This window comes from Canis lupus, chromosome 25 (assembly GCF_011100685.1).
Source record: "Canis lupus familiaris isolate Mischka breed German Shepherd chromosome 25, alternate assembly UU_Cfam_GSD_1.0, whole genome shotgun sequence".
NCBI classification, from domain to species: Eukaryota; Metazoa; Chordata; class Mammalia; order Carnivora; family Canidae; genus Canis; species Canis lupus.
In genome coordinates, this window is record NC_049246.1 from 32583378 (window position 1) to 32655466 (window position 72089).

Consider the following 72089-nt stretch of genomic DNA (forward strand, 5'->3'; position numbering starts at 1 on the left):
GCTAGAGTTCCCTGAGATCAAAAGACAACACAGATCTCCTTATTCTAGCACAGGTTAGAGGGGATCTTTGAAGATCAATGATCACATTTCCACACACTTTCTTCTTCTGCTGCTCTAGGAGAAACTTCTTTCAATTTCTATGCCCTAGTCCTTGAGATCTGAAGGACTTTTCAATCTGTATGGTACTAGGTACATACTGCTTTACTCATAATGTAGTAATTAGTCTTGGGGGAAGTACATGAAACTTATTTGTCCAAGCATTGGACACCTAAGAGTGTCTAATGATTTGCCTCCCTTCACCTCACTGAGAATCTCTGAGCAGAACTACTAGAGATGTGGTAGTCTCCATCTTGCAATATGAATATCTCTGCTGTCCTCTCTCTGTTGTATGTACCCAAGGGACAGGAGTAGCATCTCTGTGGTCCAGGATTGTAGAAGTCAGCAAGGGGAGGTCTTAGAGGGAGGGTTAATCAAATCTGGGATTGAGACACCTTGTTGTTCCCTCAGTCCCCAGGGAGCCTTGTTGGCTGGCTCCACATTACTTTACATGGTTACCTCTCAAGGTTGTCACATTACCAACAAATTGTTTACACCAAAGGAAGAGGAAGTGCCTCCTCACAAGAGCTTATAATGCTTTTGCTCCTTTTCTATATCCCTTAGGGATAGCCTGGAACTCCAAATTTGAAGTCAAATATTTTATCCTCATTGTGTGAGCTCTGAATTGGGTGTGAGGTTTTAGATTTCTTTAATAGGGTAAGTTACACTGAAACATTGGCCTTGGAACAAAAAACCATGAATTTCAGTTTATTTCTGAGTCTCAGGAAAACATATATGCAAAAGCAAGCTTTTAGTCTGTTCTAGTATAAGAAGGAACAGAGAGTCTTGCTCGGAATTGTGGTCTAACTATTGAGATGTCACCATTATTGCTTCATCCGTGTATTAAAAATGCACGTACCCTTACTTGGGGGGAAATCTTAATATCAGTTACTATATCCTAACGTGATTCTGGGATCAGAAAAGAAAGAAAGTTCTTTTCAGCTGGAGCATAGCTAAGCCAAGCTACTGCTAAGCCCATGCATTCTGTTTGGTCCTCACTCCTGCATTCATCATCGATTTGGCGGTAAGAGGCAACACTGAGGGAGACGCTGGAGGGTTAAAGGTAAATGTTTTCTGGTGCCATAACTTTACCATGGCCTAATGCAAAGTGAGAGAGAGGGGGAGGTCTGGACCATCTCCCATCTCCCTGCTGCCTCTCAAGCTTTAGGCTCAAGGGAGGGTGGGTTTCAGAAGGCAAGTTTAGAGACTATATTCCATTAGTCATCAAATGTACATTAAGCATTGACACCTCACAGAAGTTTACTACACACTTGTGGTATAAGAATGAGCATCCAATATATGGTTTCTTCTCATGAGGCACTTAGACTCCAGTTAGGGAGATGGGATTTCTGCAGAACATCTCTCTTAGGAAGGCTTCATGAAGCTGAGTGGTTCTTAGCTGCCCGAGCATACATAAATGTCTGGAAAGCTTTGGAAGGTCTCTACAGTGTCCCAGGGTCTTCTCTAAACATGGGAAACCCGGAGATCTGTATGGTATTATCATCAGCACCTGGAGGGGTGGGTTTATCTTCAGGTTTGGTCAACTAGCTGGGTCATTTGACACCAAGGGGCTCTAAATTTTTTTCTGGATGACACAAACAGATTCTTTCATTGGTCCATCTACAAACCTAAAATGACTAAGTAATTCCTCCCCCAGTTTTTTTTTTTTTCTTTTGAGGGCATGGCAACTTGAAAATGATGCCAATTTGCTACTCATATATTTTAGTAATTTTTCTGCGCTTCTCAGAATTCAGATTTCACCCAAAAGGGGAGAGACTCAGGTTCCCTCCCTATGGCTAGACACAGGTAGGAAAGTTGAGAGTTCAGAGCAAGCTTCTGGGGCCAGTGGGATTTCAGGATGGCAAGGAGAACATTGGACAGAGGAAGAAAGCTGAAGGGTTGCTGCTTCACAACTGGGCTGGGGATGGGACCAAGACACATCTGTTTTTAGGCAGGCAGGCCATTCCTTATTTCTTTGGCATCATTTTTTTTTTCCCTTGTAACTAATTATAACAGACCCATCACTCAGCAATTAAGAATAATTTATGTTTCCTTCCCAAGGGAGAATCAATCAAATATCCCAGACTGAATCCCTTTATCATCCTGTTAACTACAGAAGAAGCAAAGAGCTCCTTTTATCCAAGCCACCTCCAATGTTGCCGGGTCTGCTCTATGGCCTGAGGCAGTAAGTACCCAGCATTTTGCACCAGATACATTTTGAGTTCTCATTCTGTAATTTGAAAACAAAAGGAAAACCGAAAGAAATTTAATAGTAGCAGGAACAGACTGTGCTGCCCTTGCTTGTCATTAAATTATTCCTTTCACCCTGGCATTAAACAATAGCTGGCAATAAAGAAAACCCCAGGAGCATAATATTCTTGGGATGGTATCAGGATGGAAGATTAAACTTCTAAACTACTCAAGATGTCGCTGCTTTGTCCCTCAACCAAGAGGCTCTTATTGCTATCCTCACTGTTTCAGAATGAAATATGTTTCTGCAGTGTTAGGGAGAATTTATGAGTAGCTCAAGGCTTCCTGTTTGAAGACACTTTCTTTCAAAAGGAGGCAAAAGAGAGAGGGAAAAAAAATCCAGCCCTGAAAATCAAGATATACTTGCTTTGTGTGATTTTATTTAAGAAAATTTGACACCTGTGCAAAACCTAGGTTGCCTATGATGGTGCCTGAACTAGAACAGAGAGAACGCTCCTGTGTCATTTCTAATAAAGCAAAACTTTTCATAGAATCAAAATTTAGGCTTTCTCTCCGAAATGATGAGTCACTGAAATTTGTTGTGATTCATTCCTGAGTGTAACCAGAAAATTAGAACAATATCAAGTACTCCAGCCTCGTTTTCACTACAAAAGTCAATTCCGATCAATCAGTTCCCAGCTCAAAATAACCTGTCAAGTTTGGTAAAGAAATTTGCAAATCTGTTTCTCTTTGCTTTCATCTAAATTTAAAGAGAAAGAGAAGAGAAAATTCAGCTTTTTGATGATAGGTAATATTGAAAGCTGGAAGATAGATGCAGGAAATGCTCCACAATGCTCCCTGGAATAGGAGAAATTTGGAATTGGAGTAGAAGGTGGGGTTGCTGTGGACAGTGGGAAGGAGGGCAACAGTATTAAATAAGCTTTTTAGAAGTTCCAGGAGTCACAGACCACAGTCCTCCAGAAGGTGCAAGTGGAAGGAGGAGGGCAAGGTGGAAACTGTTTTAAGTTCTACACAAATACACACACCAGAAAACTACTGTAGCTGCTATTTCCCAAATCAGGACACATGGTTCCCTATGGGAGACCCCAGGTGCCATGATTCCAGAACTTGTGAGCATAGCTGGCTCATAGAGACAGCCATTTATCCAGTGTGCTGGCAGCACCAAAGACTTTTCTGTCCCCAGTGTCTCCTCCAATGTTGACCTTGGCACCCTCCCCGTAGTGTTGAAATTATCTGTATCTGAATGACTTACAAGTAACTAAAAAAACAAAAAACAAAAACGAAAACAAAAAACCTCAAAACCTCACCAAACCATCAAACAAACAAAAAACCCAAGGCAGATGATGGGGGTCTCACTGTAAGACCAGTGATTAAGCTTTTGACAATTCTCTAGCCCTTACAGTATGGGTTCTGACTTTTGAGGTTGTTAGGAACCCCTTTGAAACTATGTCCTTTCTTTCCAGAAAAAAGTGCATAAATACATGGAAGTTTTTAAGTAAGCTAGATGATTCACAAATCTCCAGAAGACCCCCACTCCCCTGCCACCTCCCTGGGAAGCCTACCAAACTCTGCCTCTTGACTCTGAATGTCATCTCCTCTACCCATTCTCCATTTCTGTTCAATCTATCATTCAGTCTCTGCCGTGAAGTGAAGATTTCTGTGGTTTTCTCCACCTGAAAACCACAGAAGACTTACCACCTGCACTGCTCTTACCCCCTGCACTGCAGTTTTGGGTTGTCTTGGAAGGTATGTTTTCTTTTTCATTCACATATGTCTTGCCTTCCTGAATGGTTATATGCTCCTTGGCAGCTGGTAAGGTGTGTTCTCCGATTTTGTATCTCCAGAGCACTGTGGGAAAGAGGCACTCTGCTCTGCCTCCTTCTCAACACATGACTTCCCCTATTATGATATATTTCTGATAAATGCAACATTTTCCCTTAACATTAGAAAGCAGTAATGATATATTTCCACCCCCGACCCCCAGTCCCCCCACCCCTGCCACCTCTGCTCTAGACAGAGGCTTCCAAACCAAGGGAAACATGAAAGATACTGGGGGGATATTCCGTAGATGGAAACTGACCCTTTACAACCAATCAGCGAGAGTTGTGTCTGTGGAAAGTTTGCAATGATAACTCGGTACCCCTCTGAAAGCTCAAGTCATGATTCAAACAGCTGATGTTCTAAATGACCAGAGGTTTAACCAAGGAGACTCTTCCAGTCTAAGCCCTTGTAGACTCTCAGGGCAATTTCAGTGGGAGTCTTTCCTCTTCACACAGGCCCCAGTGGATTTAATCTAAAGTCCTTTCAATGTTAGAGCTGCTATTATACATTTATAGGGTTGTCTCCTAAAGTAAGAAGAAATGATCATTTCTTCCTTATCATACATTAGCACTAAGTTTTTATTGTTCATATTAAAAGACAATACGTGTTAGGAATAAACAGCAAAAGTAATGCAAGTTACTTTCAGAAATTTAAAAACCATTTTTTTTTTCCCCTAGGGTGATGTTATACTTTACACTCTTTGGCAAAAGACTGGCATGGGTTTTAATCTTACCAATCGTATGACCATGAGGAAATTACCTAATTTCTCAAAACCTCAGTTTCCTTATCTATAAAATGGGAATAATGTTACCAACTTTTTAGAATTGTGGTGGGGATTATAATGAAATTTATATACAAAGTCTACATTAAAATGAAATCACATATACTGCAATTTCTAGTACATAGTAAGTGCTCAATGAATAAGTAATCCATCAATGATCCTAAATCTGTTGTAAGATAACATCTAGATGATTCTAGAAGCTATGGGATCATGCTGACGTTGCTCAATCTTAAGTAGATCTGAGGCAGACTTGGACTAAAGGTCAAGTACTATCCTTCCTGTTTGGTCCTATTTTCTTTCTTTTTTTTTTTTTTTAAGATTTATTTATTTATTTATTTATTTATTTATTTATTTATTTATTTATGATAGACATAGAGAGAGAGAGAGGCAGAGACACAGGAGGAGGGAGAAGCAGGCTTCATGCAGGGAGCCTGACGTGGGACTCGATCCTGAGACTCCAGGATCACGCCCTGGGCCAAAGGCAGGCACTGAACCGCTGAGCCACCCAGGGATCCCCTGGTCCTATTTTCAAATCTGTTAATTGTGAATCACATCTGTAAGGACAGTAATTTCTACCACAGAGTGTTGATGTGCCAATTAAGTCAGATTTTAAAGTGTGTAGCCTACAACCTACCACATTGGAGGCATTCAATCCAAACTAGTGCTCTCGCCCATTCTGGGGCACTATTTGGCATTGTCCCATAGGTCCTGTTTCTGTTCAAGTTTTCTTCGCTCTCTTTTCTCTTATTTCTTCAGATTGAATAATTTCAGTTAATCCATTTTCAAGTTTACTGATTCTCTTTTCTTGCCATCTCCAAAAAGTAATTAAGCCCCTCAGTGACTTTTTTCATTTTAGTTGTACTTTCCAGTTCTAGAATTTTGAAGATTTTCTTTTTCTTTCTTTCTTTTTTCTTTTTTTTTAGGATTCTCTTTTTTTATTATTCATGAGACACACAGAGAGAGGCAAAGACATAGGCAGAGGGAGAAGCAGGCTCCCTCTGGGGAGCCTGATGCAGGACTCCATCCTATGACCCCAGGATCATGACCTGAGCCAAAGGCAAACGCTCAACCAATGAGCAACTCAGGTGCCCCTCAGTTGTAAAATTTTGATTTCATTATTTTTTTTACAATTTTCATTTCTCTGCTGAGATTTTATATTTCTTCACCCATTAGACAATACTTTTTAAATTTTGTGCATATTTTTATTTGATTCTCTGAACATATTTATTACAAATGATTTAAAACCTTAGCTCAGTGCAACATCTGAATTACCTGGAGTCGGTTATATTGACTGTTATTTTCTCTTGGCTATAAATCACATTAGTGACGTTTTGTGTGTGATTTTGTTTTATTGAGTACTGGCTACTTCACATTGTATGTTGTAAAGATTCTGAGTTCTGTCATCATCCTCTGAAGAGTGCTAATACCTGTTTTAGTGAGTAGTCCAATTACCAGCTGGTCATTTTGAACTTTTGTAGGCTAGTTTGGTACTTTGTTATAGGGTCTGTGGAAAGCCCAAGGTTGTTTCCCAAGCTCTTCTACCTCGTTGGGGCTCAGACTTCAAACCCTGCCTCACCTGAGATTTTGTCAGGGCTTAGCTTCAGGCTTTGTTAATGCAGGTCTGGAATAAGTCTTACTCTAGAATGTTTGATGATCCTCAGTCCAATCCTGCCCCATCCCCATTTTTGAGAGTAAAGTTTTATTAAAACACAGTCATGCTATTCATTTACATAAAGTCTTTGACTGATTATATGCTACAGAATTGAGTTGTTGCCATAGAGACTATATGGCCTGGACAGGAAAATATTTACTACGCTGTCTTTTGCAAAAAAGTTTGCTGAACCTTTCTCTAGAGTATAGTACTTACTCCTAAGGGAAAACCTTCTTGGTGTCTTAGCTATTTTCCAAAGGGTGTTTCTAAAATGTTATGGAGACCTGTCAACTCTATGGGGTTTAGAACTTCCAAGTCTTTGGTTGCTCCAGCATTGTTAGCATCTGCTCATTTTCAAACCCCAGCAGCTACTAGTTGGTGAACCCCAGGTAGTCTCTTTCTGTTCATCAACAGCCCAGGCCTCAGGCAGGGTCTCATGGGGGACCCCCATATAGACTATTGGGGAACCCTCTCTGCATAGCTCTCTCCTTGCTGATGCCCTACTCCACAGATTCCAGCTATTTCAGCTGTGCTACACTCTGTTCTCTGTCTCTTCACCTCAACTTCCACCCCTGTCTGGACTTCAGTGCTCTAGTTAAAGAATTGTCTTTGGCAGGCAGCTAGCTGGATGCCTGTAGGTTTATGTTTACGTTTTTCTCTCTCAGGGATGACAGTCTTGGGCTGCCTGTTGTTCACTGCCTGCAAACAGTTGCCTGAAAAATTTTCATCCAGTTTTACGACCATTTGCAGTAGGACGACTAGTTTGGTGCCAGTTACTCCATCATGGCTGGAAGTATAAATCCCTCCAATTTTTTTTTGTTTTTAGATTTTATTTATTTATTCATGAGAGACACAGAGAGAAAGGCAGAGACACAGGCAGAGGGAGAAGCAGGCTCCCGCAGGGAGCCTGCTGTAGAACTCGATCCCAGGGCCCCAGGATCACAACCTGAGCCAAAGGCAGATGCTCAACCACTGAGCCACCCAGGCACCCCAATCCCTCCAGTTCTTAAAGCCTCATCACCTTCTTGGTAGATGATATCTTTCATCGTCTGTGGCTCGATTTCTCATTTCTCCACTAACTCCCAGCTTCAGGTATCTTCTCATCTTCCTAAAGAAGCTATGTTCTCCTAGGGATCTGCTAGTCATTTTCTGTTTTCTCTCGCAGGGACATCTGCAGTTCATAGACCATTTGCAAAATGAACCAACCAACACTCCCTGAGTGCAATGACTGCTACAGGCTTTGGGACTCTGGTAACTAGCCCCACACATGACCTTTCTTTCCTTAGGATGATTCAAGACAATCTCCATTCCCTCCCTGCCCCACCCCCCACCCCATTCATGGTTATGGGGTTTTAGAATTATACTTTATAACATCAGTTTGTGTTAACATTAATATAAGTACACGTTGCCAAACATGGAGCCACAGATGCCCCTACAAAATAATCAATAGATAACCCAGTTAATTCTAATCAGGACAATGGAAAGAGGGAAAGTAAACCTTTATTTATTGGGAGATGATGATGACTCAGGCACTCTGCTAAGCACTTTCACATATATAAGATCATTTAAGTTTAACTGCAGCTTTGAAGAGATAGTATTATTATCACCATTTTGAATAAATGAAAAATGGGAGGCTTTGAGAGATAAGTAATCTGTGCCAGCTCACAGCAGACCGTTGTGAACGTCTGGAAGCCACGTGGGTCCCTACGACTTTGGAACACTTTTGCAGACACCAGACAACCTCACCAAAGAACAGAACTGGCTCCTCCCTCCCTATATACACAATTCATAAAGCTTTACTCCTTGTTACTTACTCTTGTAAATGTGTCCTTGGTTTAAACTGATTTTTACTTGCATATGAATGTTGAAGAAGGGGAAATAGTATACAGTGTGATTTCTTCTAGACTGAGATTAGCCTATCTGCATCCAAAAGGACAAGTTGGAGAATAGAAATAGTAGGAGTGTTGTTAGTTGAGGAATTCAAATTTTCACTCATCCTTCTTTAACCTTAATATTTATAAGAACTAACATGGATTAAGCACCTTCTGTCTGTCCCTGTGCTGAACATTGCAAACACCTCTAATTTAATCCCATCAGCGAACCTGTGAGATGTGTATTATTGCTATGCTTCATCTTCAGATTAAAGCAATTAAGTCTGAGGAAGCTAAGTAGTTCGTAGTAGATGGTAATGAGCAGAATCCGACTCTGACCAAGTCAATAAGATTTTAGTCTGTGCTTGCAAACCACTGTGCTGTTCCTATTTCTAACTACTATCCTAAACACTTTGATTCCATAATCCTAGGATTTCTGGAATTATAAATAACTCCTAATAGTCTTGATCTCGTAGCCTCCATGCCCATAACTCTTTTCCTAGACCATGGAAAGATTTTGAAATAGGTTTGGGTTCAAATCCAGACCTTGGTACCCTCTATAAAAATGATTTATCTTTTGTCAGAGCTGTAAGGGTTAAAAGCATGTGAGCACAGAGAAGGTGGTCAAATGTTCATTACTTGTATGATTATGATAATCAGCAAGCGCCCTGAAGATACAAGTATGACCTTCTATTTAATTTTATCGGCTGTGGCTAGCAGGGGTGAGGGACACAGCTCACAAATAAAACCTTCATGTATTATGGAATAAGACTGCCTAATCTCTCAAGAACAAAGATAAGGCAACCAACCACACACAGCTAAATGAGTAGCCTTCCTCTCCACGGTGCCAAAGTAAATAATACAATCTGCCTGGGGGATGTGCAAAATGCCCACGGGAAAAATTTAAAGTCAATTGTGGAAATTTGATAAGAAAAGCAGAAAAATAAACGGATTCCTGGAATAGAGAGCAGAGCTTTCAACAGCTAGAGTGTGGCTTTTATCCCAAAGAGCTGCTAGGACGACCGATTAATCTTGAGCCCTTGTTCAATCGACCAGCGAATACTGGCAAAGGCAGGGAGCCTGGAAGACTGGACTAATTCAATAGAAATGAAAAAGTGGAGGGCAGCCCGGGTGGCTCAGCGGTTTAGCGCCGCCTTCAGCCCAGGGCCTGATCCTGGAGACCTGGGATCAAGCCCCATGTGGGGCTCCCTGCATGGGGCCTGCTTCTTCCTCTGCCTGTGTCTCTGCCTCTCTCTCTCTCTCATATGAATAAATAAAATCTTAAAAAAAAAAAAAAAGAAATGAACAAGTGGAGAACTGAGGTGGGTGTGGACTGGAAATGGGGGGGGGGGGCTGAGGCTCCATGCGTCCCCGCCCCCCAGGAACCCCTCTGCTGGAGCAGCTCATGCTCTCTTTCCTGTGGGCACCACTCCTTGGTTCAAAAGATTCTGGTTAATTTGGAGGGGCTGTGCAGGTTAGCCCACAGTAAGAACGGCACACATGGCCTGTGGATGCTCCAGGAGAGAGTGCTTACCCACACCCTGCCCAGAAAGCACAGTCACCCCATCCTCAGGCTTGAGGAAGACGGTGGGCGTCCTTATAAGGGGGGCTGTGCCCTATGCCATAGGAGATCCTTTAGGACGGGCTTCTTCCTCCCACCTGCAGCCTTCATCTCTCTGTTGTGCCTTGAAAAACTGCCAACCGGAAGAGTAGAAACTTCACAAAGTTCCTTAAAAGCCTAACCACTAAGAGGTCTGTGTGTGTGTGTGTGTGTGTGTGTGTGTGAGAGAGAGAGAGAGAGAGAGGAGAGAGAGAGAGAGATCAGACCAAGAGAATTCTGGGCTGCTTAGCACCCATTTCCCAGGATGTTGAAGGTGCCTGCGGCAGTAACCAGGAGCCTCAACCGGCCTGACAAAAGAGTGGGGTGCCCTGAAAAGACGAGAGGAACTGGAAACGGGCAGAGGCACGCTCTGCGGGGAAATCGCAGAAATAACCTCAGGGAAGATGCTTGCTGCAAACCATGGAGGGTAGTAACTAGATCGGGAGAGACAGAAGCCCAGGGACAAGTCAAGGTTAAAGCGCAAAAGCCACAGCAGCAAGGTCAGTGTAAGGCGCACAGGAGACCCCAGGCTGCGGGAAGCCCGTTCCTTCTCGGCGGTGGGGGGGGGGGTCCCCATTTCCCCAACTGTAAAACAAAGGGATTACCGCCCAGAGAGTCCGAGCCCTCCTTTTGAGTCTAGAATGCCTTTCAATTGCGATGGAAGTTTGGTATTTTTCCTCCCGCAGAAAACACGTGCTTGTGCTCGAATACACGTCAGGTGCGGTGCGCTTTCCGGGGGCTCCCGCACGTGCCCCCCGCTGGGCTCTGGTGCAGCGGCGACCCGGCCGCGAGCTGGGGCTCCTTCCCCCGCCCTCCGCTAGGGGCCCGGCGCCCGCGCCGCGGGGAAGGCACATGACTCAGCATCCTCCGGCCGCGAGGACCGCGCCGCCCTGAGCCCGAGCTCCCAGACGCGTGGCAGTTGGGGATGTCGCCCCCAACCCCCATGTCTCCTTCGACCGAGGACCGTCCCTTGCTTCTTTGACCTGCGGTTCCCTGGCGGTGCTCGCCGCGCCTCTGGGTCGGTGCGGGCCCAGGTTGTCCCCTCGCAGGCTCGCCCCGGCCCGCAGCAGCCCGCACCCCGGGGGCACTGGGGGGCAGCAAGCCCGCTCGCCCCCCGGTCCACGGGATTGCCCTGCAGCCCTCTGCGGTGCCTTCGGGCCCGCCCCCTTCCCACCTGCCAGGTCTCCGCTTTTTTTTCCCCCCCCCCCCCCCCCCCCCCCCCTAGGCAAGTTGCAGTGAGGCTGAACTTCAGGCCCGGGGGATGCGGCGGCGGCAGCTCCCCGGAGGCGGCGCTGGGGGAGCGGGCGGGGGTGCCGGCGCCGACCTCGCACCCCGGGGAGAGGGGCGGCAACGCAAACCAAGGATTTTCCGCGCATACATAGTCTGCATCAAACAGCGCGGTGATGGGGACCCGCACCTCTCTGCGGGTGCGGCGGGCGACGCCCTGGGAGGCCCGTGGCGGCTCGGCTCCAGCTCCCCAGCGGGGGCGCTGTCGCAGCGGGCAAGCGCCGCACCCAGCAGGGGGCTGCAGGTGGGTGCCCAAAAGGGAGGCGTTTGGCTTTTTAGAAAAGCGTCCGCGCCCAGCTCAGAACGTTCTTTGCACGGCTGCACAGGAGCCCCAGAAAGCTTTTCCAAAAGAAAGACATGTAAGCTGTTTTCTCTTTGCCCCCCATCGGTTGTGAGGCCAAAGGTCTAATAGCCTGGGTAACAGAAAATAGGAGAAGGGATACTGCCTGCCTTCCTTCTAAATGATGCTACTTTCCAGCCCAGCCTACTTACACATTTATCCCAGGGTCCTAGCCTTGATGCAGCCAACGACCAAAATTTATGGGGAAAAAAAAAAAAAAGTCTGTTTCCCTCCTTTCCTATCCAAGGCCACATTCCCACTGATTCCTCTGACTTTTCTTCATGTCTTTTAGGGTGGGGTCCTAGGCCTCAAGCCCCCCTTCTCACTTTCAGTGCTTTGTATTACCTCCTTCATCTTGTGCCTAGCCAAGAAAGGCTGATTGGTTCTTTCATTTTCTTTTTCTTTTTTTGTTCTTTCATTTTCACATACAGCAAGCATTCCCTTCGCAGCCCATCCTCTCGGGTCCCTTTTTAATATAGAAATATAGACCTTTACTTTTCTGTCACTAATTTGGACATTTTGTGGTTCTATGATTCTTTTCATTCTTTTCTGTCTTGAATTGGTTAATCGCAGACTCTTCTTTCCCGCATTGCTCTGAAAAGGTTGCCTAATGACATAGCAGAACTATAAACTAAATGGGTGTCTGTGACAAAGCAGAATCACAGTGCCTGGGAGACTCTTAATGAGACATAACTTCAGCCTCTGGCAAGACCTGCTGATGAGATAATGTCTCTGGCTGAAAAGATGAACTTGGGCTGTAACCTATTAATGGCCAGACCCACCTCAGACCTCTTTGTGGACTCTTCCCCAGCACCACTGTGAGGCACACTGATGTGTGCTTTCTCCTGCAGTTTCTGATCAAAACATGTGCCATTTGAGGGCAGCACAGTAATGGCCAGACCCACCTCAGACCTCTTTGTGGACTCTTCCCCAGCACCACTGTGAGTCACAGTGCTTTCTCCTGCAGTTTCTGATCAAAACATGTGCCATTTGAGGGCAGCACAGTAATGGTTGCAAATTTGGCCCACCCAAGTCTATATAGTTCGAGAGAGATGGGGCACCTGTGTCACGGGCAGGCACGGAAATCATTTTGCAAAGCTACACCGCAGAAAGGACTCTGTGCTTCTAATACTCCTCCCATTAGCCTGAAACATGCTCCTCGACCTTGGAGAACTGGTCCAATTGTGTCCTTTGCCTAATAGGAAATAGACCAGGGAAGTTAAAAGGCTTGCTAACTTTAGAATCCAAGACTCAGTTCTCTGTGCTGCATCTTTACTACTGTTCAGTTCTCTCTTTTGCAATTAAGACCTAGGATGGGCTCAGTGGCTGTGTCCATCATTTAGTAGGATGGACCTGTGTGGCTCAGTGGTTGAGCCGCTGCCTTTGGCTCAGGTCATGGTCGCAAGGTCCTGGGATCGGGTCCTACATCGGGCTCCCCTTGGGGAACCTGCTTCTCCCTCTGCCTATGTCTCTGCCTCTCTCTCTCTGTGTGCCTCTCATGAATGAATAGTGAATAGATAAAATCTTCAAAAAATAAAAAAGAACTAGGATGATGCTCTTTTATCACACATACACACAAATGCACACCCATGTGCCCGCCTTTGGCAGGATAGTTATGCTAATACGTTAATATCTTTTAATACTTTTAATAGTAAAAGAATGGGAATTCTTTTAGAATGACAGGTTAGTATAATTGATGTCTTGAAGGAAGAAAAGAACTGCATGGAGAAGTGAGTGCTGAAAAAAATTGCTGCACTGGGGTCTCTTGGGTATGCAGTTGGCACAGGGGGGTTACTGTGAGCTAGGGGTAGCGGGGAGACTGAGAGGCAGCAAGGCAAGAGGAAATGGAAAATAGTGTGCTGCCTAATGTGCAGTCTGGCTGGAAGATGGACATGGCAGGCTTGGTTCCAGTCTGTGTGCCCTCAGACAATTGCTTTCGGCACACCAAGATGTATTGTTTATGATCCTTCTGCACTTTGTCTCTTCCTGCTGCTGAGGAGTGGAGCAGGGCAGTGGGGTGTCATTAGGCAGCAGGGAGCTGCGCACTTAGGAAACCCCCCTCACTCTCAATTTAAACAGTCTGTGTGTCTGACATTTTAATCCATCTAAAAGCTTTCTTCCCCAAAGAGCCGAGTGCAGGCGGTCACTTGTCAGCTCTAAGGAGGTGAGCTGAGCTAAGAAGCACTGCCCCAGTAAATGTGCTCGCATCTAGATTTGCAAAGTGGGAGCTCTGCAGGGCAGCTGTAGGAGGCCAATGAGGAAAATGGCATATGGGCTTCAAATTCTCAATTTTTCACACCAATTTTTTCCTCAGCAATTTACTTAGTCCTTTGTGTACTCTTACAGTGTTTCTATGCATCGGAGTTTTATGGGCAATAATGCTATGCTTCTGTCAGCCACGCAGCTTTATAGAATCAGAGGGACTAAGAGAGCCATGTACATAATTTAAGAAATATGGGCATCCTGACCACCGCTTACTTTTTCTTTCTTTTGAAAAATAAGCAGGAAGACAGTACACCAATAATTCAAGGGTATTTATCCCGTAGTCATCACTTCTGCAGTCCCCTTGGGTCTTATAATGTCACCCCTCTAGCTAAAGGAATACATTTGCCCCTAAACGATGTCTTCAACTTTACCATAATTCCACACTTTATGCATAGGTTATATTACGGGAGGAGGAGAGAAACAGATAAACCAAGTTTAACGTATAATATGGCCGTTAAGTATGTTCCGATTTAGTTTTGTCTAGAAATGTGGTTTAATATAAAGACTCTTTGATGATTTTATGTTTTCACAGAACCAGGGTCTGAGTATACTCAATCACGACAGTTTCTGGAAAGAATATTAAGGAATAAAGATGATGCGTCATCAGAAACGGCACAAAGTATTCAAATAATAAAATCTTCTTTCCATGTATCTATCTTCCTAAAAATGGAACTTTTAAGAAATGAAAGCTCTTAGTTAATGAGTTTAATTAAAGAATTTGGATATCCTATTAATTAAGAGGAAAAATAAAAGCCATTCAATTAAGGTACAAGTAGATTTTCTTTTCCTGATTAATTCTTATGCAGCAAATTGCCAGTTTGGTTCTAATACATTCTACAATATATGTCCTGTTCAGAGCAAAATTGTGGAATCCTCTAAGTTTTTTTGTTTGAGGGATTCCCTGGTTCTGCCAGTTGTTTTGCATTCTCTTCCCCTCACCCAGCCAAACCCTTTCTCCAGAAAGACTCTCTTGTCAGTCACTTACACCTTCCTGGGCCAAAATACCTCAGAATAGAAACCAGAGGCCACTGGCAGTTTAAGACCTATCTGATTTTGAAATGAAAAGGTTCGGATTCCAGAACAGAAAATATTCTGAATCATAAGAGGAGATGGAGAAGGTATTTGAGAGACAAAAATTCCTTCTAGAACACCTCGGATATCATTCTGCTAAGGATCAGACTGCAGGGCAAGTTACAGGGGTGTGGTCTCATCCAGTGACCAGTTGTTATGGCTTACATGCTCCTTCATGGCTGTATTCATGAAGCTGTGAGGAGTCTGGCACCTGCACAGAGTCTTCTCTCTCACTCACTAGTTGTTTGAATTTGGGCAAGACTCCCTCTTCTCATCTGTAATCCAGTGTTCACAACAGTGCTGACTCTGAACAGACCGGAGAGAGGATGAGAAATAGTCTGCATGCAGTGTCCACCACATGGTTCCCCTCAATCAATCTTAACATTATCATTTCTCTGTGACAAACGAACACAAACCTAGGAGACCAGGGTTCCTGTTTATATACTGATTTTGCCTGGTTTTTATTTCTCTAAGAATTTTCCCTTCAAAAGTTTTCAAGTCATTTGGCAAACATATCATCCCAGTGTCCCCAGATCTTGTGCCAGTTATTGTAGTAAATTACACTCTAGGGAAGGACCTTAACATTTGGGAAAGGGCCTTAATCTTGCCAGATTGGAATTTAAAGCCTTGTAGCTGTCACTCCCATTCAGCCTCCCTTAAATTCAAATTCAACACACATTTATTGGCCTGTGTTTACTGAGGGCTGTACCGGGAACATGATCTTGTTTAACCATCACGGCACCAATGTAAAGTAGGGCTCATTGTCTGGAATTTATACATCAGGAAGCCAAAGCTTAAAGAGGTGAGACCCTTGTCTAAAATCACACAGCAGTATTTGGTTAAGACAGAGAACGCGGGCATATTTTTTTTTTGAGATTCAAATCTGGGCATTAATTTTTTAGGGTTCTTTTGAAGACCAGTTCTGAGTATAGAATAATTGAGTTTTCTTTAATCTCTCAGCTCTCAAAAGGATAAAAATGATCTCTCCTTGTATCCCATCTCAACCAAGGACAGGAAAGAATAGATAGCAGAATGCAGATTGGTATTAAGTTGGCCCCAGATGGCTTAACAGAATGAACACACCTGCTGACTGCACGTACATGCATGCGGGTGGCTCGGCTAAGCCTCAGATATAAAAGAAAGAAAGGCATTTATCGCAGCTTTCTTCAGGTTGGGGAAACAGAGCATTGTTCCCTCATTTGAAAGCAACTTCTAGATGTTAGAGAGCAAGCAGAAGTGAGTACAAAAGGATCGTATTCATTGGATACAGCATGCGTATATTTCTTTTAATAGGTAACCCAGAGATGTATCTCATCTCAGCATGAGGCAAGATTTCCTGCATGTGAGAGCAATAAAATGAATTAAGAAGGGAAGATCCTTGTCCATTTATAAGTTAGTTACTTGTCACAAATGTAAAAGAAACAATTTGTTTAGAAATTGATGACATAATCCAAAAGAGAAGAAAGGAAATGACATAAATACTCTATTTCCAGAAAAAAAGTACAATGGCAACAAACTAAAACCAAGCCAAACCAAACAAAAAACGACGTTTAGCTCCCTAATAATCAGGCAACTACAAGTTAAAGCAGTGATAATATATACTTTGTCTACCAGAAAACAAAGATTTAAATAATGATTATTTTCAATGTTAGTGAGGATTTGAAGAACTAGGTGTTTTCATACTCTGCTTGGAGGGAGTGTGAGCTTAAAAATTGTCCATAAATGCCACATAAAATAAAGTATAGGGACATACCTTGGAGAAAGGGTACAATAAGGGACAGAAATTTATGTATGGGGATATTTATTGTCATATTATTAATATTCATAAGAAACCTGGAATCTATTTGCATATCCAACAGGATGAGATAAATTAAACACCACTGTGACTCATACATGTGAAAGAGTATTAAGCAGTCTTTTAAATGAGTCATGGAATATTTAATGACTTGAAAATATTCTTTAAAAATATAGAACATTAGGGATGCGTGGGTGGCTCAGCAGTTGAGTGTCTGTCTTTGGCTCAGGGCCTGATCCTGGGGTCCTGAGATCGAGTCCTGCATTGGGCTCCCTGCATGGAGCCTGCTTCTCCCTCTGCCTATGTTTCTGCCTCTCTTTGTCTGTCATGAATAGACAAATAAAACCTTAAAAAATATATGTATATAACATTAAATTTTAAAAACCAGGATATAATATTATACAGTATAATCTCAATTCGGGCAAAACTTCAGATTAACATGTATATCTGCGTTGAAAAGTCTGGAAGGTAATATGGTGAGATATTAGCAGTGAATTTCCTCAGGCATGGAGATTTTTAGTTCTACAGATTTTGAATTTTCTGCACTAGACAGGTAGGACTCTTCAGCCACCTCCCTGCATCCCCACCCACTGTGAATTGAAGAGCATCTGGTGGGATTGTCACTGATCATTCACTTAGTTTTCACCAGGTGTGTGTATGCTTGTGACATGGGAACCAGCATCTGACTCCAGGGCCTTATTTGTCAGACAGCTGGTGCCTGTTTTCTTGTTGGTTTTGTGCCTCAGTGGGGGCATTCTGGTGGTCCAGATTTTTAATTTTGAGATTTCTAGATGAGAGGCCTGATGAAGTCCATTTAGTAGGCTTGTCTAGAGGCTATAAGTTTCCTGTGTCCTCACTCTCTGCTGACAGAAGGCAAATGGGAGTCCAGCCAGAGCACACACTGGCTGTCGGCTGCCACCAAAGCTTTGGCTACTGTGCTGTGATCAGATGTCCTGTGCTTTGCTTGCTTCTGCCCCATTTCCTCAGTGTAAGCTTTGCTGCATTGGCTGTGGATTGAAAGAAAGGTTTGTGACATCTTAGAATGTCAGAAACTGACAAAGTACAAGGGCTGGAACACCATCTCAACAAAATACCTCTACAGGAAAGAAATGAAATGCCCTGATTATACCCTTTCCCAAGGACCACTCTCAGCCTAGAAAAATACTTTCTTTGATGGAAAAATGGGGATATAATATTTAACTCTTCCTCCTTCCCTCTTCTTCAGTTTCGGTATCATTTGGATGGATGGAGGCAGCAGGGGCTCCAATATAATTACTTTATGAATAATTAATAAGGTACTATTATTATTACTTTAAAAAATCCTTTTTTTGGAATGAGTCTCTTGAGAGTAGCTGAAGTTTAATTTAGCCAAATAACTGTTCTGCATTAGCTAATGTGGCCCATTATTTTTAGGCTCGGAGGATATTTCCAGATGTACTGAGACAGTGATGATCTATCACTCTTTATGGGGGCCACTTTCTTGGCATGCCAGTGACATATCTGGCTGTATTGCTTTCCAATGCTAGTAGTGGTGAAATCAGTTTAGTACTGAATTACCCAAGTATCCGTGATAGAGCCCATCTAACTCAATTCAGTGCTTTCTGGTCTTTGTAGGACTCAAGTTCTAAATAGATTCCTTTTTCACACTTGCAATATGAAGTCCAGTGAAAAATGCTACTCTCAGCTAGTTTGCATAGACTTAGCTATGTAAATACCTCTAGCTGATTATAAGGTTCATGCCTTTAAAGGAAACCCCCCAAAATTAACTGTGATTATTTGGGTGAAAATTTATTAAAACCATAATATTTATTTTCTTCTATGTACATTTCTATAGCTTCTACACTAGGCATATGTAATTTTTATAACCAGAAAAAAAAAAGAGTCCGTTTAAAAAAAAAAATGTGTCTTTTTGAGGCCTTTGCCCTGATCTCACAAAATGCATTATGAGACATTTCTGCTGCACACAGAGGGATTTCAATTTGATGACCTGGCTCCTAGCATATCATCAAAAATAATTGACTGAAAAATGCAATCCTTGGAGCTTTATTACCTCTATCCTGGCATCTGTGGTTTACAGCAGGGGAACTGATGCTTAGGTAATTAGAGGGCACCTAATATCGTGATCCCAGGCACTCTGTCAGACTCATTGCACTGTGAGCAAGAGCCTGCGTAACATAAATCTGACCAGAAGATCCAAAATTTACTTGAGTCTAAAGAGCACAGAGGTTTTCCATTTTTTCTCAGAAATATCTTTGGTATTTACTCTGGAGATAGTATACCCCCAAGGTGAAAAATACCAAGTCTCTGCTTCTGTCTTGCCCTCTGATTCAAAAGGAGAAGCTCCTAGAGGTAGCCCTCTACCACCCACCGTTTGTAGCCATAGAGCAGTGACTTGCTTTAGCTTAAAATGGCACCTGTCTCTTCACCCAGATTATTCCCAGACACTCATGGTGTGAGCACTCCTGGAAATCAGAAGCCTTGAAGACCAGGAGCAGGTCCCTTAGGAGCTGGTCTACAGGATGCCCAGAGTTCCTCTGTACCTCTCCTCACCCTACCCCTATCCCTGGGCTCTGACGCCCAGGGAGCACTTTGACCCCAGTTGAAAAGATGGGCCCTGTTCTTTCTTGTCACTTTTTAACACAGAATTCCAGTAAGGCTTTGCATTCCCAATGCATTTTTACTCCGACCTTCCACACTTACGTCCCTAAGCTCCTAGCAAATCTTTCTTAGTGTTAGAAAGCCTGTCTAGAACTAGACTCCCGTGTGGCCTTCATCTGTGATGCTCAGGCCCTTGTTTCTGCTCTCATTTTGACTCATAACCCTTTTAGTATCAACCCCCAAAAGTGATCTCTTCCCTCTTTATCTTAAAAGCGTTCTTCCTGGGACTTCTTTCTAATAATGGCATCTAGCCGGCCACCCCTAGTACAGCTTTTCCCACCTTTTCACTAAAAATACTCATTCACTTAAAATGTGAAAAGATGCCACCTCCTAAACTTAGCACAGATGTTCAGCCTGATGGCAGAACAGACAATTCATTAAAAGAATAGATATTGCTAGTAAATAAATCAATATTCCTATTATTTGAGATAATTTTTAAATTGTTTATCAGGCTTGGTTTGGGGATTAAAAAAAAGTAAACGAATGAAAATAGTCCAAACAAGAGCAGTAATATTTAGTATTTATGTTGTTTCTTACAAACAGAGGAAGTCAGTGGTGCCTGGGTGGCTGAGTCAGTTAAGCTTCTACTCTTGGTTTTATCTCAGGTCATGATCCCAGGATTGTAAGATTGAGCCCTTCGTGGGGCTTGGTGCTCAATGAGGAGTCTGCTTGGGATTCTCTCTCCCTCTCCCTTCCACTCTGCATTTCTCCTTGCACAGGTCCATGTTCTCTCTCTCTCTCTCTCTCTCTCTCTCTGTCATAAATAAATAAATAAATAAATAAATAAATAAATAAATAAATATCTTCAAACAGGGGAAGTCAAAGTGCACATAATTCACATAAATAAATATTGACAGAACTTGTCCACTGCCCTTCTCAAATGCTTCTAGGAGACTGTTATTCTCCTACTTCCTTATCTTGGTTCCTAAATCCTTCTTACACCACCATGTGAAGCCACTTGAGGAATATAATTTCTTTCTTATTTTTTAAAAAGATTTTATTTATTCATTCATGAGAGATGCAGAGAGAGAGGCAGAGACACAGGCAGAGGGAGAAGCAGGCTCCCTGTGTGGACTCTGGTGTGGGACTCGATCCCAGGACCCCAGGATCACGACCTGAGCCAAAGGCAGGCACCCAACCACTGAGCCACCCAGGCACCCCAAGGAATATAATTTCTTATGCCCAGAGTCTGTTTTATTTTTCTTTTAACCCTTACAGGTCAGGAGCAGGGAAGAAAGCTAAGCAGGTGGTGCCTGAATATGTTTTGGCCAAGTGAAGAAAAGAAGGAAGGAAGTCTGTGAATCCTCAAACATTAATACTTTTGGTCCCATCTCCCATTAAATATTTCTTGAGCATCTCCTATAAGCCGGGTTATGGGTATCAACAGTTAACAGATAACCACAATCCCTACCCTCAGAAAGCATAGGGTTATTGGGAAAACACAACATGAAGAAAAAGAAGTAGACAAAACATGTAGTTACGAATCTCAGTAACTCTATGCCGGAAATACACAGGATGCTATGAGAGAACATAACAGAGATGAAAGGGAACTCACTTTTGATTGAGTGTCCATAGACGTTCTCTCTGAGTGAAGTGTAATTTAAGCTGAGAACTGGTCAGGTGAACAGAGTGGGGAATGATACCAAGTGTGATAAGAGTGGTGACCTCCCGGGTTTTTGGTGTGGCAAGAATTGGGTGGTAGGTCACCCACAGAGGCGAGGGGATCAAGGCTTAAATTTCAGAGATGTAAATTTTGGGAAAATATAATTACAGATACAAAGCGACCTTGCACTCAGAGGAAATATGTAGACAAGGGGTATAAATTTTTGGATTTATTGCACATAGATGATAGGTTAAGCCATAGGGAGGGAGGGAGCAGGGCTGAGAGAGGAGAAGTGAGCCTGCCTGGGAGGTAGGAAGACTAGGGGAGTGATGATAGGTCATAAAAGCCAAGAGGAGAGAGAATTTCAGAATCGGCAAGCTCAGTGATCAGGAAAGGAGCAGGTGCTGGAATGCTGGAATTGGATCTTCAAGGAAGAGGGGAAGGCATTCCAGAAAAAGGCACCTGTATAGGAAGATATAAAACCAAAAAATCAGGGAGCACCACTGGGTTTGGTTGAGGCATAAGGAAAGTTTGGGGTGTTTCACAAAAGACACTGAACACAGGCTAAGAAGCTCGCCATGAAGAGGTGTTGAATCATTTTGAGTGGGGCTTCAAATAACTTGCTCTGTCACTGCATTTAGGTTTTTGCTTGAATACAGTATTCCTTGGGCACCTTGTCTAGAAACCCCTTCACCTTTTCCCATCGACTCTGTACTCTGCTTTAGCTTTCTTTTCAGTAGTTGACACGACCTATCATTTTTATGCATTAAATGCTTACTTGTTCCTGGTCCATCTCTTCAAATTCTAGAAAGGCAGCCCAACGAGCACAGAATTTTATTTAGTTCACTGCAGTACCTCCAGTGACTAAACAGGACCTATCTCCTGATAGGTGCTTAATAAATACTTGCTCATTAATAAAGGAATCCATGCAATGCAAGAGAGTATCTGAAAGTGAGGAAAAATGAGTAGAGTATGGGTGGGAATTTTGAAGATTAAGTAAGGTTGTGAAATTTTCATTGGTGGGGAATGTTTGAACAAGTTTACTAAGAAACCATGTTGCAATATCTGGGAAGTGTTGAGTGCTCATTTGAGAAAGATAAGAGTATAGTTGTCTTCTTCACAGTAACACTCAAACAAATGAGAAGTTGGGTCACAAAAGTCAGATCTCTGGGTTTATCCACAGCTGGAGTTCTGCTACCTTCATTATCATGCAGCAGAAGGAGAGATGGACAGAGTTAAGTGTAGTAGATTGTGGAAACTATACTAAATAAAATGGACATCAAGACAGAAGAGTGGGTTGATAGGAGAAGGAAAATGGTAGAGTCAATGATGATATTCAAGAATTGTAATAATTATGTAGCATGTGAACTGAAGTGCAGGGTTGTTGTATTTGGGGAGGGTAATGTTTGAATTTGTGATTTTGGATTAATCTTTTTTTCCCAAAATTAAGGTATAGATACAATAAATTATGATATATGAATATAAATGCATATCATTATAATGGGATGTTAGATAGCCAGCAAATATGATGTATAGAAAAGAATATTTTACAAGATGGAAAGGTATTCCTGCTGTAATGTGATAAAAAGGAAACTACAAAATAAAATAATACCATTTTAGGAGCTTGAGTGGGATAACGACTGGAGGAATGCATGCCAACATGCTAAGATTAATTATCTTTCAGATTATACGTTACTTCAATTTTTTTATAGTTCCTAAGTGCTAAAAGTACATTAATTTTGATTAAGAATAAACCCTATTATTTTTAAGAATTATTACTGGTCTTCAGTCTTCTTTTAAAATGTAAATTTCCTGGGGCTTCTGGCTGGCTCAGTCCCTAGAGCATGTGACTCTTGATCTCGGGGTTGTGAGTTAGAGTCCTACATTGGGTATAGAGATTACTTAGAAATAAAAGATCTTAAAAGAATAAAGTGAAGATTTCCTACACTTTGTAGGTAACAGTTGGTGTTTCACACATTCTTAGTCCCAGTGAAGATTTTTTACACGTTAGTGAGGCCATCTCCCTGATATTTAGATGTGGGCCTTGCAGGCTCAGAGAGCAGCTATATGTCCCCTCCAGTTAAGATTACTGGGCTAGCGAGTGACCCCCTGACCTTTACTTTGCTCTTCCATCCCACCCCTCCCAACACCAACTATACTGAGAGCCACATCATTAGACAAAAGAAAGATCTTTTTCATCCCATAGGATATGCTGTAAGAAACCAGCCTAAGGCATTTGTAAGTACGTAAGTAAATAATACCCCAAGGAGCCAAGGGCAGAGGAAAATAGATTTTTAGAAAGCGTTTAATAGGCTTTGTCCATTTCCCATACTGGGTCACTTCTGCATAAAGAATAGGCATTTCTGCCCACTTTAAAATCAAATTTTCACTTTGCATCCATTGGGATGTTGTTGCAAAACCAAAGCAAAAAACAAAATAACAAGTGTTGGTGAAGACCTAGAAAAACTGGAACCTTTGTGCACTGGTTATAGGAATGGAAACTGGTGCAGATGCTATGGAAAACAGTATGGTGGCTCCCCTCAAAATTAAATATATGGAATTACCATATGATCTAGAACTTCTACTTCTGTGTGTATATCTAAAAGAGCTAGAGGCACAGATTCAATCAGATATTTGGACACTAATGTTCATAGCAGCATTGTTCACAATAGTCAAAAGGTAGAAACAACCAAAATGCCCATCCACAGCTGAATGGGTAAACAAAATGTGGTTTATCCATACAATGGATCATTCAGTCTCTGAAAGGAGGGAAATTCTGGTACAGGCTATGACATGAATGAACCTTGAACATCATGTTGAGTGAAATAAGCCAGATGATACAAAAAGACACATGTTTATGATTCTACTTACAGGAAGTACCCAGAACTGACAAGTTCCCAGAGACAGAAAGTAGAACAGTGGCAGCCAGGGGCTGGGGGAGGGCTAATGGGGAGTTAGTGTTTAATGAGGACAGAGTTCTAGTTCGGGAAGATGAAAAAGTTTTGGAGATGAAATCGTCAGACTGGTGATAGTTATACAATATGAATGTACTTAATACTGCTGAACTGTACACTCAAAAATGGTTAAAATGATAAATGCTGTTATGTATATTTTACTTAATTAAAAAAAAAGTCTTAAGATATAAAACAAATCAGGTGAAAAGAATTTCTAAGACTTCCCACATCATTCTGAACACGGTGACTGGTCCATGTTATCTTACAGGACGCCATCACTTCTACAGCCAGTGTATGCTGTTTTGAGTTCCTTATGAGGGCGGTGCCAAGTAGTACTAAGGGTTGTAGTCTAGTGACGTCATTTCAGTCTTGAAGACCTACCAAGGGACACCTGGGTGGCTCAGCAGTTTAGTGGCTGCCTTCCGCCCAGGGTGTGATCCTGGAGTCCCAGGATTGAGTCCCACATCGGGATCTCTGCATGGAGCCTGCTTCTCCCTCTGCCTGTGTCTCTGAGTCTCTCTCTCTCTCTGTCTCTCATGAATAAATACTAATAAAATCTTTAAAAAAAAAAAAGAGCTGTAAGATAACTTATATTTCTTTATTTTAAAAAAGATTTATTTATTTATTTATTATTTATTTATTCATTCATTCATTCATTCATTTATTTATGATAGACATAGAGAGAGAGAGAGGCAGACACACATAGGAGGAGGGAGAAGCAGGCTCCATGTTGGGAGCCCGACATGGGACTCGATCCTGGGACTCCAGGATCATGCCCTGGGCCAAAGGCAGGTGCTAAACTCCTGAGCCACCCAGGGATTCCCCCCCTTTTCAAAAAAATATTTATTTATTTATGATAGATGGGGGGGGGGCAGAGACACAGGAGGAGGGAGAAGCACGTATTTCTTTGAAAACAAAACAAAACACCAATATGTCATGCTCATTCTTCAAGATGAAAGTAGGCACAGGTATCCAGGGTCCTCCAATTATTGAGGCAGAGTGCTCTCCCAGTGATTTCTCTGCCTCAGTTTCCCCTCCTCACCAAACCTAGTCCAGCCCATCCACTGATGCCAATGGACACTTCCTGGAACCCACCTACTCAAAAGTAGTCCTTGCATCTTAATTAAGCTTCTAAGATCTGCTCCAACCCTGTGTGCTTTAACCAAACTAAACTGTGCTCCTGGGTTTCCCAGGTCTGCCCCGCAATGTGGTGTTTCCCTTTCCTGAACAGCCCTATTCACATCCTTCAGGGCCTAACACAAATGCTGGTTCTTCAAGGCACCTTTTTTAGATTCCCTGACCAGAGAAGATCTCCTCCCAACCTGTGAACTCCTTTAACTTGTTGATTCTCTCTCTCTTACAGTATTTACTGTTTTTCTATTTTGACTTAAGATAATTTCCTTACATGATATAATTCCTCTGTAGATAAAGTTAAGCTGTAGATAAAACTGTTTTGTAGATAAAGTATATGGATACCTGCTATGGACTGAATATTTGTGGCCTCCTCTAATTCTTATGTTGAAACCCTAACTCTCATGGGCACTGGGTGTTATTCTATATGTTGGCAAATTGAACACCAATAAAAAATAAATTTATAAAAAAAAAAAAGAAAGAGACCCTAACTCTCAATTTGATGATATTTGGAGGTGGGCCTTTGGGAGGTAATTCAGTCATAAGGGTGAAGCCCCCCATGAATAGAATCAGTGCACTTATAAGAAGAGACACAAGAGAGATAGTCTCTCTCTCTCTCTCTCATCCTCCCTTCCCCGCCCTCACACCCCCAAGTGTAGCAAGAAGATGGTCATCTACAAATCAGGAAGTAGGCTCTGGCTCTCACCAGACAGCAAATCTGCTGGCACCTCAATCTTGGACATCTCAGCCTCCATCCAGAACTGCAGAATGAACTGTGAAATCAATGTTTGTTGTTTAAGCCACTCAGTCTGTGATATTCTATCATTAGCAGCTCAAACTGGTTGAGTCAGTATCTCGTTAATACCCATATTTTCCAGAGATCCCGGCCTATGGTCGATGCTGCTGAATGCTGAGTGAAACGTTGAGCAGAAAGTGCGGAGATCCAATGACTTATTTCAGGAGTCACTTGTAGGGTATATACTCAATTTAAATCCTTGGCTGCAAGTATATTTTTAAAAAGCCCAGAATGCTTCATAGCTTTACTTTGTTGGCATTCTGTCACGTCCTTAGGAGAGATTCCTGCCTCCCACCCATCCCCAAGCGACACCACTGTTGGCTTAAAACGATAGCAGTAGGAGCTAAGCTTGAAGCATAGTGGAGGAACCATGCCCATGACTGGCAAAAACAGCAAGTAGCTGCAGTGCAGATGGGCAGCTCGTCTCTGCACTACCCAACTCAGCATATCACAGACTGCTTATAGCTGGGGGTGGGGAGAGACGATTATGCTGTCCCTGCCCTTCCCCGCAAAGAAGTGCTTTGTGATGCAGGTTTGGGGATGGGACGAGTGTTTGGACTCCTTCTCTGTGGAGCTGATATTTCACACCATGGTATGTTCTGTGGGGTGGAGGGATCCGAATTGTAGCCGAGGCCTCAGTGTTCTTCGATCATGATGTTTGGCATTCACTGCGGCCTTACAACATGCTAGGTACCGTGATGGGCGTTCTGCACGTCGCTGGCTCTCCCCACCACCCTCAGAGGGAGGCATTACAGTGAGCTTCAGTTATGGTCCTGGAAACAAAGGCCTATGGCAGTTGAGTGACCTGCTCTGGGTCACAGCAAGGGCCAGCGGGAGAGAGTGACTGTGAGCCAGCCTGGCTGCCGCCAAAGCCCAGTCTTCGTTCTCATCAGCAGGTCACACTCTCGGTCATGAGGGTCAGGACGCTGGCGTCTCCCAGCTTGGTCAAGGAGTGGAAAAAGTGTATTAACATAGAAACCTGTCAAAAATATCGTTCTCAAAATGAATGCTCCAGTGATCCAATATTTTATTTTATTACTGTACCTGCAATTTTGCAAATTGTATGTTTGGCTCTGATTGATCTTTCACACCATAATTAGTTCAAGTGGCTGCTTTAATGCTTTTTTTTTAAAATTTAATTTATTTATTCGTTCATGAGAGAGACAGAGACACAGGCAGAGGGAGAAGCAGGCTCCATGCAGGGAGCCGGACGAGGGACTCGATCCCGGGTCTCCAGGATCACACCCTGGGCTGAAGGCAGGTGCTAAACCGCTGAGCCAGCCGGGCTGCCCTGCTTTAATGCTTTAAGGCCCCTTTAATGTTTTAAGGCACGCAAGGAGAGAAATACACCAGGAGTCCTGCAAACTCTCTTCTGTCTGTTGACTAGAGTCATAAGTGAATCTCATTGCTTCCTGAGAACCAGCGACATTCTGAATGGGCCACCAGAAAGACCAAGGTTCATAGCTTTAAGGAGTAATGTATGAGTGAATGCTTTCATTTGGGTTTTCCTTAATCACCACTCCCACCCTGTCTGCTCCTCTCAGTACTCCCCCAGCACATTCTACGCTGCCGCCAAACTCAGCCACAAACTCCCCTTGCTGTCATCTCTGTGCTTGGCACATGCTGTTCTTTCTATCCACAATACCTTTCCTTATCGGCCTGACCACTGGATATGCGTTCGTCAAGACTCTGGTTGTTCCTGGATTCTGAAGAAAGGCAGATCTGCAGCAGTGTGGGCTCTGATATCAGACAGACCTCTCACTCAAAATGCTGTCCCTGTGACCTTGAGCAACCTCAGTAAGCATCCATCTTCTCATATGTTAACAAGAGGAAGAAGATGAGAAGCCTCAACATAGAGCAGCTGTTGGGATTAAATAATTCATGTGAATTTTTACCATAGTTAGCAGCACGCAGCTAAGCACCCTATGAATGCTGGCTCTGATTGTTGGGTGGGGGCGGCGGGGGGTGGCCTTTCCTGACATTTCTCCCACCCTCAAGTTCAAGAGGCTGCCCCCTGTAGAGGATTTAGGTGCATGTGTGCTGGCTCTAGCAGAGCAGTTAGCAGAGCGGTTACGCTACTTCTTACTGTCAGTTTGTCTTTTTCCTTTAGGTTGTTAAGTACTTCGAAGGAAGGGACTTTGAACTTAAATTCTTCATTTTGAATGCCTGGTACAGCATCTAATATACAGTAGGCATTTAATAGAGGAGTGATTGAACTTTCGTAGTTTATTTATTCCTTTATTTATTACTTCTTACTTAGCATGATCTCAGTTGAGGTTCGCAAGAGATAGGCATTGCAGAAAGCACATTTTATAGCCGAGGACAGAACGAAATACGTTTTCTGAGGTCAACAGCAAATTCCTGACACAATTTGGGTTCAATTGCAGGTGCCCTGACCTTCTCTGTTCAGTGCTCCTTCAGGAAAGGCTCAGGAGCACACCGAGTGAGATCGTGGGTTTTGGAAGTAGCCAGACCTGATTTCAAAATCTACCTCTTCTACTCACCAGCCGTGACCTGGGCCAAGTTACTTTTGGGTCCCAAACACTCATTTTCTCTTCGTCAAGTGCTGTTAACCACAGTACCTTTCCCTCAGGACAGCCCAGTACCAGGTGCACAGTGAGAGCTCAGTACACGGTGGTCCTTACCGTGAGGATGAAACCGAGGTCCTTTGTTCCCGTACAGAAGCCAAATCCCACAGAAGGCATCTTAATGCCCAAACAACCCATCTAATAGAGCAACACAAGCCTGTGAGTGGGTGTTGGTCTGTGCCCCAAACCTGCATCACAGGGCACTTTGCTGTAGAGAAAGGGAAAAGGGGTCGGTATTGCTTCCCCACGGCCTTCCAGCTGCCTACTGCTGAGTTCACTGGTGCAGGAGGTGCCGGCCGCCTGCACTGCAGCATCTTTCACCGTCCAACAACTTAATTTATGCCAGTCACGGACTGTTTCTCCAATATATCTCAAGACAGGCTCTTATTGCTCCATTTTAACTTGGAGAAGGGGGTGGAGGGTGGAAATCATTTGTCAGGGATACGGGAGAATGAGACATCATACATTCTCCAGTAAAGAGGGTGAAGCCCTCTGTTTTGCTGTCATGCTGCAGCCAACGATTCAAAGTGAATCTAGGCCCTGTAAAAGGCTCCAAAAATCAAAGTCACTGGTTCTCTGACCTTTTTAAAAAGATGTTTTGGTCATGATTTGCTCGGCTCCTAGTAAGTACCAGGCTTGGTGGAGAATTCAGAAGTGACAGAGACAAACTGTATAACCCTCAAGTAAATCTCTGCAAAAAAAGAAAATGAGATGAGTAAGGAAATTATTCTAAGACACAATGGAAGGCTGTGGGGGCCGAGTTACTGCAATTCAGAGGAGAGAAAGGAGCAGACATTTGAATTCAGTCTTGAAAGATGGGGAAAGGCAGTGCAGGGAAGAACAGTGTTGGTGATGGCTAAACAGAGAAAGTCAGACCACAGAGCTCAGTCTAGGGGTGGCAAAGGGAGGTTGGGGGCAGCTTATGGGAGGGGGTGACAGAAGGCAACGAAAGGCCAAGGACAAGGTTGCAGAGCAGGGGCTGATGACAATGCCAGATCTGTGTTCCAGTGTCCTTTGGCAACAGCGGGTGGATGGGCTGAGGTTGGGGGTAAACCGAGGCAGAGGGATCTTTGGATACTTGTGTTTTGTCTTGTTTTGTTTTTTAGTGAGCTCTATGTCCAACACAGAGCTTGAACTCATGACTCTGAAATCAAGAGTTGCGTGCTCTACAGATGGAGCCAGCCAGTTGCCCCTGGATAAGTGTTTTGTTTGAAGCATCAGAGGACCAGGGGTGCCTGTTCTCCCACAAGTGGTTTCTACTCAGGTGTCGAGTCAGCTTCATAACTTCACCATTGGGTCTTCTGTTAAATTGTCTGGATGCTAATTCTAATATCAAAATCCAGATACGGAAAGCTATTAGGGAAGTGATGAAAAACCATACAATGGCTAAGTCGTGGGTCCTCTGCCTGGAGTAATTGAAGCAAGAGACACCAAGCCAGATAATGACATCACCTGATGAAAAAGCCTGTTTAAGTGTCCCCCTCCCCCGTTTTCCCTTGATGCATGGGCTGCAAAAACTATGTATAATGAAGCCTAAAGGGGCCTTGATAAAGAACAACCCTTGGATAATATCCAGCACCGTTTCCTAAAGAGGGTCACTTTCCTATACTGCGGGGTTGAGGAAGGTGTTTTGAGACAGGGCAAGAGGGGCAAGCCAGTTCCACATTAGAGGCAGGTCAAGCAACATTAGAACTTGAGCCTAAGAGCCCACGGAGTTGACTGAGTGGACCCTCATATTCTGTTCCTGGGATGGATGGACAGAGACATACATTCAGAAGAAGTGGTGCTTTCTTTAGAGGAAAACAGCTAGAGCTGGCCAGCTGGAGGATGAAGTTTTCATTTGGTTTGTAAGCCAGGAAGAGATATTATAACCTCCCACTGCTACTTAAACTGGCTTGGAATCATATGCTAGTCTAGCTCTTTGTATTTATGACCAAGAGAGAATGGGGCCACAGGTATCAGAGTGAAGAGAAGGATTCTGAAAATCCAGGGTGAAAGAGGAAGGAAGAGGTGGGCAGGGATCCCTGAGAACATGCTGGCATGACTGGGGGTCCTTCGGATGGTCTCAGGAGTTCCTGTCTTTTGCTTACTGTGCCATGGCCCCTGTGGAACAATTTTACGCATCAGAATTATAATGATGTTGAGATGTAAGTGATGAGGAGTACGCTGTGTAAGTGTTCTTAATGAGCTTTACGGATTCAGAAGAAGAAACAGATTTATTTACTAAGGCAGGCTGGTGGCAAAAATAATGCATAAACCAATTAAGTACTTGGTTAGAAGCTAACTTTTACGTGAGAAATTTATTTAAAGCAATAACAGCTCTAGTGCATGCCAGGCAGTCAATAACAATTATCAGCGATATTCAAATTGTATCTCTTACACTGGATGTAAAAGTCTTCTAAAATTTGGTGGAGCAACTTTCAGCTTGGAGAGTTCTTAAAAATAAACTGGAAAATCACTCGCTGTTATCATCTAAATTAAGTAGCACTGAAAAAGCCACTCTCCTCCTATCTCCGAAATGTCCCTTATTTCACAAATGCCTGGAATTCTACTGCTAACACTTTAGTCTTTTGGGGTGACTCTCTAGGAATCCTGGTTTTTGAAAGCAAATAACCTCTCTGAGGAAGAGATGCATCTATCGCTGACCCGTGTAAGCCGGAATTCATCCTGCAGTATACTCACTTCACCACTAGATGTTGGTCTTGTCATTTTGAGAGCTTCAAAATGTTGTTTTGACCTTCAGAAATCACGTTAAAAGTACTTTTTAAGGTATAGAAAATGCCTTCTTTAAAAGATCCAATTAATGTTCTATTAAGACTTGTTCTTAATAGATAGCATATATATAAACCAATAGAGAACTGTATGGAAATTAACCCAATAGATTGAAGCCAAGGCTTTCCTGTCTATTGCTCCCTAAAGCTGTATTTAAATCTTTCATTCAGTATGCTGTGCATGTCATTGGATGGTCTGCTGTGGGTTTAAGAGAATCTGGGTCCTCCCGAGTCTTGTGGGTTTGCCTGGAAGCTAATACCTTCTGACTTATCAGCATGGGGTTCTCAATGAGCTAATTGGCACTTAAGTTATCTGAATTAAATTGCTCTCAGTTCATTTAATAAGCCTGCCTTTTGAATTTTTTCCTGCTTCCTTTTAGCAACCAAGTTGAACTAAGAAAATAAGTGAACTGTAAAATGGACCTGTTCCTCGCTTCCTGTTGGCCTGAATGTTTACTCCATCAGGATCACGTCTGAGCAATTATATCTGTGTAACTCTGGGAAGGCTTAGCAAACTGAGGGAAAGCTGAGAAAATTTTAATGGTCCAGTTTGGAGGAAGAGAACGTAAATTATTCAGAAACCTCGGTTTGCTGAGATCTATCAGAAGATGATAGATAGGATTATAGCTAGGAAACTGGTGCTGATGTCTTATAGCCAACACAAAAATGATATGATAGAGAGTACACAAAATAACACTAAACCCTTACCTAAAAAGGAACCAAAACATCAAGATATTTGTATTAATGATCCTTTTGGGACTCAAGATCAAGACTTTGAAGATAAAATAAGCCAACTGAGAAACTGCCAAAAGTTATTGTCTACCTATTGTCTACCTATGACTACCCAAATAATGCAATAGTTTACATATATTATCTTCCTTCTACTCCCAACACATATGTAGCCATATACTTGACTCTATGTACAGGTAAGAAAATTAAAACTCAATAAAGTTACTTGTTCAAGACCCTCCATTCAGTGAGGTGTGAAACTGGGATGGGAATGCAAGACTTCAGACTTAATATCCAGGGTCTTTTTCCCACCTTGCAACTAAGTGGGAATTTTCATTGAGGAAATGATGCAGCTGGGAGGGAATGCAAAGCCTCTAACAGCTGCCTGAGTGGGCTGGTGGAAATGGGGTACTGATGGGCGACACTGGCTACTTTGCAGTGACTAAATGTAGACTTCAGTGACTCTAACTTTCTATTAGAAAAAAAAAATGAGGTTTACAAATTTTAAAACAGAAGAGAGAGAAAAGGGAAACTAAAAAAAAAAAAAAAAAAAAAAAAAAAGCCCAACCAATCCAAATGGAGGCAGAACAAGAGAAAAAATAAGCATAGGAAAAGCAAGGCAAACAGAAAGCATAAAATAACATGGTAGAAATAAATACAGTATGTTGGTAATTATGATAAATGTGAATTCATGTAACAATTAAAAGCTAAAGATCACCAGACTGAATGAAAAGGAAAAAAATCTAGCTATCTGCTATTTATAATAGATTACTTAGGAGTAAAGATTATAAATATATAATGGAAAAAGCAACTATTTACCAGAAAGATGTGACAATTTTACAGCTGCATGAACCCATCTATCCACCCTTCTATCTATCATCTATCTACCTACCTGATTACAGTAATGTAAAGATAATTTAATGCTAGAAAACCTGTTACTGAATCAAGGAAAAGAACATATGATTGTAGGGGTGCCTGGGTGGCTCAGTCAATAAAATGTCCAACTCCTGATTTCAGCTCAGGTCATGGTTTCAGGGTTGTGAGATCGAGCCCTACATCAGGCTCCATGCCTAGCTCTCTCTCCTTCTGCCCTTCCTCCCTTCTGCCCATTCCTGCATGTGCGCACTCTCTCTTTAAAAAAAAAAAATTAAAAAAACATGACTGTATTTATTAGTGACCACTGTCTATATTATTATAGATATATACAGATTGCTTATAGTGAATCTCAGTAGTATACAAAGGAGTAATACTAAACTCAGTCTACTGGTTGCCACTGGGAGAGAAAGATGAGGAGTCTGAGGAAAGCTAGGTAGAGGTCTTTGTGCTCATAATTTTTTATTGTAAAATCCTAGGAAAATCTGTCAAAATTGATAATACTTGACAGATGAGCAAGAGATAGATGGTGTTTAATGTTCTTTATAAGTCTCTGCAAGCTGTAATGCAAAAAGTTTTTCCAGGAGCTGGTTATGCCTGCTTAGAATTTTTTTCAATAAAAATCTGTTATTCATTTTTTAAAAGGCACATTACCATTGTGCAATCCTGAAAGAAACAGATTGTGAACAGGTACGACTTTAAAATATGGGTAGAAAATATGGCCCATGAAATATACACACACCCACAGAGACACACATATTTTTAGGTCTTTGATACTTACTGCTTAAAAAAAAAAAACTTATTTATTAGAGAGAAAGAATGAGAGCACCCAAGGGAGCACGAGCTGGGGGAGGACAGAGAGAGAGGGAGAAGCAGATTCCCCACTGAGCAATGAGCCCTTTGTGGGGCTTGACCTGAGGCTCAATGTGGGGCTCCATGTTGGGCTGGATTCCAGGACCCTGAGATCATGACCTGAGCCAAAGGCAGACATGTAACCAGTAACCACCAACTGAGCCACCAGGTTCCCCACTGCTTTTGATTATCAACTTATCTGACATCAGTGTTTAGACTGGGCTGGTGGAAATGTGGATAGAACTGATTTAAACATTTTGTGTGTAATTTTTTTCTACATATGAGATGTAAAAACTGAATAATAAAGCTATCTGATTCAAGATAAGAACTGAACATATTCATCCTCTCTGCTGAGACACCATTAGCATGATAATTAAGAAATGAAGAATTACATAATCTCAGAACAGTTTACAGGACTCATTAGGGAAGGAGAGTTTAACACAGCTGGGAAAGTCAATTGCAAGTGAAAGGGTTGTGACCAACCCCTGAATTTGCATGGAGCCCCCCCAAACTTCCCACAGTCAGGTGGCTGCTGCCCTGCCCACTGTGAGAGGCCCCCTTGCAGAGACTGCAGATAAAACAGGAATGGGGGAAGACACAGAACCCTGAGAGTGATGGGCAGTCTTCTGGAATGTTTGACCTGTTCCATGATCCCTAACTCCCTGTTACCTGCCTCAAGCAGGACTGTGGGCATTAAGGCATGTGGACCACTTCCCTTCCCCTAGCTTCATCCCATTACATAAATACTAAGGGAAAAGAACATTTTTCTGAAGAAATTGACCAAAAGAATTGTGTAGGAAGAACTACAGAAGTGTGGGAATTAGCACCTCAGAATAAAATCTTCCACATTTTCGGTGGTAATGGTGCTAAGCAACTTATAAAGGCCAAATCCCATCCTGTCACAAAAATCATTCAGCAACCCCCACCCAGATTCACAGGTCTCTCAGGGAGCTTCTCCATTTTATTAGTTTTAAGTATGAATATGCAATCATGGATTGCTCAAAGCAGACCTTTGAAGAAAGCCTGTGATAAAAGAAAGCCAAGGAAATGGAAAAAATCTAATCTAACCCTGAAGGAAACAAGTAATCCAGTAAAACTGAAGTCAACTTCTGTTTTAACCTCATTACTGTTCATAAAGAAATTGAAGACTAATTATTCCTATAAAACAATAATCAGATACTGTGATAAAGAAGACATAATAGGAGGGCTCCTGGGTGGCTCTGGTGGTTAAGTGTTGGACTCTTGGTTTCAGCTCCAGTCAAGATCTCAGGGTTGTGAGATCCAGCCCCTGCTGGAGCTCTGTAGTTAGCAGTGGAGTCTGTTGGAGGGTCTTTCCCCTCTCCCTCCCCCTCTGCTCCTCCCTCTCTGCTCTTCCTCCACTACTCTTCCTACATTTACTCCTCCCTCTCTACTCTTCCCTGCCTCTCCTCCCTCTCTGCTCCTCCTCCTGCTCAAGCTCCTGGGCATACATACGCTTGCTCTCTCTCTAAAATAAATTTTAAAAAAATTTTTAAAGAAGAGAGAATAAGAAAGAGCTCTTAGAAATGCAAGTGAATATACAAATAAATTAGTGAAAATATAAATAAATTACTTGGAAGATGTTTTGTTTTCTGAAATCTACATACCCAGGGAAAGTGTCATTGCGGTGAGAGGGCAAACCAAGACACTTTCAGACATGCAGGGATTCAGGAAGTTTACCTCCTGCTGATTCTTACTTGAAGTTGAGTTTTACAAAAACAAAATTTTAAGTAGGGGAAGAGGAAAACATGTGATCCAGGAATGGATGCAAACCAGGACTGAAAATAAAGGAAACCTCAGGATGCCTGGATGCGTGGAGGACAGTCAAGTCCACCTACAGCAAGAGCCTGAAGCTGAAGCAGGCTTTGAGACAAAAGACTTCTTGTCCCAGGTACTATAATAAGGGAGCTGGACAAATTGACAGTATGAAAAGCCAAGACTGAAGGAAAACAGAGAAATGAGAAACTCCAAAGAGGATGGAGAAGATGGTCAAGAAAGGAAATGGAGCATAGTTCTTTCCTCTGCAGCAAGCAGTATTTACATAGTTTTTTATTTTTTTTTTTTTTTTTTTTTATTTTTTTAATTTACGTAGTTCTAAGAAGCCAAATGCCACAGGTTGGTTTTTGGAATCATTATAGACAAAGCATAGAAGACTATTTTTGGTTAATATGGGACATAGGATAAAGTTTCCAGCCTTAACAACATTAAAGTAAACGTACAGATCGCAAAGTTGGGGAGAAAGGGAGAGAGAACCAAAGTGAAGAGAAGAGACTTTGATGTTAATATTCTCAGCCTAAAAAAGTGGAGCTCTTCCTCATTGCTATCTGATAAACCAGTAGAGGTTTAAATGTATTATTCAAACTTACAAATGTAGCCAGTTGAAGAACTAAAAAGTGTACTAAGAAAGATACACATTCTCATTTACAGTTGAGTCTCAAATTAGCAAATCAAGGAATAGGAGCAAAAATAAATGATGTACAGGTATGGCAGTAAATACTTTGTCAGGGAGCAGAAACATTCCAAATATTGCTGAAAATTTTATATTGGGGAATGTCCTTAGAACAACGTGAATAAATCCCATTATTTTGAAAATTATCATTAGTGGCCCATTTTTATCTGTTGCTTTTTGGAAATGGCCAAAAGTCACTGAGAATCCAAACTAGAAATAAAGTCATAGATAAAACTGGGTATCCTTGTAAGAAGAGTGTGATATAACTAGAAAGTAAAGGCAGCTGGTTTCTTTGTGTAGCTTATATACTGTCTCTAAATCAACAACAACAAAATGTCAAGCAATGAGAATATAGCTATAATAGGTACACAGGCTTCCAAAGGAATACTGGGGTGACAGCCCTTTAATATGTGATCTTCTGACTCCTTGTTTTATTTCATTATGCTATTCAAATATGAGGTACACATTTGGAAAAAGAATATTCAATACATCCTAAACTTAAACTGGAATTTATGAATTTAGTTCTTTGTATTCAGTTGAGAGGTAGACAAAAGCAGCCATCTCTGTAGTGTTTGCAGAAAGACTGAGAATTAATTGCTTGTCTATTTCCTCTCTCATACTCCTGGATGCATTATAACCAAATTGTTCCACTTTCTAGGGTTGATAATCTGCTGGAAAATCCAACTTAGTCTACCGATGAAAAGCAATAGAAAGAAATTGGGTAAATTCTTCTGTGTAAAAGAGAATGCTGTGGAGCTCCATTAACTGTTTTCAGTTCTGACCATAGAACAGACACCTGGTTGTGAAGGATAAAATCTACAACCTTGACCTTGAAATGTGAACCATTGGGACTCACTGTCTGTAGAAGGCTCTGTCCAGTCCTGACTAGGCTGAGCTCCATGCTGGTTCAGTTGACTTTCTGGGCCACTTTGCCAATGTGGAGGGACAGGGAAATAGCCCCATTCTTCCCCTCACTCTCTCAAAGAGTTTGATCATTTCCTTCTGCCTCCAAGCAAGCAGAGTAAACATAATGAAAGAACATTCATTTATTCTAACATGTATGTATGTATGTATGTATGTATGTATGTATGTATTGTATTTGTGGCATTTTAAAACAGTTTCACTGAGATATAATTTATATATAATAAAAGTCCCCTGTTTAAAATGTTAAATTTAATAGTTTTGAGTGTGTTATGTACTTATGCAACCATCACCACAGTCTAGGAGTAGAATTGCTGGATCGTACGATAGCTCTGTTCAATATTTTGAGAAACTGCCAAACTGTTTTCCAAGGTAGCTGCACCATTTAGCATTCCTTCTAACAATATTTGAAGGTTCCAATTTCTCCACATTCTTGCTAACACTTGTTAGTGTATGTCCTTTTTATTGTATTCATTCTGATAATAGCTCATTGTGGTTTTGATTTGCATTTTGCTAAAGTCCAATAATGTTGAACATCTTTTCATGTGTTTGTCAACCATTCATTTATCTTCTTTGGGGAAATGTCTGCTCAAATCTTTTGCCCAAGGCAGTGTTCTTTTTTCTTTTCATTTTTTTTTCCAAGGCAGTATTCTTCAAACACTTTTTGTTCACACAGTCCCTAGAAAAATTTTGGAAATCTACGTAATGTTTCTCTTGATTTTATTTATTTATTTATTAAAAAAAATTTTTTTTTATTTACTTATGATAGTCACAGAGAGAGAGAGAGAGGCAGAGACACAGGCAGAGGGAGAAGCAGGCTCCATGCACCGGGAGCCCGACGTGGGATTGGATCCCGGGTCTCCAGGATCGCGCCCTGGGCCAAAGGCAGGCGCCAAACCGCTGAGCCACCCAGGGATCCCGTTTCTCTTGATTTTAATTGATATCTACAACTTTTCATTGTAAGTGTAAATAGTTGCAAAAGTTGTAACTTCCAATGTATCTTAAACATAGATATTTCAAAATAAAATTAAGTTACCCATTTAAACCTATCAAATGGAATCTGAATACAATATCAACGCGTTACTCATCACCACTCATTTAAAAAAGGCATGAATAAGCTCTTCTTTACCCTTTACCAATTTTGTAACTCATTTTTCTCTTTGAACTTTTATTTCCATTACTCTTTTCCACATTATTTTATCCCCATATAGTATATTTTATGCTTGTAAATCTTGTTATAGATTTATATATCTATATATTATATATAGAATCTTACATATGTAATTATGATTCTATCATTCAGGGTGCCTGGGTAGCTCAGTTGGTTAAGCAACTGCCTTTGGCTCGGGTCATGATCCTAGGGTCCTGGGATTCAGCCCTGAGTTGGGCTCCCTGCTGAACAGGGAGCCTGCTTCTCCTTCTCCCTCTTCCTGCTGCTCCCCCTGTTTGTGCTCTCTCTCTTCATCAAATGATTAAATACAAGTCTTTAAAAATATATAATTCTATCATTCTTTTCTGCCGTATGAATAAGTATAAGCATATAAATTAAATGTTTTATTTCATATAATTATAAGTATCTAAGTATTATATAATTTCCTGGGTTGATTTATAAGTACTATTAGTACACAATTGTTCAAAGCATGGATAGCTTATAAATTAATAAGTAATCATTAAAATAAAGAATAAGCTTTTATTCATAGTGGATATTTTAATCCATATATGCATGAATTAATACTACTGATTACTAAAATAAATAATAAAGTGATTTTATTCTTTCTTTTTAAAAAATACACACATGTGTGTGGGGGGCACACATACACACATATATAAAATACAAAATTGCTGAGAAATCTTGTTTACCTAAATAAGTATAAAGTATACAAGTATATACACAAGTATGTGAGCATAAGTATACAGGAATAGAAGTTTTTAGGTTATTTTATATCGTTTCAGCAATGTCAGTTAATATTTGGAATCTTTCCAAATTTTAGGCCAAAAGCACATATTGACCTATTATGAAAAATATTCTAATGATCTATCATTGAATCAATTAAGTTCTTCCTGAATTTTGTTAAAAGCAAAGACTTGGAAAGCAACTAACTTGCATATGAGTTTATCTCTGGTTGATTAAAGTAATTTCTTCACTTCATTTCTGGGAAGTATACCAAAAGAGGCTTCACCAAGTCTCTTGATAACAGTCAACGAAATAACTATGAATTACACCTGTTTATTTTTCACTCAGAGGCACATTATTTAACCCATCATACTTAGAAAGGGTTGGAATAAGAATACTTTTCATTTCAATACATCTTTATCAATACTATGTTGAAAATAAAATTATTTTATCATCCTATGCGATTTAAATGCATTTTTGTCAAAATCTTATTGCTGCAGATTCAGCTTATTCATTTTTTGGTGAAAGTGGGGAAAGAGAATTAGTACAAGTTTGCAAGTAAATAGATTTTACAAAAGACTGCATGCACATGGCCATCAGGGATCTGCAGATATATTCCCTTAGTTCTGTCTATGCCTGTGAACCTCTTGGAAAGTCCTCCAACCCCTCCAGGGGAAGATGTGGCCCAGTTTGAGACAGTTGTGCTCAGCAACAGAGCTAAATCTCAGATCAGATACCTCAACCTCAATGCTAGCACTTTTTCTGCTCTTTTACATGGTTTCCCAAAACTATGTGGACTTTCAAAACTATGTGCAGAACATCATGTACAAAACATTTAGTTATCTGGAAAAAGATGATACTAGTGGTGTTAGATGGTTTCCCCCTCTTTTTTGAAGCAACAGCAGGTTATGCATCATCTAGGACGGCTACCAGAGTGATACCCAGAGATTGCATGTCTTCTCTCTAACCTCAGACTGCACACTCTACTATTCCCTGAGCTTTGAGTTCAAATCCTGAGGTTCCTTTCTTCAAAAGGAAACTAGCAGTACACAAATTTGAGGAGGAGATAAAGAACCAAAGACTTGAGAAAGAAGTAATGAGAGACAGAAAACATGGGATCTATTTTTCATGTGGAGTTTTGAGTCCTAGGAGAGAAATGTAAATGGACCTAGTATCTGCTCTGTTTCAACTATTGATTTGGAAGCAACTGTAGGAGAAGCGTCTGCTTTTTTCTCCTTTCTTTTATTAACAGTCCATGAAAAGAAAAGACCAGAAGTGAGAAAACAGTGAATTCTATTGTGTTAGGCGAATGGGAACCAATTCAACTGATAAAAATATTGACAGTTGTTCAGTGACTTATTATTAGCTCTATTCTGTTCTATTATATTCTCTATTAGCGTTCATTTGTTCTGGAAAGATGAGTTTAATAAAGTTAAATAAAGTTTGCAAATAAAGCAAACACATATTCCTCCAAAACTTCAGTTAGTAACCCTGTCTTTCCTCCCTCAAACATCTTATTCTGCCAGCATTTCCTTGTATTCTATCTTTGGCTCATATCTGAACTAAGGTATTAGCAGGTCCTAGTTTGGGGAGTAATGTTATGCTATTCATGACCACAGTAAGATGTGAATGCTCCCCAGTCCTAGCTTATCCAGCGCTTTTCACCTCTGGGTATTTTAGAATCAGAGATTCTCAGGTTGGCAGAGGATCTGAGAGGCTATCTAGGGTCAAGGCCAGCTCAGAAGTGGAGTGATTCCCTTTTGAACTGCTATTGCTTTGCACCTTGAGCAGTTTCTTTCACCTTTGGACAGCTCTGGATTTTATTTAGAGCTGAGCTTTCCACCCATCTGCACATTTAAGTGTTAGACAGAGTTGTGTGCCTTATTCAAGTAATATTTCTAGACTAGGGAATTGATTTGGAAGAAATTTTTAATTTGGATAACTTTTATAGCAAGTATTAAGTAACGTATGGGCAAAAACTTTTTTGGCATAAGAAAAATAAAACACTTTGCAAATTGAAATATCTCAGACCTATTCAAAAGCATATCTGTTATTCTAATGTGATTTGGTAGTGCAGTTAATTAAATTTGTCGGATAAAGTGATCCTGAAAGGTGAGGGGAATCTGGTTTAGTGTGTGATTTTCTCTTCCAGACAATATAATAATAAAAGGAACTGCTAGTTAGTAATAAGGCATTAAGTCTGGATCTGGAGAGAGATGTTCAAGAGCAGTTCAGTTTTACGAATTATTTCAGTGATAGATGTCTGTTTTTGGAATTTGCTAATAAAGCAAAGTGTTGACTTATTTGGTTTGTGTCTATTGTGTTTTGTCTAGATGACCATTATAATTACTTAAATTACATGATTTAAGCACCCTTGACCCTGATTATGGCAGCATTTTCTTGCATCAGTATGCAAATTTATACTTCATAGGAAGAAAAAAGAGTGAGAGCGTTTATTTGCATAGCACCTCTGAAGAACATCCTTGCACTTTGGTCATTGCAGAAGTGAGAGAATTACAACAGACTTTGACCGGGCTGACTTTGACCTTGACCTGGCTTTGAGACCTTGACCAGCATTCTTGAATTGTCTGAACCTCATTCTCATCTTTATAGAATGAAAATAATACTTCCTTCATTAGAGTTCTGCGAGGGTTAATGACACACAATAGCTGAACTCTTTAGGCATACAGTTTAGTCTCTATTTTATTTTATTTTTTTAAAGATTTATTTATTTATGATAGACAGAGAGAGAGAGAGAGAGAGAGAGAGAGGCAGAGGCACAGGAGGAGGGAGAGGCAGGCTCCATCCTGGGAGCCGGATGTAGGGACTCGATTCTGGGACTCCAGGATTGCGCCCTGGGCCAAAGGCAGGCGTTAAACCACTGAGCCACCCAGGGATCCCCTAGTCTCTAGTTTAAATGCTAGTGTCCAAATGTTTAAAATGAGGGTGATTATAACAGCCAACTCATCGGAACTTTGTGATGGTTAAGTGAAATTATCCAAGTAAACGATTTTACATGGTACCTGACACAAAGCAATTATTATTAATATTGCACACAATTATTCATACAAAATGCAAGTTTTCCTTTTCCTTTGGCTCTTACATTATAGGATTATGATCTCATTTTATATAAGTTCTCCTCAGGTTTGGTTACCTGATAGGCAGGTAATTCTAACATTTGCTTCTTCTCTAGTTACTCTTCCATTTGTTCCTTTCCTGATTGGTGAGCCCCCTCCTCCAGTATGTAAGAGCTGAGAAGCTCAGACTAACTAACGCCTGTCGATGCACAGAATTTCCTTGGCCAAAGTTCAGTTGGGAGAAGACAACCCAAAATAAGGCTTTGGGATTCTTCCCTGATTTAAATCTATCCTGGTCATTGCAGGTTTAATTTGTTTTAACTAATATGGGTTATATCCCAGTTAAATCATACCATGGGAGTAGAGGCTTTGCTTTAGGCATGGTGAACTTAAAGCCTATGAAAAATATTTTGTTGCAATTTCTGGCTTATTCTCTGACCATCCACCTTATCCTCATGGCACTTACTGTCTTTTCCCCCATCCTACCCTATGCTGACTGCTCAAAGTCTTCAAGCTTTCTCTCTGTCTCTGTCTCTTTCTTCTTTCAAAAGCTATTACCAATCTCAGGTACAATCTTCGGTACAAAGGATTAACATCAGGCTTTAACTCTTACCTCTTCCATTGATATTGGCCTTTAACAATGATTAGAGCTAATGAGATGGGGCTTTAATATTAGTAGCCATCCACAGATATCCAATCTGAAGGTAAGAAGCAACAAATCTTCCCTATCTTTTTGGAATGGCACCAAGAGCGGATCTGAAAAGGGATAGGCCTGGGACATAGGAGACTGTGAGATTTAAAGAGAAAATTCTCATTGAATTTGATGATAGGGACTTCAGGTTATAGCCCTGAGTCCACTGTTACAGGAGGTATGGTTTGGAGTAAATCACTTTTCCTCTGCAGACCTCTCAGCATCCTTATCTAAAAAGTGAGGGTGGTAACATCTGCAGATATGTTTCTGCCTCATAGGATTGCTGTAAGGACCCAGTAATATGATATAGAAAGGCTTAGGAAACCTCTGCTCTCCATGTAAATATCACTACTATCATCTCTGCTGGAAATGTGAGGATGCCACAAGAATCACACAGAAAAGAAATCTGAATGTAGTGAGAAAGAAACACAAAGTGAAAATCTAGAGCTCATTTTTTGGCTGCCAATGCCTCAACCTCTCCAGGAATTCTGTTGAGAAGTAATGTCCAGTGGTTAACATGTAGAGGGAGGTAATCCACTCTGTAAAAGGGATTGTTAAAGCAAAAGCTACAAGCTGCTGAGGATGAAACCAGTGGAGAATTTGAGTGGAAAAATTGAAATTACTTCCCAATCCCAAAATCCTATGAAGCATAGCATATAGAGCACATTTCTAATGGTGTTGATGAAAAAAAATTGGGAAACTCATTCTTATTGAATTTGACATAAAGTTAGAAGGTTTTAAAACTATCACAGCAGATTTGAACAATGGACCAAAAATGTTTATATTAAAGATCGGATTTAAAGAAAATAAATGAAACTCATGTTTTTACATTTTTTAAAAAGCCACAGTATACATTAATACCGTGGATTTCAAAGTTTTTTTTTTTTAAAGGCCATACAAATTCAGGGTGAGGCAGCAATGTAAGATTGCTAACAAATTATAATGCAGTGTTGGAACAAACTAATAAAAATACAATATCTCATCTTTAGAACAACAAGAATATCCACTTGACTGAGCCGCCATGAGGATTAAACAAGATACCTGATCGAAGCATCTAGCATAGTAACCAGTCACAGAAATGTTGATTCATTTCATTCACTTGACCTCTTCCCTGCCCAAAACCACAGCAATTACTGCTTGTACCATTCTTCTCATCCTCATGACACCTCTTAGAATTTTGCCTTTTATTATTTAAATTTTACATAGTATTTTGAGTTTCATATGCATGCATTTTGTCTGTTTATAACGTGATTGGTTATGTGGATAGTTTTTTCTCCTGATGTAAAATTTACATTCAGTGTAATGCACAAAATCCTGTTACATTCCGAGTTTTGACAAATGCACACGCCTGCACGATCCAAACTTCTTGAGACCTAGAACAATACCTTCACCCCAGAAAGTGCTCTTGTGCCTCCGCCCAGTCATCCCCCACCTCACACTCTCTGAGGCAACAACTGTTCTGATTTTTTTTCCATCACAGATTAGTTTGCCTGTTCATGAATTTTATATAAATGGAATTATACAGTATGCATCCCTCATCTAAGACTCCTTTCACCTGGTATCAGTGTATCATTTTTGAGATGCAACCATGTTGCTGTATCAGTAGCTGGTCTTTTTATTGTGCTTAAGTATTTTCCAAGCCCTTTGGAGACAGGAACTGTGCCATAACTCCTTGTACTCCCCAGTCCCCACCCCATGGCACTTGCACAGAATTGTGCATGTTGTAAGTGTTCTGCTGACATTTGGTGATTCAATGGATGAATGAACATATGAGTTATTTAATCAATCAACAAGCCATTTAGACACACTCAAGTTTCACTTTTCTAACCCAGACAGTCTCTTATGTATTCAACTTACCAAACACCATTGCTACATATCCTGGGGTGAGAAGCCTGCCTGCTTTACTGTAGGAATCCAGGGATCCGCCCATTTGCAATCATACTGCAGTATTTGCTGCATTCGTGCAGTGCAGTGGTGAAGTACTGGCGAGAAAGTGAACTGCTGCCCTGGATGGGCTCCAGCAGGGCTGTGAAAGAGCCAACCTCAGGGCTTTGTCTCCTGCAGACGGAAATGCTTATCCTCTATCTTTGCAAACTGTAAATCTCACATTCCTCCACTTGATTTATTAAATCACTGTAAAGGTCAGCAGAGAAAGCCAGGTGCCGCATGGAATGTTTCAGTGGCTAGTTAAGACCCAAACTACAGCAGCAGCAGGTATTCCCCTGTAGTCACGACTGAACAAACAGGGTTAGTACTGTGGGTTCTGACTGCGATGGCTGGGACCTGCCTGAAATGACTGCAAATTAAGCCCTTTAATGTCCCAGGCATACCCTCTTACCTCTTGCATCTGGTGACTGTGATTAAGGGCAAGACACCGTGGAGCAGGCCTCTGGGGAGGAAATACATTACCCTGGCTAGTTCCGTGGAGCAAGCATTTAGGGTTTGATCCCATCACCATCATTTCTGCTTGGACAGCAGCAAGTTCCTGTCATTTCTAATATCGCACGTGTTTTGAATATAAACGTGCTTTTCATCCTTAATCTATTCAAATGACATTCCTTTCCTGCTGCAATCTAAATCTTATATAGCTGCATAGCGCATTTTATGATGCATTACTTCACAACGTGATGCTATAAAATTAGGCATATTTTGTATCACAATGGGAAAAGTTTTCTTTCAGACATATTTCCCAAAAGATGGGAAGATTCATGTGTGATGATTCCTATGGTGAGCGTAACATATGAAGAAAGAAACTAGTGATAAGAAACAGAAAAAAATCTATTTGTGGCTTCCTCCAATTAGGCATTTTCTGTTGATTTTATTTATGTTTCTTTTTAAAAAGTTAAACATTTGCAAGAAGCATGCAATCTCTGATAGGGAGATATTAAATGCCAGCATTTTTCTTTTATTCTTTTTTTTCTCTTATTCTTTTTTTTTCTTTTTAAATTTTATTTATTTATGATAGTCATAGAGAGAGAGAGGCAGAGACACAGGCAGAGGGAGAAGCAGGCTCCATGCACCGGGAGCCCGATGTGGGACTCGATCCGGGGTCTCCAGGATCGCGCCCTGGGCCAAAGGCAGGTGCCAAACCGCTGCGCCACCCAGGGATCCCTCTCTTATTCTTTATAGTAATTTTTTCAAGTCACTTTATCAAACCTATTTACAAGGGCAGAAAATGAAATTATTTTAAATGGAAAAAAGGCAGAAGTCACGATGTGGTCATTTTAAGGAACTTAGATCAGCCAAGTGGTACTTTAGCTCATAATCCCAGGAAAGGTGTTTTGTAAACCGATGTTTAGAGTAATGCCTAAAAGGTGACATCACCGGTTATCTGTCCACTGGTAGCCTCCATTTAATTTTACATGGGGCCATTTAAAAAATCTACAACAATCATAGTCAATTGTCATCACTAGTTGTCCAAGAGAGACTGCTAACATGCTCGTTAACAGTCTCCTGATCTAAATCAGTTCAGAATGGTGTCCTCAAAACATGAGATGTTTACTACATGCACACTCTGCAGACCGCAGCATGCAATTATCAAATTCCACAGAGACATATGGAAACAGCAAATGTCACCGGCTGCAATGTGTGCAGGAGTAGAGCACTACTCAGACGGGAAGCAGATAGAGCTTAGGTCTGAGTAACAGTGTGAGTCGGCAAATTATTTAACCTTTCTGGGCCTCAGCTGTTTGCTGAATAACAACCACCATCCCAGGGGGATTTTGGAATTATTAAATAGTAGATATTAAAGGCTGGTCATAGGGTAGGTATCCTGCACATATTTATTTCCTTCATCCCTCCTTGCTTCAAAAGGATGCTGACACTGGTGTTTCTACATGATGGTGAGGTGACTGGGACCTATCTGTTGTTCTGGAGAACCACTCCTACAGCTCACTGGTGGCAGGAGAATTTTGCTCACTTGCCCCCACCCCCCCTAGCTGATGCTTTTCTGAGGCTTGCCTCTTAAGAATTTCAGCCTAAATTTCAGACTGTGCTTTTCAAAACAAATGCTCATACAGAACTTCCTGCTCTGACAGAGCCTTAGAATAATGAAATCAAAAGGGATCTGGTCCTACTCATCTGAAGTTTTCTGATTCTATTGGCCTTGGAGAAGTAACAGCTTTGCAGCAGTTCTAAGAGTTATATTTTATGAGCTCTATGGTAACGCGAATATATTTTACTTTTTAACTACATCACCTCAAACAGTCCTTGAGGGGATTCTATTAATGAGTCTCATCCACGTACTTCCACATTTGCTTTTAAAATAATCTGTATCTCCTAAGAGTATGTTTTGTTAGCAGCCCTCAACCCATTTCATGTTGGTGGAGAATATGCTTAAAGGGAAAGAAAATGCACGAGTGTGAATCAAGACCCAAAAGCCTTCTTCTAAAGAAATAAAGACACTATCACAAACAATGCTAAGGCAGAAACATTCACGACAGGGGAAGAAAAAGTCAAGATTCTTTTTTTCTAAACAGGTTTTCTAAAGTCGCTCATTTTACCTTTGCTTTGACACACAGAGCAAACGCCACATGGGCATTCAGAGCAAGATGCTGGGAAGAGGACTGTAAAAGGAGGATGACTGGACAAAATATTTAAAAAGAGGCAGGCGCCTAGCTGAGGAAGGCTGAAAGTAGGCTAACCAAACCCAGACACAGGCTGGGTTCAGGAGCCCCCAGAAAGCAGGCTGTGGTGAGGCTTGAGGTGGCTATGGCAGGAGCTATTTTTAAAAAGCCCAGAGAGCTACATTCAGAAATACAGTTGATCTGCCCTTCTCCTCGACTCCCTGCTCACCAGGTCTGGCCAGGGCAGGGCCACTGCACCTCCTTTCTCAGCCACCCAACGGATGACAGCAGGTGCACCCCTTTCCCAGGTTTCCTTCCTGCATGACATTCCAGGGGCTCTGCAGCACCCATCAGCCACCTCCCCCCTCTTGGGGCAGCGTCCTGCATCCTCTGCAGTCAAAGGCTTCAGCCAGGAGCTGTGGCAAAAGAAAAAAAAAAAAAAACAAAAAAAAAAAAACGCTGATGGACTTAAGATCTCAGAGGGTGACCTGAAACTCTGAGGGAAGGGAACTGGCAGAAAGAAAATGAATTCATGAATATTCAAGGATGTGGCATGTGCAGACAGGCTCACACACAGTGATGTGGCCCAATGTGGCTTCTACGGGGCAGGCTAAAACAAATCCATTATGCCACTTTTCAGCCAAACTGGGTAATTGGGAGGAAGCAAAACTATGACTTACCTAGATTCTCTCCCTCATCCTTTCTCTCTCTCCCCCAGAGAAGCCTTTCCCACTGTCGGATCACCTATGAATGAGAAGGCCAAGGATACATGAGCTATACAATATAAAGTTATTAGAATAAGGACCCAAATGTGCCTTTCAGTGCCAAGCCCAACCCGGAGAGCCTAATAGCTCAGGCCTGAAATCCTAGAATGTGATGTGGATGGACCTCTCCATAGAGTCAACTACAGATGTTCATGTTTCTAAAATTGCATTACTTGAAACTATATTGTTTAGAAATCCTATGCAAGTTCTCAGCTGCAGTCTATCTCTCTGCCACGAAGAGCACGGGGATATGGAAAGGCAGGTTTTTTTTTTTTTTTCTTTTCTTTTCTTCTTTAGAGCTGCAAAGAACCCCGGATGCTAAGCCCCATCCCACCCTCCTGCCTGCCAGGCGAGGAGTGCAGTATGTCTGAGAGCGGCTGTGGTACCCGCTCCAAGCACTTCACCGTCTCAGCCTCACAGGGAAAGAAAGAGGTGCCGGCTTTTCTTTTTTGCAAACTGTTAGCCTGTTTCCCCCCTTAGTTTGCTATTAAAAAAAAATTAGTAAGTTGCACATCAAACGCTCCCCTTACACAAACTCAATAGAAACGAAGTGCTCGTGTAGAAAAACCTTAGTGATCCTATTAAATCTCTGCAATCGCTCCGTGAAACCAGGACTCCGTAGCATCGTGCGTGTGAAATGCTCTGCAGACCGCAGGGTTGTATCAATGTGCATTACTGTTTTCAGGTATCGGGGTGTTTCCTAAAGAAACACGGATGTCTGACTGTGTCTGCAATCTAATTACCAGAGTGAGCCGGGGGAAGAATCACGCAGCTCTCTGCTGGATGCCCCAGGACGAGACGTGTCGGGGTCCGAGTGCTCCTCCCGGGAGACCGCCCTCGGCGCGCTCGGGGCTGGCAGCCGCAGCCTCCTTCTGACAACCGGCCACCTGCCTGGCTTGTGGAAATCATCAGGTTGATGCTACACAGGTGTAAAAAAGAGGGAAAGGGGCTCTGGGTGTGTCGGAGTTGGTGGTGCCCCGCGGGAATTCAGTTTGATGGAGAAGATACAGGCTGCGTGAATCAGTCCCAAGGGCCGGGCTTACGGGGCTCGCCGCTGCCTTTGCAAGTCGGCTCCCCCCCCCCCAACCCCCGCTTAGTTTCAAACTCACTTCTCGGCTCTCCCCCACCTACGCGCTTCCACACGCTGAAAACACTCTTTCTCCGGAAAGAAACGATTAAATCTAGAACACTGGAAGGCTCATATTAACGGCTCTACGGGGGGTCAGAAACGCTAAAATCCACACCCGCAGTGCCGCAGGTTCACGTGTGTGCGCGCGCGCGTGCAGAAGCAGCGCGTTAAGCAGAAAGAAAAATCACCGGGAGCAAGGGACATGAATTAAAGAAAGTGCCAGAAACAGCTACAAAGAAACAGGAAACTTTCCTCCCCTTGGAGGCCTAATACACGCAAGCTTAAACTTTTCAATTTCCGAAGCCCCTAGAGGCACTGCCTTGTCACCCGTAAGCCCCAACGGGGATGATGGCAGAGGCCCGTGGTGGGGAAGGGGCGACTTAGGGGTGAGGGTGTCTCCGAGGAAGCGGGGAGACAGAGAACTAAGAGGTCAGTGGGGGAGTGAGAACCTATTATTGGGGACGCGCATCCATGTGATGCGGGGTCCAGGGAGGAACTAGGATGGGGACGGGGGTTGGGGAGGGAAATGAGTGAGGGGTAAGGGGTCTTGGGGGGAAATAAATCGCAGGCCTCGGAGACAAGTAAGTGGAAAGGACGAGCGCCGCAGCCCGGAGCCGCCTGTGGCTCGCCCCCGCCTTCCCTTTTGCGCAGAATCCTCCCCTTGGCTGCAGCAGCGCGCTGCCCCCACTGGCCCGGCGCGCCGTGATCGATCGCAGGCTGCGTCAGAATGCTCCCCGCGTATAAATAGGGGTGGCAGGACCGCGCCGAGCCGCACACAGCCATCCACCTTCCCCTCTCCCTCTCTCCCCTTTCTTCTCTCTCCGTAGGCCCCCCCACCTCCGCTGCGAGCCGGAGGGCCTCCGACCGCCACCATGAGTTCCTTCAGCTACGAGCCGTACTACTCGACCTCCTACAAGCGGCGCTACGTGGAGACGCCCCGGGTGCACATCTCCAGCGTGCGCAGCGGCTACAGCACCGCGCGCTCCGCTTACTCCAGCTACTCCGCGCCGGTCTCCTCCTCGCTGTCCGTGCGCCGCAGCTACTCCTCCAGCTCCGGCTCCTTGATGCCCAGTCTCGAGAACCTCGACCTGAGCCAGGTAGCCGCCATCAGCAACGACCTCAAGTCGATCCGCACCCAGGAGAAGGCGCAGCTGCAGGACCTCAACGACCGCTTCGCCAGCTTCATCGAGCGCGTGCACGAGCTGGAGCAGCAGAACAAGGTGCTGGAAGCCGAGCTGCTGGTGCTGCGCCAGAAGCACTCCGAGCCCTCCCGCTTCCGGGCGCTGTACGAGCAGGAGATCCGCGACCTGCGCCTGGCGGCGGAAGACGCCACCAACGAGAAGCAGGCGCTCCAGGGCGAGCGCGAAGGGCTGGAGGAGACTTTGCGCAACCTGCAGGCGCGCTATGAAGAGGAGGTGCTGAGCCGCGAGGACGCCGAGGGCCGGCTGATGGAGGCGCGCAAGGGAGCCGACGAGGCCGCTCTCGCCCGCGCCGAGCTCGAGAAGCGCATCGACAGCCTGATGGACGAGATCGCCTTTCTGAAGAAAGTGCACGAAGAGGAGATCGCCGAGCTGCAGGCGCAGATCCAGTACGCGCAGATCTCCGTGGAGATGGACGTGTCCTCCAAGCCCGACCTCTCCGCCGCGCTCAAGGACATCCGCGCTCAGTACGAGAAGCTGGCTGCCAAGAACATGCAGAACGCCGAGGAGTGGTTCAAGAGCCGCTTCACCGTGCTGACCGAGAGCGCCGCCAAGAACACCGACGCGGTGCGCGCCGCCAAGGACGAGGTGTCCGAGAGCCGCCGCCTGCTCAAGGCCAAGACCCTGGAGATCGAAGCATGCCGGGGCATGAACGAGGCGCTGGAGAAGCAGCTGCAGGAGCTGGAGGACAAGCAGAACGCCGACATCAGTGCTATGCAGGTCTGGCACGGTGCACAACGCAGTGGGGGCGGGGAGGGAGCTGCGGGAGCAAGTGGTGGCGGGAGGGGGAGGGCGCGCCCGGAACGTGGAGACCACCGAGGAGGCCTCCGCAGGTAGCTAGGAGCCAGTAGAACTTGGCTCCCAGGGGACTGTGTGGGAGGGGTGGGGCACTTGGAGGGCGGGGGTGGGGGGTGGGGGCCCCACTGCAGTCCGAGGAGACGTGCCTGGTGCAGCTGTATCTAGCTCCGCATTAAAGCTGCCCAGCCCTGCCAGGGTAGGGTGGGGTGGGCGGAGGGGATGGGAGCTGGGCGTTGCCTCTGGCCTGTCTCTCTAACGTCCTTCACTAACCACAGGTCGCTTTGCCCTCCACATTGGACCATCAGCTTCATAATTACAGCACACAGCTCTCGTTAGTTCTGCAGGCTACCTGTGACCAAGGCATGCTTGAGACTAGTTTTATCAACCACTCCTTGCCCTTAGGTAGACAGGAGTGCAGTCAAAATTGGAATAGGTAATGATGTTCACAAAAAGACATTTCTTTTCTAAGGATCTCCATTTTCTGGGAAGGAGAAAAAAATAATATTGATACATAGAAAATATTTTAGATACAATGACTGTCATTTTTCTTTTATAGCTAGCTACTTCCTACTCCTGTAAAGCAATGGAGTAATTTCTTCCACTTCACTTGCATAGTTAACTAATGAATGTGAAATAAAGTTTTTTTTTTTTAATCGACCAAAAATTTTTTGCAGGCATTTTATGATGATCATTAGACAGTAGCAATTAGAAGAAAACAAAGAAGAATATTTCTTCTATCAGGTTTTTAAATTATTTTTATTTTTATTTTTTATTTTTTTGGTTTTCATTTCATGCTTCCTGAGCTGGATTTTTTTTTTTTTTAATACAAGGAAGGAAAGGTTAAAAAAGAGAAAAGACAGTTGTTTTAGGGGAGATCTTATCTAAGGAGTGCACTTTGGTTTTATGTAGGTTAGGCCTTTGCAGCTGTAATATACTAAAATGATAGCAATTGGGACTTATGCCTGGATTTTTTTTTTTCTTTTTGGTCCTCCAACAGGACACAATCAACAAATTAGAAAATGAATTGAGAACCACAAAGAGTGAAATGGCACGGTACCTTAAAGAATACCAAGACTTGCTCAATGTGAAGATGGCTTTAGACATTGAGATTGCAGCTTACAGGTAAAAACAGTGGGCTGGTAGCAGCCATTGTGGTTTAGGAAGAAAATCAGGTTTCATTTATATTGAGTCAGAAGCCTTTAAGAATAGTCCTTTGAAATAACTGTTTGCATTTTGGCTTTTTCCAAGAAGGTATTTAGACAAATAGGGAAGAATTTGACCCTGTGATATTAATGAATTCTATTCCTAGTTTCTTGTTACATTTTAAATGGAATAGACAGGACTATTTTGTTTGTTTTTCTGTTTCTTTTTCTTTTTTTCCTGATGGTAGGCACAATATCCCCAGTCATGAAGTTTTGATAATTCCCAGCCTTGCTCCTGCTCCTGCTCTCCTTTGCCTTTAAGGGTAGTATTTAGGGGGAGGATGATGAGTGGTGGGCTGAGAGCAGGCAAGCAGTTCAACATATTTCCTGTGTTAGTGTTTATTAACCCATCCTCCCTTGCCTTCCCAGGAAACTCTTGGAAGGTGAGGAGACCCGACTCAGTTTCACCAGCGTGGGAAGCATAACCAGCGGCTACTCCCAGAGCTCTCAGGTCTTCGGCCGATCTGCCTATGGTGGGTTACAGACCAGCTCCTACTTGATGTCTGCTCGCTCCTTCCCTTCTTATTACACCAGCCACGTCCAGGAGGAACAGATCGAGGTGGAGGAGACCATCGAGGCTGCAAAGGCCGAGGAAGCCAAGGACGAACCCCCCTCTGAAGGAGAAGCTGAGGAGGAGGAAAAGGAGAAGGAAGAAGCTGCTGAAGAGGAAGGAGCTGAAGAGGAAGAAGGTATGGTAAAAAGGAAATCCCTACAAGGTCAAGAGCAATCAGGGCATAGATATTTGCTAGGAGACGGGTAGGAGAAATGAAGCCTTGCTTATGCCAAGGAAGTTTTATTCACATATGACTTTAGAATCATAAATAATACCTTCAATTGTTTGACAAGCCTTTTGTAAGTACCTACTTTCTCAAATTGGCTGTCCTCTCTGCTTAGCTTGGTAGCTTTTTGGAAGGTAACATTTCAAAATTTTCTCCTCCTGCTGTCTTTTTATTCTCATTACACATTAAAAAAAAATCTATTTGACCCAGCAGTTTGGTGGCCTTAAGAACAGAAATATTTTTTATAATAATTCTTTGCTCTTTGGCTTTTTTCTAAGAAGGAGCTATTGAGTTCAGGGGCCAGCATTGTCAATCACATGTGTGTTGGGAGATGGAGCTAGGAAGTTTGGGTGAAGCTGACATTTGAAGTACCACACAAAACCTTAGCAGAAATGTTTTGAATGACTTGCCCTGGACTTGCAGTTTGTACATTGTCTTTTTATGTTAAAGCTGCCAAGGAAGAATCCGAGGAGGCAAAGGAGGAAGAGGAAGGAGGTGAAGGCGAAGAAGGAGAAGAAACCAAAGAAGCTGAAGAGGAGGAGAAAAAAGATGAAGGTGCTGGGGAGGAGCAAGCAACTAAAAAGAAAGATTGAGCCCCTCTGTCCTTAATCCTTCCAGGAAGAATTCTCCCGAAATCAGGTCAACCCCATCACCAACCAACCAGTTGAGTTCCAGATACTATATGAATTAAGAAGTCAATATATGTATAATTCTGAGATGACTTAGGTTGGACATTCAATGTTGTGCTATGACTTTTCTCCTTATGCAGAGTATCTGTTTGCTTGCAGAGTGGCTTCCTGGCTTGCTGCCAGCCTGTGCATGGTCCACGCTTATGAGTTCAGGATCTATGGCAATGTGAATAATTCAGATGTTTACAATAAAAAAAAACATGAATAAATGAATTCACTAATGTTAATGTTAAACTCCATGGTAAAAATAGTCCTTTGAACCTTTGGTGGTTAGAAATTAAAGACCTCGAATCATGTGCAATAAATAGTAAATAAAGTTATACTGAATGACATTTCTTGCTGTGGTTGTGGACTTAATTAAAATATCTTAAGGCACCAATATAAGCCAAGTGGACTATCGACCTCCAAGTTTTTTTTTAAGTCCTAAATTTTAACAATTACAATGCACTTTTCCCACTAATTGGTAATTCGGAGGGATACAGTTAGGTCATGACCATTCATGAAATTGCTCCTCTCAGAAATTTTGCTGATAATAAACGAGTAAATAGGAGTCTCTGGGATTCTTCTTTTATAATTAGCAATATACTCTGTCCCATGAAATGTACTTTATAATGTTGGGAATGGTTTTCTTGGAGGCAATGGTGTAATATGATAAATAGACCTCTTGTGGTAAATAGGTAATTTAATAATTAATGCAATGTGTATAGAATATGAATCCCACCCATCCATTACTATAACCATACTATTTTAATATTTTCTGAATATCATGGGCAGAAGTGGAAACCCAAACAACTGACATAATCAGAAAGAAATTTTTCCCATGTATAACCTTGGATGGACAGAGTACGAATATCAAAGATTACTTGCCATTGCAAACATGTTGCCTGCAATCCTGACCTCATGATTCAGTGTGTTAATAGCCTGATTACGTTGCCTCAAAGTAAACATTTGATGCCACCCATTTTAAAGTTTTTAAAACACTACGGATATAGATAATGAAATTGTTATTGGTTAGTAAAGGGAGGAGGTTATATACCTGTATGTTGCATTGCCATTGCTCTGCATGTCTTTACTGGGAAATAATTGGATTTCAGTGATAGCTCTAACTGGTTGGACATTGCATCAAACACATGCCCCATTCATCCTCCCTGTTCACTGTCAAGTCATGAAAGCTCTTGCACTTGCGCTTGATGTGGAATGTAGATGAAATTACTGATTATCTGCTCTTCTGCTTTTGTTCTTACACAATTGCTTTGTCAGCTAATTTCATTTAGTATTTGTTCTTTAGACAACTTTCAAAAGTCAACGAATTTAACCTGAGAACAAAGTCATCTCCATTTAAGTTTATCTGATTCTTCATACGGCCTATTTCTGTTTAAATAAATGTCACCACACAAATAGGTAAAATAATTTATTTGTCATGATGCTATGGATTTGAACTATGAAGATTCTTAGTATATTGGCTTCTGTAAAGACTAGGAGTCGCCTCAGAAACCAAGCTTTTTACATTTATGTTCATTAAATATGGGATGCTACACATGATAAATCTAAGACAGGTGTGAATTACATGTAAAAAAAAAGTAACTTTAGCTAAATGGAAATGGTTGGTTTCAGAATTACTTGAAGTAAGAACACTGTACCATATTCTATCCTGTGTGCCATAATAAAATACTAAAAAACCTAAGCTAAATGGATTTGAAGTCTTTAAAAACATTTCCTTAAATCCGGTACCTGGGTCAGTACCTCCATCTCTTCTGCTTCCCCCAAAACTCCAGTTCTCTTTCAGTATTCCCTCTCCCAGTTAATGACATCACTCCCCAGTTATCCAATTCTGCAAAACAGAGACTGGGCATGACATCGTGCCTCCCATTTCCTCTCCCCAAGCCCTCTGGTCTAATCTAACCAAGTTTTACTGATATTATTTCCTATATATCTCGAATCTACCCATCCACACCTCTCCATTTACCCTGACACCACCCTAGGTGTGTAATCCCAGTGTCTACTCGTGTCTTTCTTTGATCAGCACCCTACAGTAAGCCATTCTTTAAAAAGGAAATTTTGATCATGTCACCCCTTTGATTAAAACTCTCCAATATTTTCCCATTTCTTCTAAGATGAAAATCAAGATATTTAAAGTGATCTTGAAGGACTGTATAGATCTGACCCCAACCTCCTTCTCTGACCTCATCCTCGGTGTATCCCTTTGCCCCTTACTTCTAGTGCTTCAATCACCCTGGCCCTCTGTTTTTCCACCTGTCACCGGGTTTTTGCTGATTTTTCCATCTGATGCACTCTTCTTTCCTTCCCTCATTCTTGCCCAATTGAGGTTCAGTTGGTATTCTCTTGGAGAGGCCTTTCCTTACTGGGCCAAATTCCTCTACTAATTGTGTTCTTAAGACTACATAGACTTTGCAGACTTTTACACACTTGTAATCAGCATCTGTTTCCATGATCATTTTATAAATGTCTGCATTCCCTGCTATAGTGTGATCTTCAGAAGCATGGTAATCAGACTCCTTGCTCACCATTTTATCCTAAGCATCTAGCATTGTTCCTACCATAATAGAACACAAAGAAATACTGAGTTAATAACTTCTTGACAGGGTAGCATGCCTAGAAAGCCAAGAGTATTCCATTCATCAGTCCCACTCCCAGTTCCAACACCTTGTGGAAAGAGCAGGGGTCCAAAAATTACCTGTTCATTCTGGATTCTGGTGTTTTTGTTTTGAAGCCCTGGCTATGTCCGCATCCCCACCTCCACTCCAGCCTCAATTGTTTTAGCTGCATGTAGGTTCAACGGTTGATATGTCAGATCCTTTCTAGATTTGTGATTCAAAATTCCTGAAAAACTTGGGGAAGTTCAGGCTAAATGGCTTAATGGGAAACATACTGTATAACTATTATGTCCACACTAAAACCCATCACTTAAAGGGAGATGCTCAACTTAGTGTAAAGATTCATTCCTAGCATTAAATTGGTAGGCAATCAATCTGGTTATTTTTTTTCCCCACATGGAGATTTTAATGCTGTCAGAATAGTTGTGTCCCAGGCACTGACCTAAGTGCATTATATATATTAACTCATCAAGTCCTTTCTATGTCGATGTTCTCAGTCCAGTATGATTATCATCCCCATTATACGATGAGAGAGCTAAGATTAGGTAAGTTGACCAAGGTCACACAGCTAGTTTGTGGAAGGGCTGGGATTCAAACTTCATAGTCAGCTCTAAAGTCCATGCTCTTGGGATCCCTGGGTGGCACAGCGGTTTGGCGCAATCCTGGAGACCCGGGATCGAATCCCACATCGGGTTCCCGGTGCATGGAGCCTGCTTCTCCCTCTGCCTGTGTCTCTGCCTCTCTCTCTCTCTCTCTCTGTGACTATCATAAATAAATAAAAATAAAAAAAAATAAAGTCCATGCTCTTAACCAGTACTGCCTCTCCTTTGCAGTCAGGTTGGGATGCATCCTTGTGGAATCAGAGCAGATCTTCATAGGCATGTGTTGTGATGGTGCCCTCGGAATTTGCACATAGTTATTAGAATTTTCACAGTGCAATTCTTGTAGTGGTCAAGGGACACATTTGTACTTTTAATGTCCCCCTGTAGTTCCTTAGGATGTTCAAGCTTTTCTTTAATTCCTTTGATTAGTTATGTCCATATTTTAATTTCTCTGCTTAACTATAAGCTGTTGGAAGGCAGGGGCCAAATTTTGTAAGCAGATATAAATTTGAAGTTTTTCTTCAACGATCCTCAACTTTTAGGGATGTTGATTCTAATGGTGTTATTCTTCTATTTGGTCATAGCTTTCTAGTTTTGTTCATATTTCACTGGCTATTGTTTTTTTTCTATTTCTGCTCTTCCTCGTCTTTATCCTCCTTCCCCTTTCCCCTCCCTCTTGCGTGTTTTCTTGTAGTAAGCTATTCCAAATCATTTTGGGAAGCAGATAAAGGTTGACTAAGTAAATAAACGCCTTGGTTTCCGTCTACAACATCCAACCAGGTGCCTTGCATTTAGTAGGCATCTTAATAAACATTTCTAGAATGGCAAAGGTTTAATGTTTATGAGAACTTTCCATAAATATGGCCAGGACAAAGAATTTCTTCTTTCCCTCTTGGCAACAGAGTGTGAGATATCAGAATTGGTCAAGCCATAACTCATGCTTGAAAGGGGTTCCTGTGAATAATTCTGGGTATTTTACTCTTTGGAAAGTGTCCAGCAGAATGGAGTGGAGTGAATTACACAAACTATACATAGGAGCCATTTTCAGTTAAGGTCTTCTAGAAAATTCTCAGTGAACATCTTATGTGAGAGCCAGAAAGTCAAAAGGTAAAGCATCATGAGAAAAAAGAAAATTTCATCATCCCCAGAATGTAACTATCCGTACCCTTTTAATCCTTCTTCGATGTATTTAACTGGTTTAATTAATTAATTATGGAGGGTTTAAAAACATAATATAACAGCCCCATTCAAAACACATTTAAAATGGAAAAAATAACATTTCCTCCAAACACCATTATTTTCATTTATATATTATTTTTTAGTCCTTGCTTCTATTCTATCTATCTATCTATCTATCTATCTATCTATCTATCTATCTATCATCTATCTATTTATTTATTTATTAAGGATTTTACTTATTTATTCATGAGAGAGAGAGAGAGGCAGAGACACAGACAGAGGGAGAAGCAGGCTCCATGCAGGGAGCCCGATGCAGGACTCGATCCCAGGACCCCAGGATCACGCCCTGGGCCAAAGGCAGGTGCCAAACCACTGAGCCACCCAGAAATCCCCCCCTTACTTCTATTTATGCATATTTAGGCGTAGCTTATCTTACATTTCACTCATATTAATGATGTGACAGGCCATGTTCTAAGTATAAGGAGTAAGACAGACAATATCCCTACTTTCTGGGACCTCAGTGGGATATGTGTGTGCATAAACAGATAATAGATAAGTAAATTAGTTAATAAATAGGTGACATTGGATTCGAGTCAGACATGCAATGATCTGGGGAAAGAGTGTTCCAGGTAGAGGGAACAGCATGTGCAAAAGCTTGGCTCGTTTGAACCCAGAAAAATGTCTTCAGCTCATTGCTGAGTATTAAGAATGAGACAGAGTGAAAGACAGGGCAAAGGCCAGATTATGCAGGGGCCTACCAACCAAGGAGTTTCAATTTTATTCCTTGTGCAATAAGAAATTTTTGAAGGGGTTAAACAGGGAAGGGTGGCATGATTTGATTTCTGCTTTATGAGGACCACTCTGGCTCCTGCATAGAGAATGGATCTTAGGAAAGCAAGAATCAAAGCAGAGTGGCTAACTAAAACGCTGTTTTAGTACAGATGGGAGAAGATGGTATGATGACTTAGCAGAAGACATTAGTAGTAGACACGGCATGATGCGAGAAGATTTAAGAGGTTCTTGAGGTAATATTTTAATGACGACAGAGTGAATGCACGGAGAGGGAAAGCAGCAAACAGTACCTTATTTTTGATAACTACATAATATTCATCAAATTCATGCGCAGTAAGTATTATCTATTGATTTTTGTGTAACAAATTACTCCAAAACTTAGTGGCTTAAAACAATCCCGATCACCCATTATTTCTTAGTTTCTGCAGATTAGAAGTTTAGAAGTGGCTCTGTTGGGATGTTCTGATTCTAGGTCTCCAGTGGGGTTGAAGTTAGATGTTGGCTGAGCTTACTGTTATCTGAAGGCTTATGTAGGCCAGTCTACTTCAAGGTGGTTCACTGACTTGGCTGGCAATTTCTGCTCCATGTGGGTCTTTCTGTGGGAGTTACTTGAGGATCCTCACAAATGTGGCAGCTGGCCTCCCCTAGAGCAAGGCTTCTAAGAAACCAAGGCAGAAGTTGCTATGTCTTTTGTGACCTAGCCTTGAAAGTCACACACCATGATTTCCACTATATTCTTTTCAATCACAGAGATCAGCCTTCCTGATTCAGTGGGAAAGGGAACAGAAAAGGAAATAAACATCAAGAGATGAAGATCACTGGAGATTACCACAAGATAGTGGGCATGTGATGATTTCTTTTGTGAACAATTCTCCATTCAAGAGATTCTGAAACAATTCCAGGTTCAAAAATTCCTCTTTTCTCATCAGAGTACTCATCCTTAATTGATCAGATGTCCTAATTTAAGTTTAAAAATATGTTCATGAAAATTATAGACAGCTTGGCAATGAATGTCTTTATCAATGGATTTCTTCATGTTTGTCCTATTGAAGTATTTCTTCAGTAATTCCCCTGTAAGGATTATGTGTTAAAAAGGTATTATGCACATATGAATAACTCCTGATATGTATCCCCATATTATTTTTCTATCAAGCTTGGTTGCTATACTTCAAGGCCCTAGCTATCTTGTATGAATTCATGTGAAATGAAATATGTATTATTTCAGTTAATTGGGATACATATGGTGGCAGCTAATACATGACTTATGGTAGGTTGTGACAGGAAAATAAAAGTGTTCTTGTTTTGTGAGCTGGTCAAGCCAGTTGACCTCAGATTTTTTTTTTAATATTTAGATTCTGATATAGGACACACGTAATTTTAAATGAGACATTTTCAATAAATAAAAGTTATGTTGGTTACAGCTAATCTTAAATATGAAGTGGCTTTAGAAAAAAAAACTCAGGCTGTAGATGAGACTCCGGTTTCTTGTAGCTATTAAAGACATTTTCATTTCTGCATCAACATTAATCCTTTTGCTCTTAGCTAAATGCCATTCTTTCCATCTATAACCACCTACATCTGTATAATTTCATATAGAGTACAGGCCATGTCTTGATATGATCACTAAAAAACAAAGAAACAAAAGAAAACAAAATGCTAGCAGGACTTCCATGCAGTAAAACAAATATTCCTTTGTTGCTCTGTATCTCTTCTATTACTAAAGACAGAACCCCTTATTAAAACTCTCTTCGACTTTTACCTAATCATCTCTTGTTTGAGAGGAAGGAATGATCTACTCATTCTGAGCTATTAATTTATTTCTAATTATTTATTGAATGGAATAAATCACCTTTTTATCTCAGAGGTTAAAATACACACAGGCACAGGCACGCACCCGTTAGAGTGAACCTCTGGCTTTCTCCTTTCCCTCCTCCACCCAGGCACGCTCACGAAAAGCCTCTGTGTGAAAGAGAATCTCAACTGTAAGCCACAAATCATTCACACAGTTTAAGACAGAAGAATTGGTGTCAGACATGTGAAATCCGAGGGCGATTTTGAGGCGAGAATGAAATGCACCACCCTCCCCGCACAGAGATGCCACCTTTGTCAGTTGGCCCCGGGACTGGCTGGGTTCTGAGGATGAGGAGTCCCGGGAATGCTGCATTTAGTGCGAGACCGTGCGTGCAGCCATGCCCTGAGAGTGTGAATCAAATGTCCAAAAGGCTTTAGTGGCTTTAGTAGCCCCCCCCCCAATTCCTTCTGGTCCCACTAAAGAGTAGACATTAGAAGAGGGCCAGGGTGCCTCCCGAGAGAGCTCCAGCCACCCAGAACCTCCCCAAAATCTCCAGAAATTGGGAGTGGAGGCTGACTGCAGCTTCCACAGCACTGCGACACTTTTCTCGGGGTGACACCCAGTCCTTAAACAAAGGGCCCCTCCCCATGCAAGGCAATCCACTGGGTGTATTTGGAGGAGAGGTGGGGGAGAGGGTGTTCTTGGCGCACCCACTCCTCGTTTATTATTCTGAGATGGGGTGAGGCAGATGCCTCTTGGTTCAAGTCTCGGAAGCCAGGAGGCTTTGCAGCCTGCACCTCTTCCTTGCCCGCTGGCAAAACACCACTTCGCCCAAACTCAGGAATCACTTAAGCAAGACGAGTGGGGCAGTACTTTCCTTTTCGCCCAATGGCAGGGCGTCCTCCCTGAGCCGCTGAAGGTCTAACTGCAGGTTCAGGATCTTTCCTCCCCGTCTGCCCGGGACCAGCTAGATGCTCCGCGGACTCTGCGCTCCCCTCCCCTGGCCCCGCGGTGCGGCGGGAAGAGCGCGAAGCCGGCGTGTTTCTAGACAGAACCGAGAGCACAGGATGGCGTTTTTAGAATCACGCTGAAAATAGGTGGCATTGTCATCCTTTTTAAAATAATGTGAACAATAAACCTCTGTAGCCTGTTAAAATCCAATGAGCCGAGATGCAAGTCTTTGGAAGATCAAAATGCTCTTTAAAAAGGCCAGATATCACTTTTTTCCCCCCTGGAAGCCGCCCCTTGGGGTCGCCTCGGCGCCACCTGACTCTCTCTGGTCGCTGCTGGCCGCGGCTCTATTGCTTTTCTTTTTTTCTTCCCCTCCCTCCCCGCCCCCGTCTCCCCTGGAGAGACCCAGAGCACGGGGTTGGGCCGGGGGTGGGCCAAGCTGGGGGCGCTTAACCAGCTGCTTCCATCCGCGCAGGTGATGCGCAGGGCGCGGAGCTGCCTCCCGGAGCCGGAGCGGGCGCGGCGCGGGGGACCCGGTGCGCCCCCCCACCACCCCCAAAGGGCGATCTCCGCAAAAGTGCGGCTGCGGCAAATTCTCCAGCGGCTGGGACCCCCCCCCGCCCCCACCCCACTCCGCACATGGCCAAGTTCCAAGACTTAAAATGCTTCGGAGCAGATTGGGTGACACATTTTCGGCAGGAAGCCCAGTCATTTGCGGATGGGGCGAGGAAGGGAAGGGGGCGGGGTGGGGGGGGGCGGCTCGGAATCCTCCTTTGTTCGATCCTCCTGCGGGTCGCCGCGCCCGGAGCACACGCCAGGAAGGTCCCCAGCTGCTCTGCGCCCACTGCGGTCCCGGGCCGGGCCCGCTCGGCGCCTCGCCAGAAAGGCAACCTCTCCGGAAACTTCTGTGGCGGGTCCTTCTCTGCAAGCCCCGGGGGGTGTCCCAGCCAGGGCGGGGGCGGCTCCGGGAGCCCGGGCTGGACCAGGCCAGGGAGGCAGCCGCAGTCGTACCAGGTTGTTCCTCTGCCCTCGGAGGCCTGGCCTGAAGCTTAAGCCGCTCAGCAATCGGATTTTAATGTAAAGAAACCAGCCTCTGAGGCTTCGGTGGCGCTGCCGTGGGAGTGGGAGCTGGAGGGAGAAGGAGGCTCAGCCCAGGTGGGCTTGCAGCGACCTCCCGATTCCGTGGTTGGAGGGAGACCAGCTGCGTTTGCCTCACTGGGGTGCTCGTTACAAGAACAGAGCCTTGGCCCCCACCCCCCAAGCCTGTTAGGACCTAGAACCTGCATTTTCAGCAGAACTCAGGCGATGCAGGTGCGCATTAAGCATCAGAAGCCCTAGTAAAGAAAACAATCAGTTTAGATCTGCAGCTCACTCCCACTCCTGGGTGTGGAGAGGGGGAGGCGGAGAAAGTAGCAGGCCCTTCTGCAACAACAAAAGGGAGGCAAGAAGAGACTCTGCTTTCTGCCTTTGCGGCCTTCTCCCTTTGCCTGTCATAAGCTAAGCACGAGCCAAAGGCTAGTCATCAATTTCCAGTCTTTTCTTCTAAATATTCACCCACGCCCTAGACAATTTTGGTGGAGGAAATGTGTGGAATAATGAGGGCCAGCACTCACTTCCACTTGGAGGCCTGCTGAGGTAAGGCCATTTGGTTCCTCCCTTTGTGATCCTGGGAGGCCTTCATCCCTCAGACCCTTTGAGGCTGTCCAGGCTCTTGTGGGAAAACTTACATGGGAGAACCCAAGTGAGCATTACCAGTGTAATAATCTCTCGCTCTCTTCTGGAGGTAGGTGGTGGTTAGAAAACATGCACTAGGGCAGCCCGGATGGCTCAGAGGTTTAGCGCTGCCTTTGGCCCAGGGTGTGATCCTGGAGACCTGGATGGAGTCCCACATCAGGCTCCCTGCATGGAGCCTGCTTCTCCCTCTGCCTGTATCTCTGCCTCTCTCTCTCTCTCTCTCTCTCTCTCTCTGTGTGTGTGTGTCTCTCATGAATAAATAAATAAAATCTTAAAAAAAAAAAAAGAAAGAAAGAAAACATGCACCAGAAATTTCTCGCGACCTCATATCTGTCCCAGGGCTTCCCCACTGCTTTAGCCTGGCCTAGGATGGGTGCTGGTGTATGGGAGGCCCAATGGAAGGAAGAAGGCAAGTTGCACCAGAGGCCTCAAGGTCTCTGAGCCTATCTGCTGGGCCAGTCTTTGTCCTGGGGCTGGATGCCAGGTTCAGGGGCTCATTGTAGGCCATGTCTGCTGGTGAGGGTTACAGAAAGTTTATATCATTCATTCATTCAAAAATAATTTATAAGTAGCTTTCATAGGCCAGATACTGTCTTTCAGCCATGGGGGATGCAGCATTTACATTAAAAATGTCGTGTTTCTTGGGACACCTAGATGGCTTGGTGGTTGAGTGTCTGCCTTCTGCTCAGGGCATGATCTTGGGGTCCTGGGATCCAGTCCCACATCAGGTTCCCCACCGAGAGACTACTTCTCCTTCTGCCTGTGTCTCTGCCTTTCTTTCTGTGTCTCTCATGAATAAATAAATAAAATCTTTAAAAAAAAGTCCTGTTTTCATAGAGGCATCTGAGTTTTAAAAAAACATATGCTATCTCGGGTGATATGGGTAATATTGAAAAATGAAGTAAGGTAAGTGGGATAGAATTTGATCAGAGGGTGTGCTTTTATGCTGGTTGGTCAGGGAATATTTCTGTATTAAGATGGCATTGGTCAGAGACCTGAAACAAGTGAGAGAGAAAGCCATGCAGGTAGAGGGTGCCCTGAAGGAAGAGCCTGCTCAGTGTGTTAGAATAAGAATAAAGATGCCAAGGTGAGAAGTGGTGCAAGATGAGGTCAGAGAGGTAGTGGGTAGGGGAGGTAGGGCCTTGCAGGCTGGGTGAGGATTTGCCATTTTACTGTGTGGGAGATGGTAAACCATGGGAAGTCTATGGAGGGTTTCTAGTCAGAGCAGTGATATGGTGTGACTTGTATGTTAAGAGTCACTCTGGCCGTGTGTTGAAGATGCGTGGAGGAGACAAGCATGGAGGTTATTGACAGTTGGTGAGTAATGATGATGATTTGTTCACGGATCATTGTGCTAGAAACAGTGGGTTGGGATAGAATTCTGCATAGATTTTTGAAAGTAGAGCCAGTAGATTTTACTGAAAGATAGGATATGGGAGAATGAGTGGAGTTAAGGATGATTCCAAAGTTTTTAATCTGAGAAACTGGGAGAATAGAGTTTTTCCTGAATGAAATGGGAGAAGATGCAGCAGGTTTTGGAGCGGGTGCAACATTAAGGGTAAGTTTTGTTGGTGTTATATTTGAAGTTCAATGCTTGAGGTGCAGATCTTGCTAGTGTTTTGAAGTTCTCCCTTTAAATACCATTAGCCCTTAAAGAAGGAGCTCCATGGAGTGCAAATTTCATAGAATGGTAGGATTCCAAAGTGAGAAGCTACCTAAGATATTTCTTGTTTTCCATACAAGGAAACAGATTCAAAAGAATAAAGTGACTTGCATGATGCAATCGGTTTTAGCAGAGCTGGAACTAGAGTCTAAGACTCCAGTGTATTTCTCTGTGCCATACGGTGCTGTCTTGTCAGAAATAATGTTGCTGTTATTCTTGTTCTTTTTTGATGGCCCAGATATTAGTAGATTGTGTTGTAGTCTTGTTTGGTTACAACAACACTGGTAAAACAGTGGACAAATTGGTACCATTTACCATGGGATTTTCTCTCCTTCTTCCTTTTCCTTCCTCTCTAGGATTTTTGACTTTGTTACTGATCATTTGATGTGTAGTACATGAAATAGTTCTATCAGGGGTCACCTATGGCCTTGGACATAAGTGTATGAATCAGAGAAGCTCAAGGTGTTGTGACACTCATCTATCTTCTTTTGCTTTTTGGATCAACAATGAGTTGTTTCTGTAAAAAAAAAATGTACAGTTTGAGGAACCACTTGAAATTCTCTTCTTCTTAAACAGACACTTGCCTGTAAATTAAGCGAGCTGAATTTAAGTGCTTAGTTTTCAACTTCAGTGAACTAGTTGAGTAAATCAGACTTCACACACTGAGAATTCACTTTGTGCCCTTTCCACTGGAAGATGGGAATCTGCCATTCCAGTCTGGAGAGCGATGTGATGATAGCCATATACTACTGCCATCTTGGAAGGACATGTCTATCATCCCAGCAGTGTGGAGTCTGGGGTCCTGCCTGAAAAGCCCCCTTCTCCCAAGGTAGGCATGTGAAACATGGAGTTGAAGCATGAGGCTTAAGGACCAGAAAATAAAGCCAGCTATTTTGTTATAGAGCAATCAAATTGCCAATTATAATTCCTAAGGCATAAAAGCAGACCTTTTTGGCCAGGAATGACTTGACTCTGAAGCATCAAAATAAGAAAATTGCTTTGAGACACTTAACCACATGGTGATTGCAAGTGGCCCATGCATGCCATCATTGCCAAGGCCACATTACACTGTTAAAGCCAACGCATTCATTTTACATCTATGTCATAAGGCTTGTTTTCTCCTTTGTCCCCATCCTACTATCCATATGGGGATAAATTCCCCATCTGTGCGTTCCTTTCATTCTTCACAGTTGAGATTTTAATTTCAATGATTATAAAAATTATCACCCTCATCGGATGTAGGTTTGATAGTGTGTTTTACTTTTGACAGCACTTACACCTTTTCTCATGACATTGAGAGCTAGGGGGACATGCATTCTACACATTTTACAGGTAAAATAGGAACACAGAGTTTATTGGTTTCCTTTGAGATTCCGTCTCCACTTTAATGTTTCATGGGCAGTCAACTTCCCATGGCAAAGCCAATGTGCCATTTTCCCTGCCCTCTTCCAAAGTCTTCTCCAGTTGTTCCCATATCAGTAAGGAAACTCCCCACCCCTGTTTCTCAGGTCAAACACTCTGGGGTCACCTTTGATTTTTCTTCTACTCTCTGTAATCCTTCACTGACAAATCTTATGGACTTTACTTTCAAAATATGACCAGTGACCTGGTACTTTTCACCATCACTAATGCTACCTCTTTGATTCTAAGTTTGACACCAAACTCTCTTGCCTAGATTATTGTGATAGTTTCCTAACTGGCCCTTTGTCCTCAGCTCCTCCTGTCCCCCATCTATACTCAACATAGTAGCCAGAATGATTCTTTAAAAAATGCACTTGTATCACTCCTTTGCTCAAAACCCTCTAAAGCTTTGCACTTTCTGTGGTTTACAAGGGCCTTCTGGATCAGACCCCACCTCTCTTGGATGCCTGCTTCCCTCTGGACTATTCTGTTCCCACCATTCTGGCCTTCTAGTTACTCTCCAAACATGCCAAACAAGATTTTGCTTAGAGTCTTTGCATATGGCCTGGAATAGATTCTTTCATATGTATCTGTATCTTTCTCATAGATATCTGCCTCTTATCTCATCAATATGCTGTATTTATTAGAAAGAGCTCCTTTAACTATCTTCTATGCAATTGCAACTCCCTCCTCCCCATTCAGTATTTCCTAACCTCCTTATCCTACTTTCCTTTTCTCCAAAGCATTTACTAATTCTGAATTCTTTATATTTGCTTTTTGTTTTTTCCCTTCTCCCTCCTACAGGAATTTGAACTCCATGAAGGCAGGGACTTAATTTATTCACTGCTATATTCCTTGGGCCAGGAGTAATCTCTGTCCCATAAAATATTTGTGCTTACAAATATTTGTTGAATGAATGAATGAGTTAATGCATTCAGAGTTATTCAGGATGGAATAGACTGCTTGGTAGACAGTAGACCTCATTGCTGAGGTTTTTCCAATATTGGCAGATTGTTATAAAGTGGATTTAAGGATCACAGGGGTAGGACTAAACTAAATGTCCTTCAAGGACAGTGTTTTGATATAGAGTAGAGAGCATGTATCTGAGAGAACTGGTCTGAATCTTTTCTCTGATAGTTACTGATTCTGTGACATTGGATGGCTTCCCTAAGTCCCCTATTTTCAGTTCCTTATCTATCACAACAGATTTTATACTTTCCTTTTCATAGGATAATTATGACTTTGAACAAAGTCATTCATGTCAAGCATTTAGACTGTTTTCTGACACTTACTAAATGCACGACAAACATAAACATAACTGTGATGATAATGTCACTTCTATCCTCAGGATTCTGAGAATCTGTGAAAGGACATGCTCCAGGCCACCCAAGAGACAAGTGTACTTTTTAACTATTGGTTAGGTCATGCTTTGCCAACCAAATGACATTGTCAGTTCTCTCTCTTCAAGCTTACTTCTTTAGTTCTGGTAAGAGTCCTGCCTCTCCCCATCCCCCCTTGGTCTCTTGAATTGCTATCTTTCTTGAATTTTTTTCTCAAACCAATTTTGCCTACATCATGACCCTGGCTACTGATATATATATTTTTTTTGCCTAATTTCAATTTTTAAGTAAAAAATATCCTCACCACAGATTGCTTATCCTGTATCATGTTCAAATTGGATGAATCAAATATCTCTCACTCCCATAGCTGATATGTGTCTGCGATGAGCTGGATGCTCAATAAACATCTATGGATTATAAATTGATAGTTTGAACTTCAAGAAAGGGCCGAGTGTAGTAGTAGTAGTAGTAGTAGTAGTAGTAGTAGTAGTAGTAATAATAATAATAATAATAATAATAGATTAGTTTTGTCAACCAAATCTGTTTTTTTCATAGTCTGTACAATTTGGGGCTATAGTATTGTGTCTTTGAAACTGTTGAATCAACTTGCATAGATAGATTACAGTGACCAAATACAGGGAGCTTTTTGCAGAAGGAGGGTGGGATGTGATAAATGCTGCATCCATGTCATATCTAGTCATGGTAATGAATTTGAGATAAAATGAAAAACATTTATAATATATTGAAAAATACTGAATTTTTTACTGAAAATGTGGGTTACTTAATGATATTTTCAGAATGATCACATCCATCCATATCAAATTTGTACGTAGAATAAAGTTGGAAATATGTTGAAATATAACAGTTATCTAAGATGGCAGGAATATGGATGAATATTCTACAATGAAAATTTATTACATTTGAATGTAAAAATTAAATATCTTTTCTTTTTAAAAATCTCATAGGAATCCATCTGGTAGAACCCACTGGTGACTCTCCCCTTAAATGTATAGCTAAGTCACTTCTCTGAGCTTCTGTTTCCACAAATTGAGAAGAGAAATCACAATATCTGCCCCACATATTGCAAGGCCTTAAACAAGATGATGTATCTGAAGCTACTTTCTAAACTATAGAGAAATGTACAAGTTTTAGGTGTTTTAATTATTGGCATTGCTGTAAAGACAGATGTTGCCATTGCGTAGAGACTCATGTGACCAGCTATTTTTGATTTATCTCTTCTACAGCATATTTTTTGACCTTCTGTCTCTTTGGGGGGCACAAACACAGCCAGGTCTCACATGCTTCGTGGGTAACTGTGCTGGACATGTCCATGTTCAGCTCCAAAGAAGATAGGCCTGGAATAAGAAAACACTATTGGTTACAACAAGATTCTGATTTTCCTGGCACTCTACTTTTGAAATGACTAATGCTTGTGAATTGCTTCCAATTAGATAAAAATTGGATTTTGAATCTATTAATTATAGCCTTTCTGTCCCTGAGACCCAGTAGTGTCCTGATTATTTTCCGCATTTGCATCCAAATCCTACTGTTGTTTTAGTTCCAAAGCTGATAGATTCTTGGAACTTGGATGCATATAAGAAATAGCCCATGCCTGCCACCTGGGGACCTCAGCTTTATAGGTAGCATTTGTGCCTCCTTTCATCTGAGATGTGCAATTTTTCCAGGAAGTGACCTGCAGAGAAGTTGAGATCCATTCCATCCACCATCTTCACTGCACTGTCTCCTCCTTGGAGGAAGGGATGTGACCCTAGCAAAATGTTATGACTTTTACCTTGGCAAGAAGTTCATGCTGAAGGGTCAAATGCTGAGTGGCTCCTAGTGTCATGATTTGTCTCTTAGAGACAGAGGACATCTGCTAAGACTCTCATTCCTGTGTAAGATGAGTTATCCTGTGAAGAAAATGACCTATATATAGGGCCTACACATCCCCTTGGTCTAAAGCTGGAAATCTAAAATCTAAGTGGATTAATGATGCATTTGTTATAATCCATTGATCCAATGACTAATGATCTTGATTATTACACACAATCTTGGGGCTTTTGGACAAAGGAGGAAGAGAAATACAGGGGCCTCAAATGGAAGTATACAAGAAGGAGAAAAGAAGTAGACAGCAGATAAGAAACTGGGATAGACCCTGCAATTGTTTTAACCTTCCTAGAAGTTTCACTTTATTTTATTTTATTTTTTTAATTTTTTTTTTTTATTTATTTATGATAGTCACACAGAGAGAAAGAGAGGCAGAGACACATGCAGAGGGAGAAGCAGGCTCCACGCACTGGGAGCCCGACGTGGGATTCGATCCCAGGTCTCCAGGATCGCGCCCTGGGCCAAAGGCAGGCGCTAAACCGCTGTGCCACCCAGGGATCCCGAAGTTTCACTTTAAAGATAGCTTGGTTGAAACCAACATTTGGATTTTCCTGGTTTATTGATCCTGAGACTTGTTCCCTTGACCATAGCTTCTAATTGTTCAGAGTCATTGTAAGACAAGCTAAATTAAACATACATCCCCTAATGTATATAATAAATAGCATTTTTTAGCTCTTATCAAAGGGTAGAGAATTTACTCTGATCTAAATGCTTCACAAGAATAATACTCTTTAATCCACAAATAACTCTTTTATTGGCACTATTTTGGAGATGAGAGAACTGATGTTCAGAAAGGAGAGTTGCCCAAGGTCACACAGTCAGTGTGCCAGTCATCTGTAAGTATGTGTCTGCTCCAGATCTGACCTTGGCCCTGCTCTGTAGGAGAGGACTACATATCCCAGGCTCCTTTGCTGAATAGCTTCCAGGGAGTATTGGCCAATGAGAGGTACTAATGAAAGAGTGGAAGACTGGGAGAGGGGATAATCTGAGGATTTTCCCTGGCATTCCCGGCTCTGCTTTAGGCAGCCTGTCTGGTAAGGCTTGCATCTCCTTTTTGAGTCTGGCTTCCACTGGACAATGCCTCCCCTCCATGGTCTCAGTTCTTACAAGTCTGCCTCTGCTGCCATGGGTCTAAGCTTCTGTCAGATGCCCTGGCTTTTGAATTCTGCTAACATCTACTCATGTCACTCCAATCCCAGGGATGATAACGGCTTCTTTCTGTTATTAATTTCTGGTTGGTTGCCTCATTGTCTCCTACTATGGACTAAATTGTGTCCCCCCTCAAATTTATATGTTAGAGCCCGACCTCTCAATGTGACTATATTTGGAGATAGGGCCTTTATGGAAATAGTTAAGGGTAAATGAAGTCATAAGGATGGGGTCCTGAGCTGATAGAAGACAAATGAAAGATCTAGCTCTCTCTCTCCCAGCCATGTAAGAAAACAGTGAAAAAGTGGTTGTCTACAAGCCGGAAACAGAGTTCTTTCCAGAACCTGACCATGCTGGCATCTTGATCTTGAACTGCCAGCCTTCAAAAGTATGAGATTTTGTTATGGCAGCCAGAGCTGATTAACGTACCCCCCTTTTAGCTTCTCAACCTTTCCTTAACTTTGTGGTATCATTTCCCCACATTAATTTCCATTCTATTTTCATTCTAGAATGTTTTTGTTTTTTTCTTTTCTTGACTGGCCTCTGACTTAGTAACTCAGCTAGGAAGTTCAAACCTGAGATTCCAAATCAAAATCTGTGTTTTTAAAAGCTATGTTATACTTCTTAGATTGTTTATGGTTGTCTGCAGAGATTTTGGGGAAGAGCCAAGTAAATAATTTGAAACCAAGGCTCTGTCTGGCCAGTGCCACCAAAAAGGATGGAAAAAGAAAAATTGAGTTTCAAATTTTGAGAAGTTCTCTTTATGACATTTCAGACACAGCCTTTGTAGTTATGGGCAGTGATTGAGAGTATGTGTAGCGATAGAACACTCTTGTTAGTGGCCCTGTTCCAATGCAGCCGCAAGAGGGGAGGGGATATTGTATCTGTGAAATGTGGATATTGATATTCTTTGCCAACATCATGAAATGTATCATACAATGAAATGCCAAGTGTGGAACTGAATAGAGTGTTAGGGTGGCATTTAATTACATATTTTTCTCTTTTCTGATAACACATGAAATCATAGAATGTTAACATGGGGAAAGCAGAAGTCTCTACGGTCTT

At 42.4% G+C, this 72089-nt stretch overlaps 1 protein-coding gene and 1 long non-coding RNA gene across 2 annotated transcripts; both read left to right on the forward strand.

Annotated features, from left to right (window-relative positions):
- Window positions 1-10870: 10870 nt before the first annotated feature.
- Window positions 10871-14688, forward strand: LOC111092438. Its single transcript, XR_005378235.1, has 3 exons — window positions 10871-11053; window positions 11257-11562; window positions 14456-14688. It is a non-coding gene; the product is annotated as an uncharacterized LOC111092438 (long non-coding RNA).
- Window positions 14689-49941: 35253 nt separating this feature from the next.
- NEFL (neurofilament light) lies at window positions 49942-55603 on the forward strand. Its single transcript, XM_038573781.1, has 4 exons — window positions 49942-51171; window positions 52247-52371; window positions 52821-53140; window positions 53681-55603. Exons 1-4 carry the CDS (start codon window positions 50125-50127, stop codon window positions 53821-53823), a joined length of 1635 nt encoding a protein of 544 aa, XP_038429709.1. The 5' UTR covers window positions 49942-50124; the 3' UTR covers window positions 53824-55603.
- The last annotated feature ends 16486 nt before the right edge of the window (window positions 55604-72089 follow it).

What these genes read in the sequence shown, in the direction of transcription:
- NEFL (XM_038573781.1), top strand. Translation starts at nt 50,125, where the DNA reads ATGAGTTCCTTCAGCTACGAGCCGTACTACTCGACCTCCTACAAGCGG. An exon ending in ATTGAGATTGCAGCTTACAG is followed by an intron (nt 52,372 to 52,820) that starts GTAAAAACAGTG and finishes TTGCCTTCCCAG; the next exon opens with GAAACTCTTGGAAGGTGAGG. An exon ending in AGGAGCTGAAGAGGAAGAAG is followed by an intron (nt 53,141 to 53,680) that starts GTATGGTAAAAA and finishes TTTATGTTAAAG; the next exon opens with CTGCCAAGGAAGAATCCGAG.